Source organism: Arachis ipaensis, chromosome B2, assembly GCF_059453495.1.
Source record: "Arachis ipaensis isolate K30076 ecotype BB chromosome B2, ASM5945349v1, whole genome shotgun sequence".
NCBI lineage: Eukaryota > Viridiplantae > Streptophyta > Magnoliopsida > Fabales > Fabaceae > Arachis > Arachis ipaensis.
The window spans coordinates 26,275,576-26,347,664 of record NC_142437.1 but is presented as its reverse complement, the minus strand read 5'-3'; the positions used below and the strand labels follow the sequence as shown (position 1 = coordinate 26,347,664).

General features: G+C 35.9%; 3 protein-coding genes and 2 non-coding genes across 7 annotated transcripts; 1 reads left to right on the top strand and 4 right to left on the bottom strand.

Moving 5' to 3' along the window:
• Positions 1-21,478: 21,478 nt before the first annotated feature.
• On the top strand, positions 21,479-25,579 carry LOC107625139 (tetraspanin-20). 2 transcript variants are annotated; one of them, XM_016327715.3, is made up of 6 exons: positions 21,479-21,910; positions 22,929-23,028; positions 23,114-23,194; positions 23,306-23,410; positions 24,513-24,704; positions 25,339-25,579. In XM_016327715.3, the coding sequence occupies exons 1-6, from the start codon at positions 21,690-21,692 to the stop codon at positions 25,381-25,383; spliced, it is 744 nt and encodes a 247-aa protein (XP_016183201.1). In that variant the 5' UTR covers positions 21,479-21,689; the 3' UTR covers positions 25,384-25,579. The 2 variants fall into 2 exon arrangements, with proteins under 2 accessions (XP_016183201.1, XP_088361214.1); XM_088505088.1 differs by having other exon boundaries at positions 21,480-21,910; positions 23,114-23,180; positions 23,322-23,410.
• A 3,677-nt stretch (positions 25,580-29,256) lies between these two features.
• On the bottom strand, positions 29,257-34,341 carry LOC107625138 (uncharacterized). 2 transcript variants are annotated; one of them, XM_016327714.3, is made up of 4 exons: positions 34,164-34,341; positions 32,486-33,902; positions 30,900-31,035; positions 29,257-30,377 (listed from the first exon to the last, which is right to left on the bottom strand). In XM_016327714.3, exons 2-4 carry the CDS (start codon positions 33,809-33,811, stop codon positions 29,683-29,685), a joined length of 2,157 nt encoding a protein of 718 aa, XP_016183200.1. In that variant the 5' UTR covers positions 33,812-33,902; positions 34,164-34,341; the 3' UTR covers positions 29,257-29,682. The 2 variants fall into 2 exon arrangements, with proteins under 2 accessions (XP_016183200.1, XP_020971345.1); XM_021115686.2 differs by lacking the exon at positions 34,164-34,341 and adding an exon at positions 34,070-34,152.
• Positions 34,342-38,425: 4,084 nt separating this feature from the next.
• On the bottom strand, positions 38,426-42,824 carry LOC110268786 (uncharacterized). The gene is made up of 9 exons (XM_088505750.1): positions 42,703-42,824; positions 42,252-42,365; positions 41,735-41,875; positions 41,152-41,271; positions 40,745-40,828; positions 40,602-40,634; positions 40,399-40,555; positions 40,262-40,322; positions 38,426-40,180 (listed from the first exon to the last, which is right to left on the bottom strand). The coding sequence occupies exons 1-9, from the start codon at positions 42,794-42,796 to the stop codon at positions 38,465-38,467; spliced, it is 2,520 nt and encodes an 839-aa protein (XP_088361876.1). The 5' UTR covers positions 42,797-42,824; the 3' UTR covers positions 38,426-38,464.
• A 5,061-nt stretch (positions 42,825-47,885) lies between these two features.
• Positions 47,886-47,993, bottom strand: LOC148573374 (small nucleolar RNA R71). Its single transcript, XR_015906138.1, has one exon. It is a non-coding gene; the product is annotated as a small nucleolar RNA R71 (small nucleolar RNA).
• A 19,366-nt stretch (positions 47,994-67,359) lies between these two features.
• Positions 67,360-67,463, bottom strand: LOC148573373 (small nucleolar RNA R71). Its single transcript, XR_015906262.1, has one exon. It is a non-coding gene; the product is annotated as a small nucleolar RNA R71 (small nucleolar RNA).
• Between the last annotated feature and the right edge of the window lie 4,626 nt (positions 67,464-72,089).

Below are 72,089 nucleotides of genomic sequence, written 5' to 3'. Positions count from 1 at the left end.
AAGAAAAAGCAGCAAAGAACAAAGCTTGCAGAAAAAAAATAGAAAAAAAAATAATAATAGAAAGAAAAAGAAAAAGCAAGCAGAAAAAAGCCAATAACCCTTAAAACTAAAAGGCAAGGGCAAATAAAAAGGATCCCAAGGCTTTGAGCATCAGCGGATAGGAGGGCCTAAAGGAATGAACTCCTGGTCTAAGCGGCTAAACCAAGCTGTCCCTAACCATGTGCTTGTGGCGTGTAGGTGTCAAGTGAAAACTTGAGACTGAGCGGTTAAAGTCAAGGTCCAAAGCAAAAAAAAAAAAAAAAAAAAAAGAAGAGTGTGCTTAAGAACCCTGGACACCTCTAATTGGGGACTTTAGCAAAGCTGAGTCACAATCTGAAAAGGTTCACCCAATTATGTGTCTGTGGCATTTATGTATCCGGTGGTAATACTGGAAAACAAAGTGCTTAGGGCCACGGCCAAGACTCATAAAATAGCTGTGTTCAAGAATCATCATACTGAACTAGGAGAATCAATAACACTATCTGAACTCTGAGTTCCTATAGATGCCAATCATTCTGAACCTCAATGGATAAAGTGAGATGCCAAAACTATTCAAGAGGCAAAAAGCTATAAGTCCCGCTCATATGATTGAAGCTCTGTTTCATTGATAGTTTGGAATTTATAGTATATTCTATTCTTTTTATCCTATTTTGATTTTCAGTTGCTTGGGGAGAAGCAACATTTTAAGTTTGGTGTTGTGATGAGCGGATAATTTATACGCTTTTTGACATTGTTTTTAGTATGTTTTTAGTAGGATCTAGTTACTTTTAGGGATATTTTTAATAGATTTTGTGTTAAATTCACATTTCTAGACTTTACTATGAGTTTGTGTGTTTTTCTGTGATTTCAGGTATTTTCTGGCTGAAATTGAGGGACTTGAGCAGAAATCAGATTCAGAGGTTGAAAAAGAACTACTGATGTTGTTGGATTCTGACCTCCCTGCACTCAAAGTGGATTTTCTGGAGCTACAGAACTCGAAATGGCGCGCTTCCAATTGCGTTGGAAAGTAGACATCCAGGGCTTTCCAGCAATATATAATAGTACATACTTTGGCCAAGAATTGACGACGTAAACTGGCGTTCAACGCCAGCTTTCTACCCAAATCTGGCGTCCAGCGCCAGAAAAGGATCCAAAACCAGAGTTGAACGCCCAAACTGGCACAAAAACTGGCGTTCAACTCCACAAATGGCCTCTGCACGTGCAACACTTAAGCTCAGCCCAAACACACACCAAGTGGGCCCCGAAAGTGGATTTATACATCAAATACTTACTCATGTAAACCCTAGTAGCTAGTTTATTATAAATAGGACCTCTTACTATTGTATTAGCCATCTTTGGACGTCTGGTTCTTAGATCATAGGGGGCTGGCCACACGGCCATGCCTGGACCTTCACTTATGTATTTTCATACGGTAGAGTTTCTACACTCCATAGATTAAGGTGTGGAGCTCTGCTGTTCCTCAAAGATTAATGCAAAGTACTACTGTTTTCTATTCAATTCTTCTTATTTCGCTTCTAAGATATCCATTCGCACCCAAGAACGTGATGAAGGTGATGATTATGTGTGACGCTCATCACCATTCTCCCCTATGAACGCGAGCCTGACAAACACTTCTGTTCTACATGAATTAAGCTAGAATGAGTATCTCTTAGATCTCCTAACCAGAATCTTCGAGGCGTAAGCTAGAATGATGGCGGCATTCAAGAGAATCCGGAAAGTCTAAACCTTGTCTGTGGTATTCCGAGTAGGATTCAATGATTGAATGACTGTGACGAGCTCCTAACTCGCGATTGCAGGGCGTTAGTGACAGACGCAAAAGGATAGTAAATCCTATTCCAGCATGATCGAGAACCGACAGATGAATAGCCGTGCCGTGACAGGGTGCGTGAGCATATTATTCACTGAGAGGATAAGATGAAGCCATTGACAAGGGTGATGCCTCCAGACGATTAGCCGTGCCGTGACAGGGCATTGGATCATTTTCCCGAGAGATGACCGAAAGTAGCCATTGACAGTGGTGATGTATCACATAAAGCCAGCCATGGAAAGGAGTAAGACTTATTGGATGAAGACAGCAGAAAAGCAGAGGTTCAGAGGAACGAAAAGCATCTCCATTCGCTTATCTGAAATTCCTACCAACGATTTACATAAGTATTTCTATCCCTTCTTTTATTTATTATTCGAAAACACCCTTATCACTTTATATCTGCCTGACTGAGATTTGCAAGGTGACCATAGCTTGCTTCATACCGACAATCTCCGTGGGATTCGACCCTTACTCACGTAAGGTATTACTTGGACGACCCAGTGCACTTGCTGGTTAGTTGAACGGAGTTGTGTCCACACATAGAGCCACAATGAGGATTCAATACAATTATATATTGTTAATCTCACACAAGTACAAAGAACATGGAACACAATTTCGTCCACCAGTTTTCAATTTCAATTTCATTTTCATTTTGTAAAGCCTATATAAAGGCATCAATTTCATTTCATTAGAAGAAAGTTGGCTCTGCTAGAGAGCAGTAGGAGTAGGAGTAGGATAGAATAGAAAGCTCTCTTTGATACAATTTTATTTTTCTGCACTTTACATTTCAAGTATTGAATTCTCTTTGGCTTATGAAATTTCAGTTTCTGAATCTTCTCTTCTGCAATTTTACTTTCTGCCATTTTTCATTTGAAGCTACTGTGATCTGAATTTAATTTTCCTGCACTTTAAATTTTCTGTCACTTGTTCTCAAGATCTCTTCAATTGCTTGCTTTACTGCTTTCATTTAATTTTTCAGCACCCAGCCCCCTTTACATTTGCTGCAATCTACATTTCTTGTTCTTTAAGATTCTGTCAATTTACTACCTGCAAGTTAGATCTTCAGCAATTTACTTTTCTTATTCTTTAAGTTTCTGTCAAATTTACTTTCGGCAATTTACAATTCTTGCCATTCACTCTCTGTTAGTTCAATTTCATTCAATTCACCAATGTTAGCTTGACTAAACTAATCACCTCACTAAAGTTGCTTGATCCATCAATCCCTGTGGGATCGACCTCACTCTTGTGAGTTATTACTACTTGATGCGACCCGGTACACTTGCCGGTGAGTTTTGTGTGGAAATCTAATTTTCACCCATCAAGTTTTTGGCGCCGTTGCCGGGGATGGATTTAGATCGATAATGATTAAGTGGGTGAGAGGTCTAGATTAAGCATTTTCTTATTTTTGTTCTTTTAATTTTCTGTTCTAAGTTGATTCCAAGGTGTTTGAGTTATTGCCTCACTAAAAAAATTTTCAACTGTGACATGAATTTCAATTTTCACTGGTGTTATTTTTTACAAAATTTAAATGGAGTTCAACTCATCTTGTGATCAAACAAATTTTATGGGATATTACCCACCATCACCAATCTCTAATGGTGGCTGGGAATATCACCAAGAAATCACAAATACTGAGCACTCCAATCAATGGAGATATGCTTCAGAACCACAACATGAGCAAGATAATTTCATGGGATATTGCCCACCATCACAATATGATTCAAATCATTATCCTAATGATGGCTGGAAATATCACCAAGAAATGATAGATAATGAAGAGATTCACATAAGATATGATCCAAAATCACAAGATGATTTGTGTCATTACCTTCATGGTGTCTGGACATGTCAACAAGAGTGTGAACAATCAGTTGAAATGGGACACTTCCCAGAGACACAATATGATCCAGATTTTGATAAGTCTAACAACTACTCATATTGTGGTTGGGAAGGTCAAAATCAAAGAGATCCTAGTGATCTATACTTTGTTCATCAAGAGACATCTTTACTGGAGTGCACTTTCAATAAATTCATGCAAGATTTTCCCCCAATGCCACAAGATGATCTACATTGTGATGACTTCCACAATTCTTCAAGTTGTGATTGGGAGGATCAAAATCAGAGAGCATTCAATGTGTCATACTCCACTTATCAAGAGCCATCATCACTTGAGCAAGCCTTCAATTTATTTATGCAAACTTGTCCAACCTCACCTCCCAGTTCCTCATTTAAAAATTCTTCATCACTTGATTATGCCTCAACACAAAGCTTCCTCCAAGATCCATACAATTTATTCCACCAACCACAAAATTCATCCCACACCCCTCAACACAACTTCACCAAAACACATCCATGTCCACAAAATTTCTCTCAACCTTTAGAAGATCTCCTTCAAAAGTCCAGAGAATTATTGGAAAGACAAGAATAATCCTGAAAAAGGCAAGAAATCATCCTCAAGAAGATGGATGGGCATTTAGAGAAAATAAGGAGAAACTTAGAACCATCAAACATTAAGGATGAAGACCAATTTGTGAAGGAGGAAGTGGAAGAACAAGAAGAAGAGGCACCTGTGTCAAGCAAACTTTCAATGAAGAATGAGGTGATGGAGGTATTTGAACCTGAAACTGTATATCCACAGAAGCTGATTGAGGTGACAGAGGAACATGAAACTTCACTCCCAAAAGACTTAATAGAAGATCAAACAGAAGAAGGGGAGGAAGCCAATCAAGGAGATTCACGCTCAATTGAAGCTGAGGATTACATAGATGAAGGGCTCATTGAGCCAGCAATTCAAAAGGCTTTTGATGAAGATAATGCTCCAACCATCACACAACCACCAAGTACTGATATCCAAGAAGTGAAGGCAACTAACAAGAGCACCAATCCTACCCCTGATCCAGCAAGCAAGCTCAATCAAGCCATTAACAAAAGGGAGCCTGCTGAGGAGAGACCAAGACAGGGGACACTATCTGGTTCATCTCTCCCCTTGAGGTCATTCCTCTTAACAAATTAGAAGAAGAGAAAGAAAGTGAAGAACAACATGTCAAGCTAATGACACTAAAAGAGCACTTGTTGGGAGGCAACCCAACTGTAGGTAACATTTCATCTCTTTGCTTTGTCTATTTTCTCTGTCTGCTTTGTTTAAATTTCAACAAATTGGCATATGATTACATTCTAAGTTTGGTGTTGCCATGCAACACTTTGTTTTCAATCCCTCTGGATGATTGCATCAATTCTAAATGAAAGTGTCATACTAAGATTCTAAGTTTGGTGTGCCACTTATTTTTCTATGCAAGGCATTCAGCAACACCACTTGTCTGCATAATCATAATGCCTCTGCAAAGTTATCTTTTTTTTGGTTTAACATTTTTATTGTTATCTTTGTTTTAGTCAATTCTTTATTTTTTATGCTTTCATTTATTTTGCTCCTTAACTATTTTTGTTAAATACCTCACCAAGAAATCCTTATTCATGACAGATTCTTTGCTTGGTGATTGTATTTAACATATAACAGTTCCCTTTGTTTAGTTTTAGTTCAAATAAATTGACATAGGATTGCATTCTAAGTTTGGTGTTGCTATGCAACAAAAATGTTCTTCCAATCTTTACTGGATACTTGCATCAATTCCAAGTGAAAGTGTCACACTAAGTTTGGTGTGCCACTCATTCTTTATGCAATATATCATGCACACCCTCTTATTTTTGCAATCATAATGTCTTTGTTTCTCTGTGCCTTCATGGTTATCTTTAATTTTGCTTGCTTAAAACACATGTACTACTAACATTTTATTGTGTAAGACACTCATGATCCATCTTAGCCCCATCACCATTGTTCTAATTGTTGCTTGAGGATGAGCAAGCATTCTGAAGTTGGTAGGAGAAGGGAAAGAATGGGAGAAAAATGACAACAATAGAGAAGATGAATTACAAGGTTGTAAAGTTCATTTTCCTCTCATTTGTTTCCAGAACTTTAAATTGCATTATTGTCTTTATCTTCTCTGTTTACATGTGTGTATGAATAAGCATAGCCTGAATTTTTATCTGTAACATGTTGCTATGCCACTATGACTACCAACTTGAATTTTGTAAAGTTCAAAGTAGTAAAGTATCATGATCATAAACAAACAAGAATTAAAGAAGAACTTAGCATGTGCATACAAGTATTGGAAGGCTAGTATGGTTAATTGTTGCTCAATTGCATTGGATTTTATTTAATTGAAGTTTTCATCTAGGACATTTTATGAAATTTTCTTTGAAATCATGAAAACCTTGAAGGAAGCAAGTGCAAATAAGGAAAGAAAGAAAAAGGGAAAGAATGAGAAAGTTGAAGGCTCTGAGTACCAATGACAATTCATTTGTTAAGTACTTGTGGTGTTTATGTATCAGGCAAAAAGCTTGAAAATAAAACACTTAGAAGTCAAGACTAGGCTCAAGTGCAAAAGCACTCCGTCAAAGCTCAAGGCTTTGAGCATCCATGATTAGAGAGTAAAGAAAAGAAACAAATGAGCTTAAAAAAGTCCTCTAATTAAATACTTGTGGTGCTTGTGTATCAAGTGGTAATACTTGAAAACAAAGCATTTAGAGTCGTAGCTTTGTTATCAACTCATGGGGTAAAGCACCCAAAAGGAGAAGCTAATAAAAAAATCAAAAGCTTGTTTCAAGGAAGAAACATAAGGAAAAGATTTCATAAAATGAGCTAGATAGAAGCATCAATCATTTACATTTTTTTTGTGATTGTAGCATGCATAAAAAACTAGCCTACCATGAATATTAACTTGCTATTCTTCTTACCTTGGTTTGTCAAAATGTACTGCATGATTCTTTTCTTGCTTGGGGACAAGCAAGGTTTAAGTTTGGTGTTGTGATGACATGTCATCATGTCATGTTTTTCTATGCTTTTTCATACAAGAAATTGATGATTAATGCTTGAATATTGAATGCTTTTGTGCTTAAATGGTATATTTCTTTGATCTTTTGATTTTATAAACTTTGTAGGAAATAATAAAAGAAGAAGCAATAAAAGCACTAAAAAGAAGAATCATACTCCCAAGGTGGCAAAATAGTTGGAAACAAACTCAAAGAGGCTTCTGAGTTAAGCAAAGAGGATTTGCAACCCTGACCTCTTCACACTCCAACAAAAATAACTTGAGCAACAAAACTCCAAATGAGGTGATCTTAGTGGCATTGGAAATTAGGAATCTAGAGCTTTCCAAGCATATATGGAACTGCATGGTGGATACTAAATCGGAGGGAGAAAACTTACCCCGAAAGTGCAAAGATGAACATAGTATCAACCTGCAGTAAGGCCAGCTGACCTCTTCACCTTCCAAGGAGAATAACTTGAGCTGTAGAGCTTTAAATGATGCGCTCTCAAATGCATTGGAAAGTAGACATCCAGGACTTTCCAACGATATATAATAGTATGGGGTGAACATTAATTTTGGGCCTCAAAAGCTGGTGCTAACTTTGGCCTCCAATGCAGCGTTCACTAAGTGAACGCCATGTTCACTAATTGAACATTTTCGGCCTCCAAAACAGCATGACCATGCCTTCTTCAAAGGACCATAACTTGAGCTACAGATGCCCAATTGATGCACTTCCAGTTGTGTTAGAAAGCTGACATTAAGAGCTTTCAAACAATATATAGAAATCTATATTTGGCATGAAATTGAAGCATAAGTGATGGGCATCTTTAAGACCCAAAAAACCACACTCAGCAATGCTTTTAGGCTAGCGTTCACTTTGGAAGTGAACGTAGCGTTAACTCTTTCCACCTTTTTCGTGGATTTTGGGCAAGGAAGCAAGGCGCAACACTCAAACAAAGGCCAGCGCTCAAGGAAGGCAACGTAGCGCTCAACCAAGGGAGCGCTAAGAGCAGCACTCAACCAAGGGAGGCTAGGCAATGTTCACATAATGAACGTAGCGCTCGAAGAGAGATCGCCCATGAAACCAAAGCGCGCACCAAGCAATCATCAAGGAGCCACGTTCAAAGAAGTGAACGTAGTGTTCACTACAATAACGCTAGGGGCCAAGCGCGCACCAAATTGACACGCCACAAGAGTGAACGCCAAGTTCACTTACCCAACGGAGCGCTCCACTAGAGCTACACCCCTGATCCATTTTCAAACAATTGCCAATTTGGATCCAACCATCTCTCATTCAAGGCCAAAGCAAGCAGAGTCTAATATCATCACTCAAAGGCACAAGAGATAGTTAGAATAGGAATTTCATTTGAATTGTAATTTGTTTTCAATTTCAATTTCATTTTCATTTTGTAAAAGCCTATATAAAGGCATCAACTTCATTCATTAGAAGAAGGTTGGATCTAATAGAGAGCAGTAGGAGTAGGAGTAGGGTAGAAAGCTCTGGTAGAGAGTTTAGCTTTCTTGTCCCTTTTCTACAATTTTACATTTCTGTTATAATTGAATTCAGCTTGGTTTATACAATTTCAATTTCTTTGTCTTTCCGTCTACAAATTTCCTTTTGCAACTTTACATTTGAGCTTGCTGTGATCTGAATTTACTTTTCATTCAATTTAAATCTTCCTGTAATTCTGTTCCTCTGCAATTTACATTTGAGTTTGCTGTGAGCTTGATTTACAATTCCTGCAATTTACAAATTCCTGCAATTGCCCTGAGTTTTGATTTAATGCTTCTTTAATTTTCTTGCTCCCAAATCCCTTTACATTTACTGCAATTTATATTTCTTGTCATTTAAGCTTCTGCAATTTTACTTTCTGCAATCTATCATTCTTGCAATTTACTTTCTGCTGTTCAATTTCACCCAAGTCACAACTGTTAGCTTGACTAAACTAATCACCTCACTAAAGTTGCTTGATCCATCAATCCCTGGGGATCGACCTCACTCTTGTGAGTTATTACTACTTGATGCGACCCGGTACACTTGTCGGTGAGTTTGTGTGGAATCGTTTTTCCCTCATCAGGTATAAGGTGATTAGAATGGTTAAGATAATAAATTAAATATGTTTTGTATGTTAATTATTGTTTGTGTTGGTTGTGGTTGGTACTTGAAAAATTTGGAGTGTCCTAATTATAGGAAAAACTCTGTCAAAAGTATTTAAAAAATTGAAATACTTAATTAATAAAACTTAAATACGAACTCTTTTATTGACAATAACGTATAAGTAACTAAGCGCTAAGGGTCTAACTTTATTTAAGTTTACTTGTTTTATGTGACAAGGTAGGTGACAGGGGTAAGGAACGAGCTGATGGTGGGTGGGATGGTCAACTGGTCATAGTAGGGTGCGGCGCAGGAAGAACACTAGCATCCTACTTGACTTGGGTGCGTCGTCATCACACACCTAACCTATGACCACCGCGCCTACTACGGGTCCTATGGTTGATGCACAGAAACATCTGTCACAAGGTTTGGATCCTATCAAGATGATATCGACCTCGGGTCTATCTTCAGAGGCGGGTGGCACACACTAGACCCCTCCACAACTGCAGCCACAGCCTCAAACATAGCCTCAACTATAGCCACAACCACAGACCCAGACACAGACCCAAACACCAACTGTAAGCACAGACATCGCCTAATCCCTTATCATATCGGACACAGTCGACAATTGGAGTCTCAGGAGGTGCTGCATCTACACAGCCTGGTAAATAGAAGCTAGTGTGGAATGGAGGTGACTCGTTTGTTTTAAATTTACGAATTTGATTAATTTCATAATATAACATGCATATGCATATATAGTGAGAATGATTTGCTTAATGACAGTTGGGACCCTCCGAGACTTAGGACGGAGAGGATTACTTGGGTTTCAAGAGCCACTATAAGTAGTTCATACCCAAATTTAGTATGGTCCAGATAGCGTATGCGGTCTTTACTGGCGACTTTTTAAGGCAATTAAGTTTTTTTTTTTTTACTTCAAATTATAAAGTTACATTGATCTAATTTACTTATGTTTGCTACTGTAGGACCACCTCTTCCGCCACCTAGACATCCTCCTGCATCATTTGGTCCTCGGTCACGAACGCTACTAGAACGACCAGCTCTACCAACACCCCCAGGACCACAAGATGGATATTTGTAACGTTGTCATCGGCTTCATCTTAGATAACTTCAGGTAGTGTATTTGTATTTTTAGTTTTGATGATATTTTTATATTTTTCTTGTTTTGATGTATCTTAGTTTCAAATAATCTTATGAATTTACTATTTGTTCAGTTTCATCTTGAATAAAAACTCTTTTATTCAATTTGTGTTTGGTTAAAAAGTCTTTTTATATATGTGTATGTATATTATTTACAACATTACAAAAATTAAAAAAAATCATTTTCAACTTTTATTATTGGTTGTCGGTAATATTGAATTAATATTTTTTTATTTTTTCTGACGTTATTATACGGCATCGGTACATTAAAAATAAACATTTTCCCACACTTCATTTTACTGACAGCCACTAACCGTCAATAATATTAATTTATTATTACCGATGACTATCCACTATCGGTAATATTGATTGGAATTTACCAATGACAATTTTATGGACAGTTTTTTACCGATTTACTGATGCTATGGCCATCGGTAAAATATGCGATTCTTGCAGTGATAGTATTTAGAATAGTTTTCTCAAACTCTCTTTATTTAGATCCATTGATCTAAGATAATATGATATTCTTTTTTCAAGTATTCTCAGATTAAGCCTTGATTTAGTTCTCAAATATCTAAGAACCTTAAATATTCTTATCTCCAATCTTCTCAAGAAAAACTTTGACTCAAATCCTACATGATCTAAGAACACCTTAGATATTCGTCACAAGTTTTTTCAAGCTAAGCTTTTATTACTACAAATTCTATTTTTTATCCTTAAAGCTTGCCAAAAATTTCAAAAAAGAATCTGTAAATATTAATTTATTTCAATTTTATCCTTGATATTTTTTATTTGCATCAATTTAATCTATATCTTCGAAATTTTTTGGTTAAAATATGGTCAACGTATTTTTTTTTTCAATTTTGCACTCCAAAAATTATTTACCATCATTATCATTTCTAAAATATTTTATTCTCTTTCTTCCAAAAACTTCCTTCCCAAAGCCCCTGCCAAAGGATGGTGCTGTCGTTGAAGGTGTCGAAGATGATGTCATTGTTGGCGAGGCCCAAGGCGAATGTAGAGGAGTTGAGGGTGCATGTGAGGCTGAGGCAGTTGTTGATGATGGAGACGGAGGAGCTGAGATAGAGCTGGATGGTGTTCTAGAGCTCATTGGTGTTAATGTCGTCGATCACTGTTATGTCAAAAGTAGCATTAAGCAGAGAAGAAGTGGAAGATCTTATTAAAGAGTACGATTGCAAAACAGAGCTCTGGTGGGATCACCACTTGAAGTATGGTCTAGCGGAAAGCAAAAACACCCAAAACTGATGCACAAGTGGTCCAATATTCTTTCATTTTTTCCCTTTTTTTCACTCTTATATTTTTGTTGCTGATAACTAATAACAAATGCTTTTTATTTTCAAAGAGAAGATAGGAATGCACACAACAGAGAGAGAGAGAGAGAGAGAGAGAGAGAGAGAGAGAGAGAGAGAGAGAGAGAGAGAGAGAGAGATGACTTACATCATCTACCTCTTTTTCTCATCAAAAAGGGCCATAGAAGTGATAAATTCTCATTGATTTAATGCATTCATAAGAGCTATATCATGAATTTATAGGACATTGCTTTGAAATGAGCTCTTGCATGCATTTCAGGTGAAAAGAGCAACAAAAGAGGAAGAAAACAAGCAAAGGTGACTGGGTGGTTGTGTGGGCGTGCCACTTCAAGCAAACGCCAGGATCCTAAAACTGGCGTGCCTGGGCGTGGCACACCAGGCTTATTCTCCAGAGAAGGATATCCAAGCTTCATAATGGGCGTGGCACACCACTGCTGGGTGTGGCACGCCAGCTCTGTTTTCCAGAGAAGAGTTCTTCACGTTTTCACTATGGGCGTGGCACGCCAGTTATACCTTCCAGAGGAGAGTCCTTGAAGTTTACAATGGGTGTGGCACGCCAGCTATATTTTCCAGAGAAGAGTTCTTGGAGCTTTATAATGGGCGTGGCACGCTAGGCATATTATCCAGAAAGGAGTTCTTGAAGATTTACAATGGGCGTGGCACGCCAAGTCTAGTTTTCAGAGGAGGTTATTCATAGTACACTATGGGTGTGGCACGCCAAGGTTAGGCATGGCACGCCAGTTATCTTGTCCAGAAGAAGGTTCTCCAGGGTTCATCATGGGCATGGCACGCCACTGCTGGGTATGGCACGCCAGTTATGCTTCCCAGAGAAGGATGATCAAGGCTCCACCATGGGCGTGGCACGCCAAACTAGGGCGTGACCCACCAGTATCATTTTCTAGAAAGGCATATTTAGCTCACCAAAAGGGGCGTGGCACGCCAGGTTTTTCTCCACAATGGACGTGGCACGCCAAGTCTCAACCCCAGAGAAGAAAGGATGGTGCAACTTCATGGGCATGCTCGAAGGCGTGGCACACCAGGGTTTCCTTCACAATGAGCGTGGCACGCCAACTCATTTGTCCAGAGAAGAAGAAAGGAGAGCTCAACATGGGTGTGGCACGCCAAGTCTTGGGTGTGGTACGCCAGTTCACTATTTCAGAGGAGTAAGAAGCAAGCAGCATAATGGGCATGGCACGCCACACATGGGCGTGGCACGCCAGTTCTAAATTTCAGAGAAGGGGGAAAAGAGCATCACTATAGGCGTGCCACTTGGTACTTTGGGCATGGCACGCCAAGCTTAAGAACTTGGAAAGAGAGAATGGGTGTGCCTGGGCGTGGCACGCCAAGTCAAAACCTCATCATGGGCATACCACTTGGTACCTTGGGCATGGCATGCCAGGTCAATACAGTGGGCGTGCACTCTCACGTGCCACGCCACTCACACGTCACCAATGAGATATTATTTTCTTTTGTTTTAAGTGTAATTTCTTTTCTTTTATTTGTAATTTCTTATTTCTAGATTTAGGAGTAATATAAGTACCCCTTGGAGGGTACTGAGAGGAGGATCTCAGATCCCATCATCTAAGTTTTGCTTACTTTTACTTTCACTTTCATTCCATCTCTTGTACTTTCTCTGGGCTATGAGTAACTAAACTCCCTCTCATTGGGGGAGGAAGCTCTAATGTACTTGATGGATCAATAGAATTTGAGTTTTTTCTTCTTTTCATCTCTCTTTGATTTACTAGAAAGTATTTCGTTCTTCATTCAAGTATTCAATCATCTTGGAAAAGAGGTTGAATAATCATGGATTCTATGTGAACCTTGGAAGAGGAATCATGGAGTCATGCTTGAAATCATTTCTCACAATTGAGTAGATCTGGGTTTTGGGACTGGGTAAATGTGACGCTAGATCCACCCATTACTTGGATCTATGAGAATGTATGATATAATCAGGGACCAAGCTATATCTCTCTTCATGAACAACTAGACCAAGAAATTGGCTATTGATCATGAATTGAGAGATTGAATCACCAAGGAATTGTGGTTCAATTACTCATGATTACCAAGAGGTCAATGAGTGCATGATTGAAGAAGAGATGATATGATGATTGATCCGGAGAATACATCATCTCCTAACTCCAATGAATTTTCTCCATTCTTATCTTTCCTATTCTTTATAGCTTTGTTTAATTTCTGTTCATCAACTCATTCCCCCTTACAACTCAGTTATTTACATTTCTGTCATTTACATTTCAGCATTTTATCTTTATGCTATTTACATTCTAGCACTTTACTGCTTTCTTTATCTTTAAGTCATTTACATTTCTGTCATTTAAATTTATGCACTCAACATTCATTCATGATTAGCTTAACTAAATTACCCTGCTAACTAAAGTTGTTCAATCAATCAATCCTCATGGGATCGACCTCACTTTTGTGAGTTTTTCCTTAGCGATAATTTGGTATACTTGCCGAAGGAATTATTGTAATCATACAGTAAATTTTCACGTATCAGAGAGAGAGAGAGAGAGAGAGAGAGAGAGAGAGAAATGATGATGACGGTAAAAAGGTTTTGGAGAGTAAAATTAAAAAAAAATATATTGACAATATTTTGGCTAAAAAATTTTGAAGATATAGATTAAATTGATGCAATAAAAAATATTAAGGATAAAATTGAAACAAATTAAAATTTAAAAGTACTTTTAAAATTTTTTATAAATTTTAAGGATAAAAAATATACTTTACTCTTTACAATATTATCTAATATAAAAAAATTCTCAATGTGTTAAGATAATCTGATATATAATATACAAGTTCTAAATATACATTACAAACACTAAACTATACTCTTCTCAGATGAAAAGAATTTTCTCTTAAAAAGAAGAGTGAGGAACTTGAAAGATTATGAACATTTAGAAAGAATTTGTACATCATGTCATTTATTCTTCTACAATTCTTTTAATTTAACTTACGTTAATAGTGTGAAAAATTATTTGTTCGTTGAAAATTAAATCAGTTAACTAGATAAAAGGATGTTTTTTTGGAGGGAGTGCTTTTTTCATTTGAATAGTTTCGTACTATTGTGTGTATATTACTGTAATATTTTAGGCTTTAAGCCTCAGATTTTTAGTCATGTTTAAAAACCGTGACTTAAACTCCTCTATGATTACAGTTTTTAGCTGTGACTTGAAAAAAAAACTATCGGTCAAAATTTATTTAAAATGGTGATCATAGATGTCTGTGGTCACAGTTCAAATGGTGATATTTTTTAATAAATATATTTTAGATCATATATCATATTTTTTATTGTCATGTTTAAAAAATATAACCTAAAATTTTACAGTAGTAGACTAGTAACTTGAAATATTTTGCGATAGCACCATTTAAAAGTACTTACAGTAGTAGAGAGAGAAATATTTTGCAATAGCACCATTTTTAAGGTAGATTAGTAACTTGAAGCTCATTATGAGATTATAATTTTGAAGTACAGTTCATTTTAGATCTCAATTTTTATTACTACATTTGGGTGTTTTTTTTTCCGGAATTATATTCATCGACGGACATGACATCGGTAACCGTCGATTGAGTTAGAGTTAATTTACGAGGAGGTGGTGGTGGAATTGTTGTTGGTGTGAAACTAGTTGAGACTTTTTTTACTACTGATTTAGGACTTTTATTTCCAACTCAAACTATTGCAAAATTTAATCCAAAATGTCACATAAGTAATTTACCTCCATAGTGTGCTCGATCATCCATTCTAGTGACCACCTCAGCATTATACTCATTGAAAATGGACCCTGGCAAAGGGATATGGACACGCTTATCAAATTTAAAAATTTGTCAGGAGATTTTTTGTCATTAACATCTTTTAGGTACTACAAAAAATTCGTTGAAAATCGTCTGAATTGCCATTAGATTTTACATCAAGCATTACTGGTGGATTCATCGTCATTTTTTGCAACGATTAGCATGGTAGTTTCGTCAAGCTGTTAGCGTTACTATTGAAATAGTGAAACCATAAAAAAAATATGATGATAAGGCGTGGCACAAACCCAATTTAAAATGGTATGCCTATTACTATCGAAATTTGCATCAAACGGTAATCAATTTTTCAAAACACGTTGCTTTACTTAATGAAACCAATGTTACCGTCAGATCTTGTCAACGAAAAATTTGATGGAAAATTTAACTTAAATTCGAATTCGCACACCTCCCTTATTTATGCATCTTCCTCTCTCTCCTCTCTTCTTGATTTTCTTGCTTCTCTTACTGCCAACAGCCTATATTGTCACCACCACTAAGGTCTGCCATGGCTACCGTCTCTGCCACCGTAGTTGTCCCCATATCTGCTGTCGTGAGTGGGTGTTACACAAGGGAAGATCGTCTTCAACTTCCTTCCACCACCATTGCTGCCACTGTAGCGAGGCGCTGTCATCACCACTACTTCCACTCTTTTCTCTCAGGATAAGCTTTTGCCGCCACATTATTTTTAAAAAAAAAAACCCTCACTTTAGCTTAATAGGTTAGTTCAAGTTAGATTAAGTTAAGCTTAGAGTTTAGAATACTAATCTATGAATTTTGTTAGATTAGCATTCATCGGATTTTGATTATGGTTAATTACAGTTTGTTATTGAAACAATTTATAGTGATTAATATATTGCTTTGAGTAATTTAGAGTGATTAGTGTTTACTTAGAATTTATTTAGGGTTTAGGATAATTTTGATTAATTAGAGTACTTATTCTTTAGTTTAATTTGTTGGTTATTAGTTTAATTTGTACATTAGGCTAATATGTTAGTTTAATATAGGTTAATTAAATTAGCATAGAGTAATTAGAGTTTAATTTCTTATCAAGCTAGTTAGAGTTTGATACAAGTTAATTAAACTAGTTAGAGTAATTAGAGTTTTATTAATATAATAATTTTGTTAGATTTAGTTAAATTTTGATAGTAATTTTTTTGTAGACATGTTAAATTGTTTAAATTTTATGTCTGACTTACTTTTCTAGGATAGAGTTTTAGGGCAGAAGTGAGAGAAGGTGACTTAGGGGCGCTTTCTTGACATCCTTGTTTGCTGAAAAATTGTGGAGTCATAAAGGAATGCACATTAGGACGGGTAGGATTTTATGTTTGCTTGAATGTTTTTTTTTTTTGTTTTAATATATAGTTGGAATGGTTTAACTATGAAAACTGAGAAATTTGTTTGGTATATGTCTCTAAATTAAGAAGAAATTCTGTCAATTTTTTGTTAAATTTGTTTAAAGATATGTTTGGTTTGTAAAATTTGAAAATTAAATTTGGTGGAGGTTACTAATAATAGCAAAAACTTTACCGAAATTCCTAAAAAACTTAATAATTATTTGTTTGAAGTAGACATGAACAACAAAGGTAGTGTTAGGAGTCGCCCTCGTGGTCGGGGTAGAGGGCGGGTGACTTATCCCCCCATCCTCACGACTACCAGTCAGCCTCTACATTCGCTATGCCTTCGACCTCACAAGCACAGGCTCTAGGGGACCAGCCTTTTATCATGGTCCCGAATCCTAATTATCGGGGTTCTGCAGTTGTTGCTCCACCTTGATCCGAGTCAAAGTGGACTCCTCCACCTCCTCAACAGATCCCGATATCCATACCACCTCCTGTGGCCGACCCCACAGCAGTACCAACTTTATCCCTTAGACCATAGTCAGATCCCACAGCATCGCAGGTAATTAAGATGCTGACTTGGCCTGATGGCATGAGTGAATAAACATTAAACTTCTTTAATTTGTATATTATATTTATATTTGGTTTTTTTAATGTATTTTTTTAATAAGTGTAAATTATCCCATTGTAAGTTTGCACTGGATAATAATGCTTGTACACAGGAGTGTACAAATATTATCAAATTTCTTTATGACCACCCTTGACCTATTTACTAGAAGGTTCCCACTGAGGTTAGAGAGAGATGGGTTTGACAAGTGGGTGGTAAGTTAGTTGTTCAACATTAATTATTTTTCAATGATGGTTTTAATTATTTTTTCCTATTTTTAATCATCTATTATTTCATTGTGTAGGAGAAGTTCACGTGGGATGAGTCCCACAACCAGATGATTAAGAAGATCTTCTACCAACGCATGGCGAAACATCTTCAGCAGGTGTTATTAGAGGACGTGCGGCTAAGGAGGGACCACCTAACGTAGTGGCTTCGACCAAATATTAAAAAGGCACTGTATGTGTAAGGGCTTCAGATGTCGTTAGGCCACGAATAGGGCCAATAGGGCGTTGGCTAGGGCGTCAAGGTACATAGAGGGTTCGGCCACAATTATGAAGACAAAGGCCAATATGGTATAACTTTTTTATATATGCTTAGCTCATTTTATCTTTGTTTCTTTAATCAATTATCGGTTTATGTAATATGATTATCCAATATGTGTAAACAAAATTCCTGCAGCGTCCTTTTTCGATGCTAGAGGTATTCAAGCAAACCTACATGCTCAAGAAGAATAAGAAGAGTTCAATAACACACTATCATATAATCTCCTATATTAACATTCATATTGAATGTAATAGGATTTTTACACCTAGAACTTGGAGGTCGCAACACAACAATCTCATCAAACGGGAGACGATGGCAACACCTCGAGCGCATCCATGGTGGATCTTGATGCCGTGTGGCATCTGACCGCATCTGAGTAATAGAAGAACCACATTTTCAGGGTCAGGTCATTTTTTGCCAATAACCTACATATGTCCACCTTCAGTGCTTCCTTGACCTCGGCCAATAGTCTTGTAGATCCATAAGATGTAATGGATTTGCATGAGTAGGTCCATATCCTGACTCAGAGCCTGCAAGATTAGGGTCAGCAGCTCCACTTGGTTGAGCAGAGGCACCAGGAGCTCTTTACATGCATGGCGGCAAAAGATGCTCAAGATACAGAGGCAGAATCCCTGAGGTAGGAGTTCAGACAGGAGCTGAAGCACATACCACGCATGCAACGGCAGATGGATGCCTACTATGAGCAGATGCGCATAGGGGGCAATGGTGCTGGAGGTGACTCCTCCTCATTTACACTTGCACCAGCCTAGACATCAGCATCCACCACGCCGCTGCATTAGGACCAGCAGCAAGACCATCAGAAAGAAGAAGACGATGACAATTACACGGACCTATAGCGTCTAGTGTTTTATTTTGTATAGTTACACATATACATCACTATCCATTATTTCTTTGACAAGATTACTTTATTATACTGTAGTTTTTTATTTTAATGAAATATTTAGTTTTCATTAATTTTTATCTAGTTTTAAGCAGGTTATAATTATGATAATTATAATTAAAAAATTAAATATAAATTATTCTTTTATTAAAAAATATTTTATTAAATAATATTACCGTCAGAATTTTCGAGAGAAAATTCCGATGGTAATTATGGTGGAAAAAATTAAAAGGAGCACTAACATTACCATCGGAAGAAAATCCAACGATAACATCATCTCAAATTGGTTGTTCTGTAACCACTTAGTTTCGACAGTAATTAACATTGGTAACAAAAATTTGCCTATAAACCATTACTAGAAACATTTATACCATCAGAGTTTGTTCGTTGATAAATCCGACGGTAAATTTATTACTGTCGAATTTTCTCGACAATTTCGCTGCTAATTCCAATGATTTTCAAAATTTTGTTTGTAGTGAGGATTATTTTTGTTAGTACTTGAATTTTTTGGATATCGACTTGATAGTTACCTCTTGGTGAAAATGAATTTATTGAATTTAAAGTGTAGAAAAAGTTATTTAGTTAGAAATGAATAAAATTAGTTATCTTTTCACTAATCTCACACATCATAAGCATCTTTTTTTATAGACATCCTTCAAAAAGAACATCTATAATAGTATTAGAACTACTACCTTAACTTGTGAAAATCAACTTCTTTTCTTTGATTATTTTAGCTAAAAAACACTTAAAATATGGAGAGAAAATTAAAGAATTTTCTTTGATAATTATCTCATTTAGTGATTAATTTTTGGGAGAGAAAAGGAATTAGTTAAAAAAATTATTGTTTACACAAAGCAATGTGTTTTCCTGCCAAAATGCTTGGTCACTAAGTTGAGAACATGATATTATAAAATAAAACTTTTTTTCCTTCTCTGATCAAGATTTTCTTAAATATTATGAGACTATCTTCTTCATTTAACGTACTCTCCTCTTTTTCTTCCTATTGTTCTTTATTTTTATCAATAAAAAATAACAAAACTTGCAAAGTTAATCTTTGAGAGTTTCTACTGAAACATTCGACAACAAACTACTTAAATTTTGTTCACTTATTATCTTGTGACATTAGTAAACATCTCAACACTTATTTTCTACCATCATTTTAAATTTTTAATTTTTATATTGCTTATATGGCAATTATATAAATATTTTTCTTAACAATTTATGAAAATGGATTCTCTCCATTTTTTTTAACACTTGAGAAAATAAAGTGTGATCTCTTACCTTTAATTCTATAAGTGGGACCAAAAATAAATAAGAGAGAGAACAATAAATAGTGAGATTAAATACTGGACACCATCCAATTTTTTTCCATTAAAAAAGATCCACTCCCACAATTTATCGACCTTTAATCCCATCTCTTAATATTTCTTTACTTAATTTTTTTTCACAAAATTATACTCATATCAAATGTTTACATAATTATCTAATCGTATTTTTTTTTATCAGATGACCCTTTATATGGATTTTATATATAAATAAAATAAATATAATATTTATCAATTTAAAAATCCTAAAGCATATTTTGGATGCAGTGGGTACAAGATAAATATATATGTATCTCAAATGTAATGTATCTGAGATGTAAAAAAAAAAAAGTTAAGTACTTTTTCGTTCTTAACATCTTAGGTTAAAATTAAAATCGTCCCCGACCTTTTTTTTCTTATTAATATCATCCTCAATGTTACAAAACCTTATAAAATCATTTTTTTCCTTAATTCTAAGACCAAAATACCCTTCATCATCATCCTCCCCATCACCCTCTTCACTCCATTATTCACCTCACCCCTACCACATCCACTGCCAGCTTCACACCACATCTCCATCCGCTGTTGTCGTTAGTTCATCGGAGAGAGAGAGAGAGGGCAATGCAAATAAAGAGAGGGGTTGCTGCTGTTGGGTCACTGCTGCCATTGGGTCACCATTGTCACTTGGTCGCTGCTGGCTCATCAGAGAGAGAGAGAGAGAGAGAGAGAGATAATGATGCGAACAGAGGGAGGGAGGGGTTGCTGTTATAGGGTCGCTGCTGGTTCATCGGAGAGAGAGAGAGAGAGAGAGAGAGAGGCAATGCGAATAGAGGGAGGGGTTGCTATTACTGGGTCGTCGCTGCTGCTACTGCTACGCCCTTTCTCACCGGCGATACCTTGTTCTTCCTCTTCTTGTCTTTTTCTTCTCGCTGGCAATGTAAGTGGCAGTGGATGTGGTAGAGGTGGTGAGGGAGAGATGATAATGAAGGGTATTTTGGTCCAAGAATTAGAAAAAAGATGATTTTATAATGTTTTGTAACATTGAAAATGATATTAATAAGAAAAAAAGGTCGATGACGTTTTTTATTTTAACCCAAGACATTAGAGACGAAAAAAATACCAAACCCTAAAAGGAATTTAATAGGTTGATCTTGGGTGCACTTAAAATTTGATTCATTTGACAAATTAAACTTATCTCCGAAATGTGTATTAAGTTATTTAAAAATCTTTGTATCCTAATAATGAGAAAAAATAAAAAGTATATTAATTTTTAATTTTTTATTAAATTTAAGACAAATTAATCTTTTCATTAAACAATTTTTTATTTTTTAAATCACCTTTTGTTTTTTTAAATATATTAGAGATGCATCTTTTTTATTCAATAGAGATGAATTTATATCAAAGATCACTTTGCATTTATTTTGATTAGAAAATCAATAATCAATTTACCATCATACAAGAATACGAATTCGATGTTGATAAAAATATTTTGTTATTGTTATGAAATGTATTTTGTTATGACATGTATTTTTAAAAATGAAAGTCATATTCATATATTAAATTCTACTCTACCTTTATAATATATAATAAAGTGATAATCTAATTTGTTCCGACAACACGTGCTGCGGTTGAAGGGTCACACGGATCCGATTACTTATTTAGTTATTTAGTTGCATTTTAATTTTGGTTCTGAATACATTGCTGCTCTATCTCTCTATCTACTATCCACCCTTTCTTTCTTTCTTTCCTTCTTATCATCTCCCACTTCCAATTCCCAGCACAGAACCAAACCATTCTCTTCATTCATTCCTTCCTCGAATAAATAATCAATTCAGGAGAACAAAAGAAAAGAAAATAATAATAATAATAATTTAGAAACCCTAAAATTAACTACCATGCGCTTCAATTGCTGCCACGTGTCGCTGGCGTTCGTTCTGAAGTTCTTGAATTTCCTTCAAGCTTTCATTGGGGTTTCGATTCTGATGTACTCAATATGGATGCTGAATCAATGGAATCATCAAGAAATTCCGCAACCACCGTTCCCTCATTCTCCTCATATCGCTCTTCATGGTTCTCTTGGCTTCGATCTCAATTCTATTAACCTCCCTGCTCCATGGTAAGCTTTTTTTTTTCATTTTTCTTTTCAATTTTTTTTTATTTTCTTAATTTTACGATTGAATAGGGTTTTCAGATTCGTTTCTGAGTAAATAGTGTTATCAGTCTTATTAGTCTTTATATTTAGTGTTTAGTTATCGAAACGTTAGATTCTAATTTGATATTAAATGCTGAAGACTATGTTAAAGGTTTTTAATGTTGAGCAGTTAGGTGTTGGACTTTTGTTTTATTTGCACTTTTATAAAAGAAATGCTATTTGCACTGTTGAACAGCAAAAATTCTTTGTACACACAAAAAATAAGCCGTGTGTATATAAGTATATTTACCAATTTTCATTATGTATTTTGTATTTTAACATGTATTATATACGGTTGGTGCATGCATGGTTGAGTTAGTAGTACTGTAGTAGTATTTTCCAAAATTGTTCTGACCGTAATGGGATAGTAATAAGTGATCAATTAAATGCTGCTAGGCTGGTTATTGAAACAGTGAATATTTTTATAGTTTGAAAAAATTAAAGATATTTATAAAGCATTTCATGTTTCGGTATTTACTAATTTTACTAATTAGTGTAATGTATTTAAAGGGCATAGAATTGTTTCTTAGTTTGAATGTCTCGAACTATTTTCACACTGACAATAGGTTCTAAAAATTTCCCCGCTTATGTGGATTGGGATTGTCATAAGAATAATACAATAATAAAACTGTTAAAAGCAGCTAAAAACACAGTTTCACCAGCATCTCCACTCCTACACTTACAGCATTGAAATGAAAGTTATAATCTATCCAGCATTTCTCTAAGCCGCCACATTTCTGCATAGATGTTGGAATCAGAATGTAATTGTGTATAAAATAGAAATCCAAGTATGTTTCAGTATAATCAGATAGTGAAAACTGTGCTGATGTGAGATAATGCATGTGTAAGAGTGAAAACAGTGGAATTTTGTACTGTAATCTATTTGTAAACTCTTGCTTGACTGATTATTCCTTATTAACCCTGTTCTTGACTTTGTTGACAGGTTCATCTATGCCTTTATGGGAGTGGGAGTATTGGTGTGCTGTGTTACCTTCTTGGGTTGCATTGCAGCTGAATTGATTAATGGTTGCTGCTTATGTTTTGTATCCTTCTTGAAGCAGAGATATTTATTCACGGCTTAGTTTGGTTTATTATCATTTTTGCTCCTTGACCTTATTAAAATACCAGTACACGCTACTTGTCACAGTAATTCTTCTACTAGAAGCTGTTTTGGTGGGATTCATTGCCATTGATCATCGATGGGAAGAGGTTCTTGTTTTCTTCTCCCCTTGTCCCCTTTACAAACGTGATGGTGATGGTTACATTGGTCGAAATTTGTGTCCCTTTCTAATGTGGATATGCTGATTATTGCCTTTACAGCATCTTCCCATTGATCCTACTGGCCAACTTGACAGCCTTAAATCTTTCATCAAGGAGAACATGGATATATGTGAATGGGTTGGAATTGCTGTGCTTGTGATTCAGGTATGTCCATTTTCAGTTGCTTTTTCGGTGGTGATATTTGGCCTTTCTTGATCTCCAGTTTCTAACTAAAAAACTGAATAAGTTTTAAACCATAGTTCTGACTTGTTCTGATGTTTGCGGCAATCATTATCTGATAGATTATGAACTGGGGGAGCTTTCCCATTATTCTTTGCATGCAGAAAACTGTGTGTGTTGTTTTTTTAATCCTTGACATTTAATAGATTAAGGAAAGTTATCATGAGGTCAGGGGGTGTCATGTTTATATCCAGATAATATTATTGTATATGGAATCATCAACGTATTAATTTTGGACATTTTTGTTGAATCAGCCCGTATAGACTACTTCTAACATACTATAGAATGCACCATGGATCCCTTCAGTTGGATAGTTGATTTCAGTATATTAACCTAAGAAAAACAAAGAATGGCTGTTTATTGAATCTGGGTTAGATTGTTTATCATTGATAATTGGTAACGTAAACCATTTTATACTTGTGTTGAACTTTTTGCTGGACTGTGTGTTTACATGCTCTTTGAACTCCTCCTCTTCTGTGCATTGTTATGTTATTTTGGTGTAATCTAAAGATCTGATTTTTTGAATTATGTAGTAACCCATTGTCCTGAAAGCCGAATAAACTAATTGCTAAAAGTTATTATTTATGCTTGCTACTTATTCTTTAATGCTTCAATGACACATAATTATGGGGAACTGAGCCAGAAATAGAATATGCTGCATTGCTGAAGTTGTAATAGGAAAACTGGGGAAACAAAACATCTACTCCAGGTTAAACACAGTCACTGGCACATTTGCATGTCTATTCAGTAGTATTTATATCGGCCACCATATACCTTGCCATTCCTATTTTTTGTGCTTATGAATTTCCAAAATATTGTATCTGCATTACAAAAATAGTATTAACAACCTAGATGTGGCAACTATACTGCATGGATGCAAAGCATTTGCTGGATTTCTTTTTATCCAAAGTCCAAACCTTATGAATTGCTTTACATTATGATTAATGTAAAGGGTTTTTGGTTTCCTCTAATTTCCTCCCCCTTTTACTGTGGTTGCTAATTTTTCTTTTCTGTCAACTCCATTTAGGCCTCATCTCTATTAATGGCATTAGTTTTGCGAGCCTCAGTTTCTTCTAGGAGTGATGATTCAGCTTATGAGGACGAATATGATGCTAGGGTTCCTCTGGTAAGTCCTAAATCTAGCCAAGCATCTGGTTCAAGCAAATTTGATAACCGAGCTAATCACTCCGACATTTGGAGCTCACGGATGAGAGAGAAGGTATGCTGTTTTGAATGTCTAAAGTGTAACTTCTCTGGTAACCTCAATTTGAAGATACCACTTTATAATAATAAGAAAAATAAGTCATGACCTTGTGAACAGTTTTTTGATACTTGAAAACGAGGGCAAGCTTTTTCTAGTGTCAACTATGAACTACCAGAAGTTTCAAGCTATCATATGCATTTTCAAATTCTGTATTATTTTGTTTCCTGTCAACTAGTTTCACTGTTATATTGTGATTTCGGATTTATTATTTGCACACACTTTTAGATGCCTAATTAACTTTGATGCAAAACTCTGGTTACTGGTGATTACTCCATGTGTATGATAGTCTGGCATGCAGTCATGGGTTTTCCTATGCAAGAAAATTAGGTTCAGTGCTGTCTGTTATTTTTGCTTCAAATTATTCTTAATCACATATTAAATTATTAGAAACAGAATGAGCAAGTTTCCCACATATCTCTATACATTTGTTTCCCACATATTAAGATGTTTTTACCACACCTATATACAACTCATGTATTGAATAGTTGATACATAGCTATTTTATTTGATGTTCAGTGCTTTTAATAATAGATAGATTATTTTTTATTGAAGCTGGTGGTTATTTTAGTCATGTTTTTCATGATGGCAGTATGGTTTGAACAATAGTGAAAAGATCAGTTACCAACAACCATGAATCAGGCAATAACTGCTAATAGCTGCGAGCAATTCGGGATTTTGGTGACATATGGGGTACATATATGTAAATCTTATCTGTGTTCTGATATGTTTCATTTGTGTTTTTTGTTTTCCTGGAAAATTTATGATGTATGCTACATAGAAATGGTGTGTTTAAACAACTAACCTTGTTATAAAAACTTGAGTGTTTTGCATCTAAGTAGCTAAAAAGAAAAATTATGATAAATGAATAAATAAATAAAACGGTTAAGGATCCAATCTAAGCATTTTCATCAATGAAATTGCTGCACCGGCACTGTAGTCTTTCCTAGGATTGTATTATTCTTTTTCCGTAGGTAAGATGTTCAACTTTGGAAATATTCTATTCCTCGTTAAGTGCTAGGTCTGAGTTATAGTTTCTCTGTAGCAAATGTTTTTTCCCTCATTATTATTAAAACCGTAAACAAGATCACAGGTTTAAATCTTGTGGAGGATTAGGGGATATACCTGTAATTCACCAAAATAAATAAATAAAGACGGTAGAATTTGTAAAACTTATGTTCCTACAGATAGAAGAGCGAGATTCTTAGTGTAAGTACTTATGGCTCATCAGGAGAAATACAAGCAGCTTAAACTTCTAAAGTGAAACTTCTGAATAATGGTAATTACATGTTCCTCAATAGTAAGCAAGTGAACTGTTATTATACCTTTGATTTTACTTATTTGTTGTACATATTTGGAGATATTTAAGAGAATCAAAGGATGCAGTTCCTTTTTTAAAGAGAGCAAGAGTTGGGATTTTTTTTTTTAAATAAATATTTTAAATGTTTTACCGAAATATGTAATTTGGAGGTAATTTACAATTTTATGTAACATTACTTATTGTAAACGAATTAAGAATTGTATGCAAAATTATAAGGTTGAATTGTATGGTTAATGGTCAAAGTCTAAGAGATGTATCAAATATCAATGGACTTTTATGTACTGTGTAATGTTATTTTCTCAAAGTTTAATGTATGATAATTACCCATATCCAGTTTTCAACTTCTTTAAGACTACACATCTTTATTAACTGAGATTATCATCTTGTCTTGTCCTGACTCGAATGTGACAGGCCGTTAAACATGTTCAAATAGAACCGCATATTCCTTTAACATCATAGTACACTTCAGTCTATGTCTCCCTCCCAATTATGTGTTTGATAGAGAAATAACAAATGGTAACAGAAATCTCAGTCTCTTTCCGAGAATCATGCTTACTCTGCTTAGTGTGAGCTCCACCTGCAAGTTTAGGACAAAGGATAAGCTGAAATCATGTGCTGCAGTACTTTGAAATCTTGTGGTGTACACTCCACAATGCTTATCACGGGATCTATAGGCTGTACTAAGTTTTTGATACCGCAACTCTAGCTTCTATACTACTATTTTGGAAATTTTATACTTTTAACAATTTTGCAATTTGAACGACCCAAAAAACAACTCAATTAGACAATTCATAATCAAAATTGAGGTCATAAAACACATTAAAAATGAGTTAAAGTGTTAAAGAACATATGTATCTAAATGTATACAAAAATATTACATGCATATTAAAAATTAACTACTAATTCAGACACCATATATTTGTGTATGAATACATGTATTATTGAAGTAATTTTTAATGTGTATTATGTATTCTAATATTTATTTTTTACAAGGGATTGATTTGGTTATTAATTTTTTTTATGCCCCTAATATGATTTTTACATAAATTCATGATAGATGATTTTTAGTATGCTCATATCTTTTTTATTTAACAATTCATATTGTCCTATTAAGTTGGGTCAGTTATATATGAACCAAAAACATAATATGCCCTATCATAGATAGTTATTTCTAAATCACTTATTATTTTTCTTAGTGGTTTTTTTCCCCTTGAATCTCCTACCTTTAGTTACAACAATGTGATTTACTCTTCTAACTGCAGCCTTTATAAGCATTCTTCAAACATGTTTATATCACACTTTACACGATATTCTACCATCTTTTCTTATAATCAACAATATCCCAATTATCTCTAATTCATTCATAACTAATCTCTTCTGATATGATCCAACATGTCTACTCGTCCATCGAAAGATTCTCTTCTTTTTAATATTATGTTTTCTGTTGGCCATGTAAGATCCAACATTGTTAGTCTAACAGGAAAATAGCTGTGCAGTAAAATTTACTCTCATCTAGTACCATAATTGATAATATCGGTAAAAATCAGTTGATTAGATTCGGCCACTTAGACAATTGAAGAACACAATTCAGAACTTTACAAAATTAAGATCATTAGTACTTGTTAGTTACTTATTCTTGATTCATAGTATCGAAAAATGGGTCTAATGTCTAGCATTAATAATTTAACATGTAGCACTCTTGGTCTTGGAGAATATTCACATCATTTGGTCAAACTTGAAAACCAGTTTGTCCTCTTTCGCTTCAGGGCCTTGGGATTCTGTCCCCAAATTATGTGTTGCAAGAATATTTTTCTCTTATTTCTCTCTCATTATGCTCCATGAGTTATATAGTTGACTATATCCATGTCATGATTATTTAGTTGCTAATGTTAAGAAACTAATTTTATTTGGCTAATATTAATTAATTTTTTAAAAATTATTTTACTTATCTAAAATTTTAAATTCTTAATTTAACACTCTAAATTATAAATTTTAAATCTTAAAATTGATTACTATTAATTAAAAATTAATTCTTTATATTTTCTCTTATTTAATCAGGTCATATGATATGATTACTTTTATGTTTTAAGAGTTCTTTTTCCATCCTTTCAGAGTACAAAGTATCACTACAAGTTGTGGACACATTTTGAGTAGCTTATAAAATCAATCTGTCTCTGTTGACCAAATTATTGATCTTTGTCTGATAGTGGATTTCTGTTTTATTTAAAAGTATTGGATGGAAGGTCTAGATTTCTCAATACAAATAAAAACAATAAATTATTCCTACCCTTTAGTGATATCTCACTCAGTTCCTTATTTTTCTAATCCCATATAATCCTTATCGGAAACTAGAAAAAAAAAAAAAAAGAATATCTAAAAGATGTGACTAGAGGGAAAAAGAATAATCAAGGGGATACTTATGACAGCATTTATATATCATTTCTTTGACCACAATCTTTTCCTAATATTCCACACTCCATGTGTTGTAGGAGAATCTTATGTTAACTCCTAGCTGGAGTACAAGAATCAACATATATAATATAAGTTAAATTAATTAAATCACTTTCTGTTATCTCCCATCTCCCAATAAAAAAAAAGGATTGGTGAACAATTGAACATGCATAATATGGTTATATGGTTATAACTGATCTGTGTTTTATCTTGTAATTCTTATTAATCAGGTGCAAGGGGACTACTGATTTTGGTTCTGGTACATTACATCATCATGCATGCTCTACACAGTTGTAGAAATCATAGCACTGATACCACAGTAATGGCTAAATTGAGAGTTTCTAATATACCTTCATATTATTATTTTGGGTAGCTTTGTAACTGTTCAAATTCAGTTTAATAATAATTTATCTTTATTTTAGTTGCCTGTATTGGCTGTATAGCTATGAGATATTATGTAATTTCTAATTTTTTTCTAATTAGAATATTGTTATTCTGAGAACACACATAATTTCATAGTTAAAATTAGTACAAGATATAGAGATTGTGACTCATTAGAATGTCATTGAACAACATATTATGGACAGAATCATGGTCTTAATCTCATGATCTCTTCTGGCTTTGTTTCAAACAGTAGACTAGTGAATTTATGTACATGAACTAGAGTCATAAATATCAAATAACCGATACAATCTTAGGTAGCATTCAATACATTAGGTGAGTAGGGGCCATGTGCTGTTAATTCAATGCAACAATGATAGAGTTACAATATACATATCATTTAAAAGGGTTGAATAAGTTTCTGGTCTTTGAAGTACCTATACAATTTTTTGTTATGGTTTTGGTCCAAAATTTTCAAAAGTAGTGAAATTAGTCTCTACCATCATTCCACATACAAATCAACTTCATACTTATGGTTCAAGCTCTAAGTAGTACATATCTCCAAATAGTGGTTACTTACGAAAAAATTGTCTTGACATGAAGATAATATGCAAGAACTATTAAATAGAGTTATCATTTAACCGTTCTCAACTATCATGTTCTCAACTATCATTTTCACATGAAGACAATTTTGTGTGAGTAATTACCTTTCTGACTTTACTTTTGAAAATTTTTGGATCAAAAACTTATTTAACCCTTATTTAAAGCCAATATAGAAAGTGATCAAAAGGGATTGATTGAGGCCCTGGCAGTGAAATCAACCACAACATTTTCCACAAGTTCTTGAATTAAATCCCTCTCAATCTCCATCCCCAAAATATCAATCTCCAACTCCATAAGCTGAACCCATCCAATCCCCACAAGCTCTTTCTTGACAACATTTTCTACCACCAGGCTGTTGCTGTCCCCACAATCCCCCCAAACACACCTCACTCCACTTGCCATTAACTCTTTCATTTGATCCACAATGTGGTCCATAGAAAGGGAACATGTTCCACTACTGTGCACCCTGCACTTGTGGTGCTTCCCTGGTCCACACTCACCATTAGTCAGCTCCAAAATCGCCGCATTGACGCAGTCGAATACGAGCTTCTGACTTGATCTCATCTTCCTTCTCTTGGCCTCATTGAGATGCTGATGCTCCCTGTCATTGAGATTGACATATTTGCCCCTCAATGATGGGTCCAAGGGGCTTTCAAGGGAATGCCATCTTGTGTCAAAGGAGTCATTTTGTAGTTGATCATCAAGTCCAGCTGCTGATAGTAGTTTCTCAACAAGGAGAAGCCATTCTTGTTCCTCTGCCTTGCTGTCTAAGGAAGAATCATGTGCATCAGTATCACCCCATGAAAGGGTCCGAGATACTGATTCTATAGGTGGTGATTTGTCAATTAAATTGGACTTCAATGGCACCAATGATCCTATATAGAGAGAGGGAAAAAAAAGGAATAAAATTAGAGGTGGTAAATGAATGTTTGCTTATAAAGTGAAATGTAACAAAGAGTAAACATTCGAATTGATTCCAAAGAATTTTAAAGTCGGACATTTGGGTATTAAATAAGTTTTTATTTTTTAGAAGTTCTCAAGAATTGTTCTTGTCCAAACTCCATCGTTTTCAATCAATTTTTAATGTGTCATGAATAAATAAGTCTCTAACAAATTTTGTTATAAGCCAGTTAGGTTCCAGAAAATACATTTTAAGTTAGTCCCTTTTTAAAATGACGAAAGAACTAATGTATCTGGTAGAAGTAATCTTTGAAAATTTTTAAAGAATAAAAAATTGTTAGAAACTAAAATATTCGATCCAGAATTTCCTAAGGATGAATTTGAGTGTTTATTCTATAATAAAAGATTAAAGGGCATATTTTATCAAATAAGAACTTCCTGAAAAAGCATGAACCTGTGTCACTTATTATAGATAACGAGATAGGCCTGAGTATTACCCTGGTGACCACTCTTCATAGAGTCATAGAAATCATGATGAATGTCATCCTGAAATAGAGGCTCTAAAATTGAACTTGGACTTGGCTGATCTTGATTTTCGCTTGAAATCTCTGGCTTTGATACAATCAATTCATGCTACAAAAGAAAAAAAAACAGTTAAGGATCAGGGTACATATTTCAGAAATCAAGAATTTTATTTACTTCATGGAGCCTTGATTCTATGTTGTAACTAAAAAGTTTCAAGTTCAAAACTTAGATACAAGTTTAACGTTTGTCAAAATAATAGTATATACCTACCAAAGAGGTTGTGATTTACTAGTATACTAATCTTGTTGATTAGGAAGAGTTGGCTCTGTGATTTGTGATTATCACATTATTACATTTTGATACATTCTTGAATGAATGCATTTGATACAAAATACTTAAATTTATCGAAAATGTTTGGTAACAAAAAAATATTAACCAAAAACTATTGAAATTTATTACTTTTGGTTTCATTTAATACACCTTGCAATAAATAAATGTTAAAATAAAATAAGTTTGAGCTGTTTAGACTTATTGTTTTTTATCTCCCTAACATTACTGAAATTTATCAATGTATCGAATAATAAAAAGGATAGATCAAAGAGAATAGTGAGTAATTTGATAACCAAGAATGTTGATTGTTGATAGCATATCTAATTTAAGTTTCCTAATTAATTTGTTTCACACAACTTTGTCAAGCTAATTAATGTCCTTAGAGTAACACATTGCTTGCAAGTTGCAACTATAGAGTATAGTTATTATTTATTAATTCAGTTAAGACAAGCAATGCACAAACATTCTTGTGGGTCATAAAGGGATGCTTAAGATCTCACTATTAATAAGGACTGATTTTTTGTGTTATCCTATAATACCAAACATATTAAAAGCTAAACTACCATATTAAGCTACAAACATTACTAGAAAATGACTTCAACTAACTTATTTGTTTCCCATCAGGGGCATGGAGGAGGGAAAATTAGAGAAGAAATTTTAAAATAATCTTAACCACTTAAATTTGAATAAATAATTTTTATGTTTATTTCTATATTTTTGTTGTATGATTATACTAAGGATATGTTTGGTTGGGGATAAAAAATGAATGTAAACATTTTTATGAATGGGTTTCTTGCATAATTTCACATATCAAATTCACCTATAAAATTATACACTATTTTTCCACATGGGTCTCAGCCATTGGATGTTAAAAAGTAGAGATGCCTTTATAAAAAAAGGTAAAGAAGTTATTGAAACTGAAGAACTTGTTTGAGTTGTTTCAACCAGAATGTTGAATAATAAATGATTGAAAGAAAGAATGGAAGAAGAAAAGGGGAAAGTATTCATGAAAGAAAAGAAAATGTGAAAATAAAAAAAAAAACTTCACTTCTTTATTTTCAATGACAATCTCACTTTTTGTTTCCTTCTGTTTTAACTCTTTTATTCCATCCATTCCTTTTTCATTCTCTTCATAAATTATAGTCATGAACAAAATAAATAAAGTTTGTATATAACAAACAACAAATGCATATTTATATAAAAGTTTGCATAAAAATAGTAGTATTACCTCTAATGTAATTATGCCTTGCTGTTTTCTGTTAGAGACTGAATCTGATTCATATAGAGAACTACATTGGGATTTATCTTTGGATTTCTCCTTAGTTGATTTCTTCTTCCTTAAGAACAAGAAACTCGAAACTCTTCCTTTGAATGATAATCTCATACCCTTTGATCCATGCCCTTTGCCAGCATCATGATCACAAACTTCATCTCGGAGGCGAATTCGCCGGCTCTTAGGAGCACTGTTAACCATTAATTCTTCATTTCTTGATTTTCTTGGTTCTTGATCTTCAATGATAATATCCTTAACCTTAGGTGTAACATGCTTCTTTCTTTGTGAAAGAGAAAGCAGTTCACCCAAGGTGGATCTTCTCTTCACATGGATCTGTTCTTGGTGATGAAATTTGGTGTTTGAGGAAGTCATCATCATGATCCATCTCTCATACAGTCTTGACTTGGCTTCTATGCAGACTGGTGACTCTGGAGAACACGTGACGCGGTCCAAGGACCGCGTCGAATAAAGACTATGATCCCATGAATGTCTTGGAAGTTGTGACATAGTAGCATCTAAATCACTGAAACTCCTCCTATCTTTGTAATTATAATAGGATTTGTTAGATGAACACTCAAACAAAGTTTCATCACATTGACAAGTAAGCTCTCTTTTCACTTTTCTTGATTCGAAGAAATCATCTTCAGGTAATGAAGTTTTTGGAGAGTACATTGCCTTAAGATCATTAGTCTTCCCAGAACTCGGCTTCAATACAACGATTCGAGTAGATTGAACCGGAACATTGTGTTCGAGATTCTTTTCCATTCCTTCATTCTTTTTCTTCTTTTCCATTCTGGATGATCTGTTGTTGTTGTCAAGAGTCTTTGCAGGCCTCAGCAGAGTAATGAGCTCTGTCTCGGCCGGCGAAGCAGAGCGACGAAGATCATAAAGATTCTGAGAATCCAATAGCCTAATCAAGGCATCATTATTGGAGCTCAGAACTTTGAATCCATCTTCAAATTTCTTAGACTTTCTCGACATAAGTTTCGCTTCCATGAATTTCTGATGAATGAGAGCCATTTTATCTTGATTGTGAGCATTCTGTTCTGTTCTTGAATGAAGAACATCATGGACCATTTCCTTATCCTTAACACTATCTTCAACTTGCCAATGCTTTAATGGTGACCTTAAATGGCCATAAATGTGTTGAGAATAACACTTTTCATGTTTTCTCTCCAAAAATAAATTAGCCTCTCCCCTTGGAAGTGCTTCATCAAGCCCCATTAATTTGGCAACTACATTTGGTTGCTTGTGATTGGAATTTTCTTCTGCTTTCAACATCTTTTTTGGGTCTATGAGAATCTTGACAGTTGGTGATTCATTTTTTGACCCTCACCAACTTCCAATTGATCAATTGATGGAAGATAAGAAGCTGCAACAAGTGAATTAGGTTCAGTTTAACTGAGATGGAACTACATTATATAATATAAATATAATAAATAGCATAGTAAGATTTCAACTGAAGAAACCTTAAAAGTTAAACAAATTCCACACCAAGTTGGAAATAAACAAAGAACTATTAAAAATTTATATAGGAACCTCCAGCTAAGATAGTGGCATGAATTTGATGCTCTTGTTAACACATAAAAGCATAGAGATAATCATGATAATATAGAGTGAAGTGATATAATACCTGTATGTCTCTTAGGCCCTTTCCTTTGCTGTTATGTCCTTCAACCACTATTCTCTTTGCGGAAAGCTTTCAACAAGTTGTGGTTTTGTTTCTTTTCTAATAAATTCCCCTACGTGTTATCTATGCAAACTTTGAGTTGCACGTTAATTTGCACATGCTTGATATCAAAATTGAGCAAAAATATTAGATACTTCTAATTTTTTCAGTTTTCACAATCATGTGACATTCTTGTAGAGTCAGTTTAAAAAATGGTTATTATTATTATTATTATTATTATTATTATTATTATTATTATTATTATTGTTTCGACGCTTACGTGAACGTGAGGTCCAGACTCTTTATGAGGCCGCGTTCGATTTGTGTTGGTGCCGAAGTGTCGCTGTCCGAGTTCCTTGTGAGAAGGTAGATGATGGTACCTACAAGAGATTACGATACTTGAATGTCAATATATTTTATTGTAGAGAGATAGCCACCTTTGTAAAATAGTTCCACCTTTGGGGGTTGATCAGCGTTCCCTTTATTTTGGAAGTTTGTTGAAATTTATTTTTTAAATAAAATAAAAATAGTAGAATACCACTCTTGTCGTGCCCGACCTCTATGAGATCGGATAAGCGGATGAAACCATCTTATTTGGGTGGGCCTTTATCTTCGATTGGATCTGACTGCATATTTTTAGATTAGGGTATAAACAATTATTATTATTATTATTATTATTATTATTATTAAAACATAAAAATTTAGCCAATCAATGTACACTTCTACGCTTTTTGAGGTTCGCTAATGTCATAAACGATAGCGATGTGAATTACACTTGCGCTTATTAGATCAATAGATCCGCGAACAAGTTCTTCTTAATTTTGCATATTGATAAAGCGAAAAAAATAAGTATTTAACCATTTTTAAGTTAAAATAATAGAGCTCATGTATAATCAAAATTATAAATTTAATATAACTAATTCATACTTAATCACTTTATTATTATTTTTTTATTTTAGAGAATCTAAATTCAAAATAATAGGACACTATTCTTATAAATTATGTTAGTTCTCTTTAAAATAAAATACTATATATACTAATAATTAATCATTAAATCAGTTACTATAATTTATGTATATTTATATATGTTGTTTTATATATTTTTAATATATATTTTATATTTTAATATATTATTTATAAAAAATTAATTTTTATATGCACGTAGTATTAATTTGGTTGCACATTACTGTTACATTCAATGACCGAGCTTGAAATAAAATTTTGGAGGGTCAAAATTTTAACATAAAAATTTAAGGTAGAACTCATTTGATGCAACTCTTTGAATTTTTGAAAGTTGTATCTCACTTTTTTCGTGATTCATTAAAGTAGAAAAACTATTATATGTTCTTCTTCTTGAATATTAGTCTTCCTCTTAAAAAATGCATCAATTCTTTAATTTTTCATCATTATTTTGTATAAAAATTTGAATATATATCCTGTAAAATATGTAAAAAAAATTAGAAGGATAAATATTAAAATTTATAATATTTATTGATTTTTTTAATCAATTTATACAAATACAATAATATTAATACTTATTGAATATTCTAATATTTTTTATCATATAAAAAATTAAATTAAATAAATAAAAAAACCTAATTTTATAATGAGAAGCAAAGCATAATTTTTGGCCTGGCTATGTCTTCGGGAGGCTCTTCCTACTGCTGCATTTCGTTTTAGAAGGGGCATTTCGCACACGGATAGCTGTCCACGATGTTTCTCAAGTCAGGAGTCGGTTTTACATTGTATTCGGGATTGTCCAAAAGTCCAACTTGTTTGGCAAGCTTTAGGGATCTCCGATCAACCAGTGGATTTGATGAGTTGGTTCTTACATAATAGCAAACAGCGCCCCTTTAGATTCTTTTCTGGTCTCTGGTGGATTTGGTGTTCGAGAAATAACGAGATCTTTCATCCTCACGAGCATTGGACCACAGACAAGGTGATTGGTATGGCTTTGTCCTTAGAAAAGGAGCTCCGAAATATTTTTGAGTTGCAACGACTATCTATCCCCTCAACCATTAGTGGCTCTTGGATTCCCCCCTCAGTGGGTACCTTTAAGATTAATTGTGATGCTAGCTATCCTGGCAGTGGTGCTCGAGTTGGTTTTGCTTGTGTTAGCAGAGATTGGAAGGGAAGGTGGCAACGAGGCTGTCTGGGAACAATTGAGAGTCGTAGCATTTTTCAAGGAGAGTTGTTTGCTATTTGGAGAGGCTTTCTTTTAGCATGGGACTCGGGACAAAGAGACATTATATGTGAGACAGACTGTGTGGAGGCTTTTACTATTGTCAATAATTTACAAGACAGACATCATGGCAAAGACTGCAATGAGGACTATTTCTCCCAAGTGGAGCTTCCATTGCCTTGGAAGGAGTTTGAGAGTAGTATTCAGCGGGACTGCCTTTCTTAAGCAGTTTTTTGTTTTTTTTTCTTTCTTAGTTTTTGTTTATTTTCTTTTAAGTCACCAAAAAAAATAATGAGAGAGAGAGAGAGAGAGTGCAAGTTGGTTGAAGGGGTAAGTTATAAAGAGAGTTGGTTTAGCAAAAGAAAACTACAAAGAATTTTATACATTTATGTGGTAAAATCTTGAACGGGTCACGTATCGTTTTCTATTTATGAGTGACGTACAAGGCGCACATGCAACTGAAAATGACTTTTTTTAGTTAAGTAGACTAAAGCTCAATTAAACCTAACCTAAACGTATACTTTGCAAAAAGCTTGATTATCTTTACACAATGAACATGCATAACTTAGAAGTGAAAAATTGAAAGGGATTAAGGATACTAGGTAGCGTTTGTTTTCAGAGACAGGACACAGAGACATGGACAGTACATATTTAGAATGTGTTTGGAAGCAGATACATGGACACGGAACACATTGTTTCTGGGACAGTTTTTTATATTTTTGTGTCCACTCTTCTACGAAGGACAATGATGGACACGGAATTTGAAATAGTGGACACGGACTCTTTTATAAATTTTGTTTTCCTTTTTGTCCATAGATATTTTTTATTATTCCACTATTATCCCTTCTTATTTTTCCTATAATTAGTCTTGAAACTTTTGAAAGATAAATATTATTAAAGGTAAAATTGATCTTTTTAAAATGCTAAAAAATAATTTATAAGTTGTAATTGATTTTATATAATTTTAAAAAAATCAGTTTTTAGATAAAAAAAAATTGGTTTTCTAAATAAAAATAAATTTTTATGTGCAAAAACTTTTTTTTTTCATGTAAAAATAGATTTTTTTTTAAAACTGATTTTTTATTTAAAATTAATTTGGCTTATTAACCTAAACAAAATTTTTTATTAATCAAACTCAGATCTATTTTTTTATTAATCTTAACCATATGTATTCCTACATATTAATAATAAATTTAAAAATAAAATAAATATATTTATAATTTTTATTTTAATATAAATATTATTATATATTTTTTTATTAAAATTTTTTGTCTCTTCAAATATTTTTTCAAGTTTCGTCTGTACTCCTACGTACTCTCATTCTCTATTAAATTACTTTGTACTTGATGTAGAAAATTTGGAACTCTATTAAATTACTTTGTACTTGATGTAGAAAATTTGGAATCATATGGTTATTTTAGTCATTTCATATAATATTTTAGTCTTGTCCATATGTATCCAAACATAATACTGGACATTACATTAGTGTCTTGTACATCGTATCCAAACACAATACACAAACAATAATTTTTAGTGTCTCCGTCCTATTGTCTCTGTCTCAGTGTCATGTTCTTTCCTGTCTTTGAAAACAAACGCAGCCCTAGTGATTTGAAGTCAACCTATTTTTGATAAATGCAAATCAGTTATCAAGTTCAGAAAGTAGGTATAGATTTTATATCAAATGCTTATGAGACGAAACTACATTGTGATATTGATAACAAACTTGCTTTTGAGGATAATTCTACCTTGCTATTGCTCTGTTTGAATTTTTATAAGATTCTTCAATTTTAGAATTTGGACAAATCATTTCAGCATGTGGCATCATGTCACTCCAGCATTGTTAACTAGTAATTGCTTTTTAACCTTTCCTCATGTATGGTTTAGTCACTCTCCATACATGCTTATGCATCATCTCACTTTCTTTTACGGGTAAAAGTACTCTTTTCACTTTTTAGATGTCAAATTTGTATATATTTGTTCAGCCTTCTTTTCAAATTTTAGTTTGAATGGTAGATAAATATTTCAACTTGTAAATGCGTGACATAGCAATTCAAAAAATTAACAATTATAAGGTAAGCATTGATTAGAAACCCCCTAAAGAGTGTTTAGACTCTAGAGGATCATAGTCTGTTTGCTCTAGCTCATTGATACAGTCATTTCTATGAAGAGGAAAGGGAAATTTATTTTCTCTTTGCATGGACATATGAAGAAAAGTAGAGTTACGTATTTCAATCGAACTGTGCCGAAAACGATAAAGAACTTCCCTGTGATTTCCACCATCCATTTCTGGCTCAGAATTATCACTAATGTGTAACGGAGAAGACATACTTTCCCATTGCGGGAGCTCAAAATCACCGGAATTTGAGCTTCGGCAAGTTGAATGGGAACTAGTTAAGGATACTCCTAGCTTCTGACCTGAGATGAAATTGAGTGAAGATGAAAGCCGAGCTTCTGAATCAGAACGGTTATGATGGTAACCATTGTAAGCTGTTCGTCTAATCCAATGCTCATAAGGCTGAAGAAAGACACCGTCTTGATCATTTGAACTAATATCATTCTGGCAATCTGCTGACAGTGTAAAATGGCGCTTATTGTGTGATATTGGTAAAACATCGTGATTGGAATTCGAGTCCATGTCGCCCTCCTCTTCATGAAAGTATTTCTTAAACCTGAATTCACCTAATATATTCATCCACATCTGGTTTTCACCTTTACCTGAAGTTGAAAATGAAGGGACTAAATCTGGTTCTGGAGAAGTGTAAGCTATAGGCAAATTTATTTCGTCTGCGTGGCAGTCGAAACCATTTTCTAGCAGAAGAGGAATTGGTTCTCTCTTAAATTTCCCCTGCTCTTTGTAATGATTCAATGCAAAGGTGTCATGTTCTTGATCATAAAGCAGAAACTCATGTGTCACATTCCTCTTGTCACTGAAACTTGGAACTCTCCCTGAGTCACCCTCATGTTCTTTCATATTGTACAGAGGTGGAAACATGTGAGAATGAGAGGTTGGAAAGTCACTTCCCTCATTCGATCTTAGGAAAATAGGAGACAAGTGATCTCTGCTACATGGTTTTGGTTCGAATTCAAGAAGTCTTGGTTCGGATATCTTATAGTTCAATTGAAAATCTGAGTTCTGAAAATCAAGTAAACCACACCCAGCAGCATCCGTTTCTTCATTATATGGAAATCCAAGAGCACTGTCATACTTGGAACTGAAACTTGAAATTCTGTCAAATTTATCCTCAGGTTCATCTGTATTACAAGGTCGAAACTTGTGTGAATGTGAGGTTGGAAATTCCTTTGGAAAAATTCTTTCATTGGATCTTAGGAAAGTAGGAGGCATCAAGTAATCTCTAATACATGGATTTGATTCGTATTCAAGAAGTCTTGTCTCAGGTATCTGATTGTGTTCCTTAAATTGAACATCTGACTTTTGAGAATCAAGTAATCCATATCCAGCAGCATTCATTCCTTCATTATATGGAAATCCAAGAGTTGTGTCATGCTTGGTGCTGAAACTTGGAATTCTGTCCAGTTTGTATTCAGGTTCTGTTGTACTATAAGGAAGTCGAAACTTGTGAGAATTCGAGGTTGGAAATGCATGCTCTGTGGTAATTCTCTCATCAGAATTCAGTAACATAGGAGACAACAAATTATCACTAAAATACGAGCTTGATTGTTCAACAAGTTTCCTTGAAGTCATTTGATCAAGTTCCTTGGGTAAATCTGATTCTCTAGAATCAGGGAAACCATATCCGGCAGTATTCACTTTTTTCCATGGATTTCGATCCTCATATTTCTGGCACAGAAAACCACTTCTTTTAAGAAACCAAATCACGTTAGGAATGTATAGCTTTAGAAAAATGCTACAGCAACGTACATTTTCCTTAATGCTCACAGGAAATAGCCGACCAAGGAGCATGGAGACAATATCATCAAGCCTGAAAATTTTCTGTAGTATTCATGATAAGGGGTATGGACAAAACATTTAATATTAATAGAGGAATTGTGCCTAACCCTTTCAAAGAGAACTCCTCTTTATTAAGAAATAATGTATCTGCAACACACTGACGTAATTTCTGTCTCTTTCGACAGAAGATATTCCCATGCACATTCTGGTTTCCTGAAGATTTAACAGTATCAACACACATCCTTAAAAATATTGATTTCACCTCTTAAGCCACTCAAATGCATCTTTCCTACAATGGTATATTTTTAACTTCTGAAGGTCCAAGTAAAAGCTAGACTCATTCCTGCAGTGATGACCAAGTAAAATAAACCATGTACGATCAAATTGTTCAACACATTATTTTCCACTGAATTCACCTAGCAATCAAGAAATCAATATGAACAAAAATCAAACCTTCATCCGAAAATAAAGCTTGGGGCTTGAAAGTGTCACTGCAACCTTGAGAGTTTTTCTGGATTCTGCTAGGAGAGTGGAAATCTGCATAACCAATAAGAAAGATTAATTTGGGTACTACCGCCCTCATGATTCACTCAAAATACTTGTATGCTTCATATTTTAATTCATGGCATAAGAAAGACTTAATTATATAAAACTCAACAAAAATGTTGAACTAAAACTGAAAAGGGAACATGACTAAATGGTAATAGATATACTAGAAGAAAGAAACAAAGTTACCATAGTGTAGGATAGTTCTTAACTCATATGTATCACTGTTCCTAATAGTTTTAAGCATGTGAAACTTCAAAGTTATCACTATCTCTGTGAGAGGAGTTTGTGGAAAACTCTCCCTTAATACATACCTGAGTTATTCTTCACATCAGGTGTTGAGAAAAATGTGTCAGCTTTAACAGTTGATATGCCCTCCACAGTCCTCGAAGCATTGAAACCCATACTGCCTACCCTGATATCATCAATCCTCTCTGCATGGATATATAATGAATGTGACAAATATTCTTGTTTTTGTACAAGACAGCAATGACAAATGAGATCTTCATATCTTGAGGCCATCTCCAATTTTCTAGATACCTACCATCTACTATATATATATAATGGGGATTGGGAAAGGATTTATTACACAAATTTTGTTTCTAAAATACTGTTCATTATATATATTTATAAGATTCGAATCCAAGACCTCTTAGTTAAATTGGAAGATACTTACCACATTGACTAATCGCATATTTGTTACAATTATACATATTTAATAAATTAAAGGGTGGATTAATAGGCACTAAATCACTAGTAATAATTAAGGCCAAGAAAGTTGACAAGGATTCAATTCCTTATATAATTTTTTTGGTGAATAATCATGCTAGCTCATGAAATAAGTTTGAGTTCTTCAGTAAAATCTGCCAAAATAAATAGACAATTATTTCAACCAACCTCTGCAATGTTCAGTTTGTTCAGGCTCCTTAGGTAAGGAATCATCTTTTTGAACCGGCCGGTGAGAATTAAACCTCAGACCTGCATCCTGCTTCAATTTCTTAAAGAAAGCATACTCAGAAGTTTTGGGATCATTTGTACCTGAATACATACATAACCAGTTATGTAAGATATTAACCTACAAAAGCAACTTTCCATCTCAAAATTTAATACAATTACCAGCAGAATAAAATTTAAAAACATAGACGTAAACCTCAACAACAACAACAACAACAAAGCCTTGGGGGTTGGTTACATGTATAAAACAAAGCTGTTGTGCCCTGTCCATCTAATCAAATTTATGCTTAGATTCCTTTGGATATAACTTGGCACTCTTTTTATCAACTTATTCAGATGTAATCTTGTATGATTTAACTCTTTTCGACAACCATGAACATGCGCAATTGCACAATTGTACAAAACTACAATTACCCTGCCTGCCTACCAAAGCTGAGTATGAAAATTGCAGAATGCTTACCAGTTTTAATTTTCTTTTTTCCTTTTGGCGGTGTGTAAGAGCCTTCTAGTCTGCAGCTTTTATGGTTATCTTCTTCCGGAATTGTAGATTTCGTTCTTTTGCGGCAACCACTATCTGGAATAAGAAGGAAAACAAAGGCTCTATCGAATAATAAAATAGAAAATAATAAATAAATAATTGGTAAATTTTGAACTATCGTATCCATTCAAAACTATAAACAGAAACACAAAAAAAGGTTGAAACCGAAAACAAATCACTAATCAGAGATGTTAATTGGATACAAAAAAAACACAAAAAGTAAAGAAAAAATGGTGAATCGATAACTTAACAATAAATCAACCGCATACTAAACAAAAACCAAATAGAAAACGGAAGAGAAAGAAACAAAAAAAAAAAAGGAATGAGTAATTCGAAGTATGAATAATTGAAAAATCCAGAGAGGAAAAGGAACCTTCAGTGGTGTGGAATTCGGGTTTTGGAGGTTCATGGAATCGTGGTTGGCGGTGGCGAAATCGATCGATGAGATTATTCTTCGTTTTGTTCATCGGAATGAGTCGGTCCTGGAATTGCCGGTGTTAGTGGCAAGGGCAGTTGTGGAGAAAATATAAGACACTGGTTTTGGCGCCAAACCGCAAGTGACAGGTTGCGTGCTAGTTTTAATTTTAATTAGATTATGGTGGAAACTCAGGTGCAGTAGACTTCACGTGAAGTTGATATCTGAGAACCGTTAAATAATTTGACTGATTTGACTAAATTTTTATCTAACGGCTTTGAGGTATCAACTTTACGTGAAGTTTTTACCTTAAATTATTTATTTATTTATGAGGAGATGTGAAGCCCAAAAATTTTAATATGAAAATATTATTGGAGATCTGGTCGAAGATGAGGTTGAGAGGTGTTATTCTTGGTCCTTGAGTGTTGTCGCACTGAGAAGACTTAGTAAAATTTTTAAAATTTTTCGAAAAAAGGATAAATAAGTCTTTGATTTTTTGTCCCGTAGACATTTTTGTCATTCACTATTGTTAGTCAAAAAATAACTATATTCAAAGACTGAGGTGATTCGAAATATTAGTAAAGCCTCAGAAGTGGGAGTAGGAATCGAAAGGGATGTACTTGGAGGCATCGAGTAAGAAACCGATTGGCACGGGTTTGATTGGTATAGTAAATCAAACAGTTACCCGAATAAGAAAGATCGAAGATTTTGAAATTAAAAGGAATTCAGCAACTGTCACACGTCTGGACAAGAGAGCGGGAATGATTACTCAAATTCTCGCACACGTGGGGCGTCACTTCATTATTGATCGGTTATGGAAAAGGCTATAAATATTAGAAGGCTCGAAGATACAAGAGTTAGAACTTTTCTTAAAAAAATCACTCAAGTACACTCACATCCCAGCGAATTTCTGAATCTGCGTTCGAGTTAAATTTCTATAGGATTCCTTCCATGTTTTACCTTTTCAATTTATAATTTCAGCAAAATTTACTTTTCTTGTTCAGTTTATCTTTAAAGCAACCTTCAATTTCTCTGTCAAAATTACATTTCGGCACCTTTTAAATTTCTGTGTCAAAAGTCCTTTGATTCAGTTCGAAGGTGTTTTATTGCTTTGATTTAAATTTCAATGCATACCATTTTAATTTCAGTCAATTTTATTTTCCAAATCTTTATTTTACACTTTTCAGTCTTTTTCTTTTAATTCTCGTTTGATTCGAGGATCTTTGATGCACTTATAGAAAAAGTAGTACCTGCAAAAGAGAAACAGATTTCGCTCCCAGACCATTAGAATCGAACCACCTTCGATTTGGTAAAAATCGACAAAACAACTATTTGAAAATATTTCTAAATTTCTGACATTTTTAAAAGGTTGACATATATATTCCTCCATTCATATGGGTTTGTCAGGCTCAACAAAAAAATCTGATGTGGCTTCCGTTGTGTTGATCTGGCCATTACAAATGCATATGTGAAGGCATAGTTTTTAAAACAAGACAAATTAGTTCCCTCTCTTAAAATAATAAGACATATAGATCTTTCTTCCCCTTTCTTCTACCTCCACTTACATACCACCATTTTCATTTTTCTTCCACCTCTTTCACCCTTTCTTCTTGTTCTTATTCAAATAATAATAATAAACATTTTTACCAAATAAAAACAAACCAAATAGATAGCAACATTGAATTAAAACAAATCAAAATAGTGATCATAATCTATTCACCGTGAACAATCTCTTGAATCCTGAATAATTCATGACATAACAATATCAAATTCAACAAATACAAAACACATTCATCAATTCCAAGAACTAATTAATTAGCTAAAATTAAAAGAAAAAAAGGTTCTTTGAAGAAGGCAAAGAGCGAGGAGAGACTTTACGCTAGCCTAATTCCTAAATCAATAGTTCAAAATTTTTCATAAAGGAAAAAGAGGAGAAGAGGAGTAGATCAACGCTGGAAGAAAAGGAGCAAAGGAGCAAATTAGCACAGAAGCCGTTGTTGGGACCCGTCATTGTTAGAGATGTTGCTGTTGCTGAGAGACCAAGAAAAGTGACACAACAAACAGTGAGCTTGAGAGGCTGAGAGAAGAGATCTGAGAGGTTGAGCGAGAGAGAGAAGGGAGGAAACTGTGCGAACTTGAGAGGCTGCGAGAAAAGAAGCGACAAATGTGAGCTTGAGAGGCTGATCTCAGCAACGACCATCACTGATGTCGCGCCATTGCTGGCTTGCAACCTTGAGAGCAAAAGAGAAGGATAGCCGTAAGAGTGCTGAGTAGGAGAGAGAGAGAGAAGGAGACTTGAGATAGTGATGATGATAGGCAATGAAATTCTGAGAGGAAGGGAAAGGCAGTTGAGAGTGAGAGTGAGAAAGAGGAAGATCCAGGCCTAAAAGGCAGGGAGAAGTTTTGAACCCCTGCATCAAAATGAGGTTGTTTGGAAGAAAATGGATAAATTTGTCCTGTTTTGAAAGCTCTCCCTCCATTTGTGCATCCATAATGGCTAGGTCAGCACAACGGAAGCCACATCAAACTTTTCCATTAGGTCTGACAGACCCATATGAACGGAGGGATATATATATCCAACTTTTAAAGATGTCAGGGACTTAAAAGTATTTTTAGATGGTAAGGAACAAAAATGTCCGTGGGATAAAAGATGCGAGACCTATTTGTCCTTTTCTCAAATTCTTTTTATCATCTCGCACAATGCAAGAAGCTCCTGCCAAAAGAGCTTCTTTCAATGCATATTGCTTAGTGCGAAAAAGCTTTTTTAAGGTTTTTTAAATAATAAATTAAACAATTAACTGCGAGAGTGAGAAGCTTAATTTATCAAATCAATCCGATGAATTCATTCTCTGGTTGTGTGCAAAATATTGATATTTTAATATATTTTTTGGACAAATTTAATTATTTTGTAGAGAAAACGATTAAAAAAATTAATTTTTACTTTCCTATATAAAGAGTTAACTGGTTTAATGAGATTGATAAACCATTATTTTATGGTTTATATTGTATTTAATTGTATGGTTTTATCAAATCTTTACCCACTTATTCATTAAATAAGCATGCATTTATAATTCCTTCCTAAAAATACTTTATGGTTGAAAACTTGCTTCCTAGAGACTTTTAATTTTGTATTTTAATTCTCCTTTATTTCATTCGATGCTGTGATCTGTGTGTTAAGTATTTCAGGGTCTATAGGGCATGAATGACTTGGAGATTGGAAAGGAAGCTTGCAAAAATGGAAGGAACACAAGAAATTAAGGAGATGACCAGCGAGAAGTGACGCGGGCGCATGGCTCACGCGACCGCACGATATAGAGGAAATTGAAATGACGCAGACGCATGGCTCACGCGACCGCGCGGATTGAAAACTGCACCAGTGACGCGAAGGCGTTGACGACGCGCACGCGTGGCAAGGCAAAACGCTGGATGAAGCGAACGCCTAGATGACGCGATCGCGTGACATGTGCGATCTGTAGAATCTACAGAATTCGCTGGGGGCAATTTTGGGCCCTGTTTTGACCCAGTTTTCGGCCTAGAAAAGCAGATTAGAGCCAGGGAACATGCAGATACTAGAGACAACATTCGGTCCACATAATTTTTAGTTTTAGATCTGATTTTACCTCTCCTCTAGGTTTTCTCTCTACACATTCATAGTTCTTAGGATTTGATTTTATTGCTTTTTGGATTGGAACATTGAGAAGAGTTATTACCTCCGTCAAGACTTCGTCGTTCTAGTTTGTTTCCTTACTTGTCACTTACTCTTTCATGTTCCTTATTTACTCAGAATTACTCTTGGATTATTTCTAGAATTTATTTATATAAGAATTATTTTTATTTTAATTGATCCTTTTGATTATTATTTATTATGTCTTTCAGTATTTCTCTTCCTTATTTTGTGAAATTTACATTCATAATGAGCGAGTAGTTCCATAACTTGATTGGGAGATGATTGAAAGGAAACCTTGAGTTGGGTTACTCAAGAGAAAAATTGTAATTGAGTTTATTATTGGATCGCCCTCTAATCATTGACACTAGCCCCTCCCAAGGGAGAGGATTAGGACTTGTGACTAGAAATAGCTTTCCAACTTGCTTGACTTTCCTTTACCTAGTAAAGGATAACTAAGCAGAACAACCTTCACTTATCAATTAATCTCGAGAGTACTCTAACAAGAATAGGGCTTCCAACTAATCTACTCCCAGTCAAGGTTTTTATTTAAAATTACATAAATTCTCTAATTTAGTTTCCTGTTTATCAACTCAAACCATTTTTGAAAACATCTGATTAATAAAATAGCACATCTTTCTGCAACTCGTTGGGAGACGACCTGGGATTCATACTCCCAGTATTTTCAATTTAATTTTAATTTTCTGACAACCCTTCTAAATTGATAAGTGGATTTTCGGTTGGTTAAGAACTGTACTTGCAACGTATCTCTTATAATAATTTCTTAACTCGCCAATTTCCGCCACGTCAATTTTTGGCGCCGTTGCCGGGGAGTTGCAATAGAGTGCTAAGCTATTGATTGGAATTTATTTATTTGCATTGCATTTTATTTTTGCTACTATGAGCTACATGTTTCTTTCGTTAAATAATGCGTTCACTTCCTGATCCAAGCTTTCCAATATTTGATCCTGAGATTGAAAGAACTATCTCATGAATAAGGCAAGCTCGGCGTCGGTTAGTCCTCTCTGAGGATGAATCTGAAACGTCACTTGAGGAAGAAACAAGCTCCCTTTCTGCTGATTCGGTTGATTTACGTGTAGGTGACATGGCAGCTCCTAGGAGAATTACTATCCAAGAGGCTGGAGCCCCTGATTTTACAATGCAACCATTTCAAGCGCATCACCCAGCAGTGTCTACAGACTTTGAAATAAAGACTGCACTGCTCAACTTGATGCCTAAGTTTCATGGCTCACCTGCTCAAGAGCCTATCAAGCACCTGAGGGATTTCCAAGCAGCTTGTTCTACTGTCAGGCGCGATGGTGCAGATGAAACTTCTATTCTGTTGAAAGCTTTCCCGTTCTCTCTTGAGGGAAAGGCAAGATAGTGGTACTACACTCAACCCGCAGCAACCGTTTCTGACTGGGATACGCTTAGAAGAGAATTTTTGGAAAAATTCTTCCCAGCTGAAGTTACTGATAAACTGAGAAAAGATATTTCCATGATTGTTCAGGACAAATCCGAGACTCTCTATGAATACTGGGAGCGCTTCAACAACCTTCTGGAAACATGCCCCCACCATATGATTGACAAGATAGTGTTTCTCGGCTACGTCACACAGGGCATGAGGCCCCAAGATAAGACCACATTGGAAAGTGCTAGCAATGGGTCTATGAAAAAGTACAAGACCAATGATGAGGCATGGCAATTGATCAGCGACTTGGCTGAGTCTACAAGGAATCATAGGCAGAAACAAAGCCGCTCAAAGGCTGTTGCAGAGGTATCTTCTAGCAAAGAAACTACTACTCTGGCTCAGAGTATATGTGAAATGACCAACTTACTAAAGCAGATGCAGTTGAGTCAACAACAAGCACAGCAAAGCCAACAGTTAGTCCCACAGAGAGTGTATGGAATCTGTGCCGATTACAGCCATTATACTGATGAATGTCCGCAGCTCCAGCAGGAAGACAACACTGTGGCAGCCACTCATAACTTCTATGACCACCCCAACCAAGGGTACAATCAAGGTGGCAGTTACAGCCATGGATGGCAGGACAACTCTAACCAGAATTGGAGAGACAATTCTAACCAGAATTGGAGGGACAACAATAACAGAGGAGGCAGAGATAATCAAAGATATCAGAGGTGGAATAATAACAACAACAGGCAGCAGAACCAGAACCAGCCTTACAGAGTACCTCACCTGAGGCAGTCCCAAGGACCACAACACAACCAACAACAAGTTCTGCAGATCACTCAATCTAATTCCTCTCCGAGTGACAATACTCTTCAATCCATTGCACAAGCACAAAGGAACAAGGAAAGTTCACTTAATGGCCTAGCGTCCGCTATACAAGCTCTCATCTCTCAGCTGGCACCACCCAATACTTCAAACACTCAACAGGTAAGCTCCAGTGGAATTCCTTCTCAACCCTTACCCAATCCAAAGGGTGGCATTAATGCCAACACCCTAAGGTCCGGAACCACATTGCAAGAGAGGAATCAGGAGGAGTCAAGCCCACCAGAACACACCTCAGCTGAAGAGGTAGTGGAAATAGAAGATATTGAGGAGGAAGAGGATATACAGGACACGGCTGAAGAAGAAGAAGCTCAATCACAAGAAGAAGCACCAAAGGGCGCAAACACTGCAGAAAATGCCATTCCTATTCCATTTCCACAACTTGCAAGGAAGCCCAGGAAGCAGTTGGAACCTGATCCCAAAATGGTAGAAATATTCAAAAAGGTTGAGGTAACTGTTCCCCTTTTTGATGTTATTCAACAAGTACCTAAATACGCAAAGTTTTTAAAAGATTTATGTATACATAAAGACAAAATTAATGAATTAGAAACTATTCCTTTAGGTAGTTCTATATCTGTTTTAATGGGAGGTATACCTGAAAAGTGTAGTGATCCAGGTCCATGTATGGTTAATTGTACTATTGGTGGTGTAGTATTTTCTGACTGCATGTGTGATTTAGGAGCGTGTGTGAGTATAATGCCTTTGTCTATATGTGATATTTTGAGGCTCCCTCCCTTAAAAAGGTCGGCAGCTCATTTTGTGTTAGCAGATAAAAGCATTATTACAGTGGCTGGAGTTGTTGAAGATGTATTAGTGGGCATTAAGGGGCTCACATTCCCCATTGATTTTTATATCCTGGAGATGCCCCAAAATGACTCAGAGAAGCCATCATCAATCCTACTCGAAAGACCATTCCTGAAGACCTCGAAGTTCAAATTGGATGCTTTTTCAGGAACATATTCTTTTGAAATAGACGGCCGAGTAGTAAGCTTCAATCTGAATGGAGTTACGAAGCACCCTCCAGAAGATCATTCTATCCTCCAGTGTGACATTATAGATGAAACCGTAGCTGAAATTCACCAGGAGGAGTTAGAAGAAAAGTACATAGGACAAGGTCCGAGTGTGGGGACACTTTCTGAGGACAATGAAAGTACTTTACCATTGTCACCAACTCCAGACAATCCAGAGCCTAGCCATGAGCCGAAGTTAGAATTAAAACCCCTCCCTCCACACCTCAAATATACTTACCTTGAGGACAAGCAGAAGTTTCCAGTTATCATTGCACGGGAACTCACCTCTCAACAAGAAGAGCAGTTACTTAGTGTGCTGAGGAGGCACAAGAAGGCAATTGGGTGGAGTTTGGTAGACATAGTAGGCATCAACCCTCAAGTTTGTGAGCACAGAATATTTTTAGAAGAGGGAGCTAGACCTGTTCGTCAACCCCAGAGAAGACTGAATCCCACTATCTTAGAGGTTGTCAAAAAGGAAGTGACCAGACTACTAGAGGCAGATATCATCTACCCCATCTCAGATAGTGAATGGGTAAGCCCAGTACAAGTGGTACCCAAGAAGTCTGGAGTCACTACAGTGAAAAATGAGCATGGAGAGCTCATAGCAACCAGAGTACAGAACGCCTGGAGGGTCTGCATTGATTACAGGCGCCTAAACCAGGCCACTCGTAAGGATCACTATCCTCTTCCATTCATTGATCAAATGCTGGATCGCCTGTCAAGTAAATCGCATTATTGCTTTTTAGATGGTTACACAGGTTATTTCCAAATTCATATAGCTCCTGAAGATCAGGAAAAGACTACTTTTACATGTCCTTTTGGGACTTATGCTTATAAGAGAATGCCCTTTGGCTTGTGCAATGCACCAGCTACTTTCCAAAGGTGCATGATGAGTCTTTTCTCTGATCTTATTGAGGAGTGTATGGAGGTTTTTATGGATGATTTTAGCGTTTATGGTGATTCTTTTAGCCTTTGCTTAGATAGTTTATCTAGAGTATTAGATAGATGTGTCAGTACAAACCTTGTTTTAAATTTTGAAAAATGTCACTTTATGGTTAAAGAAGGGATTGTACTAGGACATGTTGTATCTAATACTGGCATTTCTGTAGATCCAGCAAAGGTGGATGTTATTTCTAGTTTGTCTTACCCCTCCTCTGTGAGGGAAGTCCATTCGTTCCTTGGCCATGCAGGTTTTTACCGGAGGTTCATTAAGGACTTTAGTAAGGTAGCACTTCCCTTATCCAGATTACTGCAGAAAGATATTGAGTTCGAGTTCAGCGAGGATTGCAAACAAGCGTTTGATAAACTAAAAACTGTCCTGACTCAAGCTCCAATTATAATAGGACCTGACTGGAGCCAGCCATTCGAAATCATGTGCGACGCCTCCAACCATGCAGTAGGAGCAGCGCTGGCTCAGCGTGAAGGTAAGGACCCCTTTGTAATTGCTTATGCGTCTAAAACTTTAGACACTACTCAGTCTAATTATACTACTACTGAGAAAGAGCTTCTTGCTATTGTTTTTGCTCTGGATAAATTCTGAGCCTATTTACTTGGTACTAAAGTAGTAGTGTATTCAGACCACGCAGCTCTAAAGTATTTATTAGCTAAAAAGGAATCCAAACCAAGGCTTATACGTTGGATACTGCTACTACAAGAATTTGATTTAGAAATAAAGGATATGAGTGGAAACCAGAATTTAGTGGCAGACCACTTGAGTCATCTTGAGCACATTAAGGATGATTCCACTCCTATAGCTGATAATTTCCCTTTTGATAACCTGCAAACAGTATCTGAGGTAGTCCCTTGGTATGCACCTGTAGCTAATTATCTAGTTAGCCGCACTTTTCCTCTAAACTTTACTAAGCATCAAAGAGAAAAGCTGAAAAGTGAGTCTAAATATTATATATGGGATGACCTATATTTATGGAGATGTGGCACTGACCAGGTAATTAAAAGGTGTATACCTCAATCAAAATTCCAGTCCATCTTAGAGGCCTGTCACTCATCTGAGAGTGGAGGACATTTCGGCCCTCAAAGAACAGCTAGAAAAATCTTAGACTGCGGATTCTGGTGGCCTACTCTTTTTAGAAACGCTGCTGAATTTTGTAAATCTTGTTTCCCATGCCAAAAAGTTGGTAATATATCCAAGAAGGATGAGATGCCTCAATAAATTATGCTTTTCTGTGAAATTTTTTATGTTTGGAGCATTGACTTCATGGGTCCATTTCCAAATTCTAATGGTTATTTTTATATATTGTTAGCTGTAGATTATGTTTCCAAATGAGTGGAAGCAATTCCTACCCGCATTGATGATGCTAACACTGTTGTTTCCTTTGTGAGAAACCACATTATTTGTCGCTTTGGATCACCACGAGCAATCGTGAGCGATCAAGGCACCCATTTTTGTAACAGGAGACTAACAGGATTACTGAAGAAGCATGGGATAATTCATAAAGTAGCAACAGCCTACCATCCTCAGGCTAATGGGCAAGCCGAGGTGTCAAACAGAGAGATAAAGCGCATATTGCAGAAGATAGTCAAACCTCATCGAAGAGACTGGAGTACCAGGCTACAAGATGCACTTTGGGCATACAGAACAGCATACAAGACACCCATTGGGATGAGTCCCTTTCGCTTAGTTTATGGAAAAGCCTGTCATCTCCCAGTTGAAGTAGAGCACAAAGCCTTTTGGGTAGTAAAGGAGTGCAACATGGGATTTGAGAAAGCCTGAGCTGAAAGGAAGTTGCAACTGCAAGAATTGGAAAGCCTTCGCCTGGAAGCTTATGAGAACTCAAGGCTGTACAAGGAAAAGATGAAGGCTGTACATAATCAGCACATCAAGAGGAAAGAGTTCTAACCTGAAGACTTAGTCCTCCTTTACAAATCTAGACTGAGGCTCATGCCAGGCAAGTTGAGATCAAAATGGGAAGGTCCATATAGAGTAGAGAAGGCTGAGCCGTACGGAGTTTTTCACTTAAGTCACCCTTCAAGCTCTGAACTCATCAAAGTGAATGGACATCGTCTGAAGCTATATCATGGTGAGAAGGTGACGAAAAACAAGGAGTTAGATATCTTCCTCTTGGAGGATCCACTCACAGCTGAAGACTGAGCTAGTGGAGCGTCCAACTTAAGGACGTTAAAGCAAAGTGCTAGGTGGGAGACAACCCACCATGGTATGATCGTTCCTTTCTTTATTCTTAGTTTTCTTATTCAATAACTCTTCTCTTTATTAGTACATTTAGTTTGCATCTGCATTTGCATATTTTTATTTAAAAAAAAAAGAAAAAAAAGAGGGAGAGCCGCGACGCGACAGCGTCGCCGACGCGTCCGCGTCGCAGGTGGCTCAGAGAGAATAATTAATCGAACAGAGAGTCACGCGAAAGCGTGGCTGGAGGCGTGCCTTTGGCACAAATCATCTCACGCGACCGCGTCGCTGACGCGTCTGCGTCACATGGGAAAAATGCCTCCCACGCGTCCGCGTCACTCACGCGGCCGCGTGACCTGGAAATCGACGTAAGAAAGGGTGCACGACCGAAAGTTGTGCTAGAGTGGTGCTGGACTGGTGCTGAACGCACAAGCCTTACCACACGGACGCATGGCTCACGCGTCCGCATCATATCCCTATAATGGCCACTCACGCGATCGCGTCGATCACGCGACCGCGTCACCCTGGATTTTGGCAAAAATAAGTTTTGAACAGAGAGTTGTGCGAGCGCGAGGCTGCCCTCGCGCCAGTAGCACAAAACGAGTCATGTGTCCGTGTGACCGATGCAACCGCATCAATTCATTTAAGCGCAAGTTGCGCGAACGCGTCCCCTACGCGTCCGTGTCGCCTGCGCCGCACAGCTTATCCTAATTTGCCAAATATCTTATCTTTCCCTTCCCCAAATCCTACTTTTTCTTTTCCCCCTCATTATTTTTTCCCTCTCTTCCTCCTTCCTTCTTTCTCACTTTCTATTCTCCCTCTCATCACCATTAACAAGGTTTTTCTTTTCTTCTTCCCTCTTTACTTTTCTATTCTTCTTCTTAATTTATGTTCTCTTCTTCTTTTCTTTTTCTTTTTACTTGTATTATCTATATTTTTCTTTTTCTTTCTTTTTCTTTTAATTGGTGTTAGATATTTAGTAGGGTCATTATTATTCCCTATGGTTTGCTTGTGGATTATTAAGAACTTGTTTGGCAATTTTATGTTAATTTTTAAAAGGGTTGCTTGCATGTTCCACTTATTATTTTCAATAGCTTACCTACCATGCATGCTATGTGTTTGTGAAAACGCCCGTATGGCATTGTGCACTATTTTTGGATTTCTTTTTACTCTAAATGCCTGCTTTTCACAAAACCCTTTTTTTATATTTTATTAATTTAATATAATTGCTATTCCAAACAGGTTGTTAGTTTGAATTCTGTGGTAATTTAACATGGACATTGAATGCTTGCTCTATGCTACTCATGCCTTTGCCTGCTTGCTAATAATTTTTCACATGCATTCATGACCATGTGTTAACTTCATTCATCTTTAATGTGCATTGATTACCACCCATACCATCCTCTTCCTTGCTCTACCCTTTGACATTTTGACATACTTTCTCTTTTCTCCCTTTCAGGATGGCCACCAAGAAAGGCAAGGAGAAAGCTGCTCCCAAATCAACAGCAAGGAGAGGAATAAAACGAGCACTAGTGGTAGAGCCTTCTTCAACTGCAGTTAAACCCTCAACAAAAAGAATTAAGAGGATTATAAAGGTTGATGATAAAGAGAAAGCCTTCCCAGCAAAGGACACTGCACGATTTCCCAATCGCTACTGTGAGCAGATGTTCTCCATCCTGGCAAAAAGGTGTTACAACAACGAATACCTTCTTATCCTCCCAAACCATATTGCTGAATTTGTTGAACCACAAATTGCACGGAGACAGTGGGGTTTCCTACAGAGACAGCCACGGCAGGTTAATCTTTCCTGGGTAGTTGAGTTCTACTCCAACTTCCACCTGCCGACCCTGCAGTCTGTCTATGTCCGTCAGAAGCAAGTTCCTATTACAGAAGAGGCCATTCAACGAACTTTAGATCTTTCCCCTACTCCAGAAGGACTGGACTCATTTCAAGAAGCCGCACTCAAGCGCCAGATGTACCAATTTGACTGGGACGCTGTTCTCAGAGTTATCGCACTACCTGGCAGTAGATGGATCTACGGATACCATCGTTCTCGTCCTAAGGGAATATCGGCTTCCGCACTTACCTTGGAGGCTCGAGTATGGGCACAGATTATGTCCCATTACGTTTTTCCGAGCACTCACAAATCCTCCTTCACTGCAGACATGGCCGTTCTACTATGGTGCATCCTTACAGACCAGCCTCTGAACCTACCAAGACACATCCAGAATGCTATGGGACACGTACAAATTGTGAGCAACTTACCTTTTTCCGCTTTGGTTTCAGATCTCGTCTCAACCGCCGGAGTCTCCTATAGAGCTGGGGACACCAAAGCCATGCTTCCACGAGAAGATTAGTATGTCCCTAACGGGAAATATATCAGACCTCCAGCAGCCACTACCAGCCAGCCTACTGAACCAGCTGAAGAGCTTCCTCCTTCAACACCACAAGCACTTACAACCACTCAACTGCTCCATCAGATACTTGAAACGTTGGATCGACAGGAACACAAAGTAAAGCTAAGAGAGCGCCGTAACAAGCACCGATTCACATACCTCAAGGAGCTACTTAAAGGAAAATACAGAGACTCAGATCTTTACCCACTTATTCATTAAATAAGCATGAATTTATAATTCCTTCCTAAAAATACTTTATGGTTGAAAACTTGCTTCCTAGAGACTTTTAATTTTGTATTTTAATTCTTCTTTATTCCATTCGATGCCGTGATCTGTGTGTTAAGTATTTCAGGGTCTATAGGGCATGAATGACTTGGAGATTGGAAAGGAAGCTTGCAAAAATGGAAGGAACACAAGAAATTAAGGAGATGACCAGCGAGAAGTGATGCGGGCACATGGCTCACGCGACCGCGCGATATAGAGAAAATTGCAATGACGCAGACGCATGGCTCATGCGACCGCGCGGATTGGAAACTGCACCAGTGACGCGAAGGCATGGACGACGCGCACGCGTGGCAAGGCAAAACGCTGGATGACGCGAATGCCTGGATGACGCGATCGTGTGACATGCGCGATCTGCAGAATCTGTAGAATTCGCTGGGGGCGATTTTGGGCCCTGTTTTGACCTAGTTTTCGGCCCAGAAAAGCAGGTTAGAGCCAGGGAACATGCAGAGACCAGAGACAACATTCATTTCACATATTTTTTAGTTTTAGATCTGATTTTACCTCTCCTCTAGGTTTTCTCTCTACACATTCATAGTTCTTAGGATTTGATTTTATTGCTTTTTGGATTGGAACATTGAGAAGAGTTATTACCTCCGTCAAGACTTCGTCGTTCTAGTTTGTTTCCTTACTTGTCACTTACTCTTTCATGTTCCTTATTTACTCAGAATTACTCTTGGATTATTTCTAGAATTTATTTATATAATAATTATTTTTATTTTAATTGATCCTTTTGATTATTATTTATTATGTCTTTCAGTATTTCTCTTCCTTATTTTGTGAAATTTACATTCATAATGAGCGAGTAGTTCCGTAACTTGATTGGGAGATGATTGAAAGGAAACCTTGAGTTGGGTTACTCAAGAGAAAAATTGTAATTGAGTTTATTGTTAGATCGCCCTCTAATCATTGACACTAACCCCTCCCAAGGGAGAGGATTAGGACTTGTGACTAGAAATAGCTTTCCAACTTGCTTGACTTTCCTCTACCTAGTAAAGGATAACTAAGCAGAACAACCTTCAATTATCAATTAATCTCGAGAGTACTCCAACAAGAATAGGGCTTCCAACTAATCCACTCCCAGTCAAGGTTTTTATTTAAAATTACATAAATTCTCTAATTTAGTTTCCTGATTATCAACTTAAACCATTTTTGAAAACATCTGATTAATAAAATAGCACATCTTTCTGCAACTCGTTGGGAGACGACCTGGGATTCATACTCCCAGTATTTTGATTTTAATTTTAATTTTGTGACAACCCTTCTAAATTGATAAGTGGATTTTCGGTTGGTTAAGAATTGTACTTGCAACGTATCTCTTATGATAATTTCTTAACTCGCCAATTTTCGCCACGTCAGAGATACATATTCATTTTCACTCCTCTCTTCAGGTTCACTTTCACTCATTTCTTTACAATTTGTGATTTCTACGATTACCTTCTAAGTGCTTGTAGTGTTTCATAGTTCTTTAGTTTATGTATCATAGTTTTTTACTTTAGACAGATGTAGAAAATTTTTTATAAGAGTAATGGAAGCTAATGTGAGTTTACTAGTATATTTTGATGGTGAGATTATACCATATACAACTGAGGGTGTAGAATTTATTTGTAGAACTCCAGTTTCTTTTACTATTTCTTGCACGTTGTCATTTGTAGAGTAGAAAAATAGATTATGCCAACACATACACGGAGATATTTTAAAAAGAGTTAGTATTATTTTATACAGGCAATCAGTGTTGGTTTTCGGTAGTATAATACAATTTCAATTAATGAATGTGATCGATGAAGCCACTATACTAGAGATGTTAATGATTTATAGACAGAATCAAGCTCATGTGTCGATCCTGGAGTTGTATGTTGAGTTCGAGTAGTTGGCTATTAGCCACAAATCAGAGGAATCATTGCTAAGTGAAGGAGACAACATAGATTGGGAAGAAAATAACAGTGACAGTGAAGAAGAGTTTTTAGCCAACAATGACATGTTGGGAGGAAGCGACAGAGGAAACGAGAGTGCTGATAGGGAAGTTCATGCTTTAATAATCACGGTAGCAAGCCAAGATTCTTTCGATGTGTCATCTTTTATGCGTGATTTGAACCTCGATGCTATGCACGTACCAGAATTTTTTGAGTTTGCAAACCCAAGTATGTAACTTTATCATTTTTTAAAGAATGTTAGTTAAATTGTTTTTTTTTAAAAGAATGTTGATTATTTCAATATTTCAAGATTTCATATGTCATTACAGTAGTTGTTAATAAGATTATTTTTCGTAAAAAAAGAAACAAATAAGTTTCATTATTTTTCTTGATATTGTAAGTGCATGAATCAAAACGGCTACAAATCAATGATATTTTAATTTTATTGAGTTAAGATGTTAAATACTATGAGATATACTTTTATAGAACTTTAAAATTGTTATATATTCCTTGTTTGTAGGCATTTCCTTTGTGCATGATGGTGAGTTTGTTGTTGGAATGAAATTTGGTTTCAGGGAGGTTATGGTCATGGCAATTAGAAAGTACACCCTTTTTAAAGGGGTCGATTACAGGGTCTACAAGTTTGAGCCTTTGATGTTTTATACAAAATACCTTCAATATGGTAAATGTTGTGATTGGATGATTTTGGCTAGTTTGATTCAGCGAAAGTGTTGTTGGAAAATTAGGCGGTACAATGAAAGTCATATGTGTACTATGGGGACAATTTCTCAAGACCATTCGAAAATGGATTTAGACACAATTGCGGATGCCATAAGGGCTCTAGTTGAAGTTGACCCATTCTTGAAGGTCCAACTTGCCATTGAAAATGTTTAATCGAAGTTCAACTATATGATAAGCTATCGTAAAGCTTGGTTGGCAAAGCAAAAGTCAATTACAAAAATCTTTGGGGGTTGAAAAGTTTTCTATAAGTGTTTGCCGGCATGGTGTATGCCAATGTGTGCTTAGAACCCAGAATCTATGGTTCAGGTAGATACTATACCAGCATATCGTAGATCTGAGGTGGAGGAAGGCGTCAAAATAATGCGTTGAGTATTTTGGAGCTTCCATCCATGCATTAGAGCATTTCAACATTGCAAACCATTCGTGCAGGTTGATGTCACACATCTGTATGGAAAATAAAAAAGGAGCTCTTTTGGTTGTCGTGTCTCAAGATAAAAACTAACATATCATGTCACTTGCTTTTGCCATTGTTGAAAGAGAGTCCGCGGATGCATGGCATTTTTTCTTAAATAATCTATGGAGGAATGTCGTCAGGAGGGATGGTGTTGGTATTCTTTCTGATCAACATAACTCTATTAGCGCAGCAATGGCTAGATGTAACAGTGCGTTGAGTCCTCTGAGGGTATTTCATCTTTTCTGTGTCAGGCATATCGCGTCGAACTTCTTACGAAGATTCAAGGTACCATACATGCAAAAACGCATCGTAAATATGGGTAAAACATTTTTTTATATAAAGTTGGTCTCTGTAGATTCTTAATTTATTATATACTTTTTGAATTAGTAATCAGTTGTATTATCTTGAAACAAATTTCTATGTAGGGTATTCAAAGACTGAACAACAATACACCGAGTAATACCAGCTGGTAGCACGAATCCCCACACTTTCGTACTATTGTACCAGCTAGGGTGTACATGGGCCGGGCCACATCGGGCTTGGCTTAACCCAGACCCGACCCGAAATATAGACCGGGCCTAATTTTTAGACCCTAACCCGATCCTAGACCCGATGAGACCTACGCACCTTCGGGCCGGGTGAAAACCGAGTCTTTAACATGTAAAAATCACCTAATCTCCAATAATTATTTCATAATTCACATAGTAAAATTCACTTAAAAAAATATAATAAGAACCAACCCTTCTCTAAAATTAAAGCATAACCATAATCAATACTAATATTGTCTAATAGCACCAAATATTTAAATCAATACAAATAACACAATATTATGCATTAGTCTAAAATCTTATCCATTTTAAACATAAAACATTAACTTATAATCTTATAATGACTAATAACACAAAATATTAAGGTTTACAATATTTAAATTTCACATAAGAATAGCCATCATCCATCACTAATAACACAAAATATTAATTGTGTATTATGACCGGGCCACCGGACCGAGTTCGGATGACCCGAGCTATAGCCCGGAACCGATCCGAAATAATGACCGGGTCTATTTTTGAGACCCTTACTGGCCCTAAATACACTAAATTAGCCCCTAAAGTGTTCGGGGCCAGGCCGGATCTTCAAGTCGGGCCGGGCCGGGCCATGTACACCCGTAGTACCAACAAGTGTATTGGATTGTCCAAGCAATACCTGAGCGAGTCAGGGTCGATCCCACGAGAATTATGGATTGAAGCAAGCTATGGTTATCTTGCAGGTCTTAGTCAGGCGAAATCAGAAGGTTGTATATAGAGTTGGTTGAAGTATGATGATCATGAAACTATGAAAGCAAAAGGGGTAGAAAATACCAAGGTTCTGAAAATCGGACCAGACTGGCCAGTTCAACCGGATTAACCAAAAACTGGTCACCAGGCCGGTTTGGGTGACCTCCAAAACTGCCCTGCAAAAAACTGACAAAAAAATCGGTTGAATTGGTAGTTAACAGGTGAACCAGTCAAACCGGCCAGGTTTTTAACCGTACCGATTTTTACTTATGGATCTGAATTGGCGCCGCTTTACGTAAAAAAAAAAAATTAGAAGCCCAACCTACTTACCCACATAGTTGACCCGACGTCCTAATGATGCAACTCCTTATGCAAACGGCGAGACTTCAGTTCTCTCACTCACCAGCCACCACACTTCAACCCTAATTTCACTTTGAAGTTCCAATCTTCATCAGTTCATCAAACTCCAATGAACACGACCGCCTTCCCAGTCTACCACAATCGACACTACATCAGAGCTTCTGTCACCGGGCAGAAGGACCTCCAACGGGTGGCATCTGGGCATCTGAACTCCGAAGCTTCCATGGTCGGCGTTGTCTGCTTGTCTGGTAAGCTTTTTTGTCAACGTCGTTGGGTATCTGTTCTACCGCCGTGACCTAGACGACTACTTTGGTCTCTGTCGCAGTGAGTTGTACTAGTTTTTTCAACTAATTTTTTTCATTTTGTTAATGAACTAGATGAATTGATGCAGAGTTCTGTATGTAATGGCTGCTATACTGGTTTTTCAATTTTGGATTCTGAATTTTGTTGTAATTGTTGTAATGGCAGAGATTTTATTGATATGTGAAAGTACTGTTTGTCATATTAGAATAAATCAATTTTATTATTTCTTTTGTTAATCAAATTTTGGAAGTCTTGGGAAGGGACTAATATTGTTGTTGGCTTCTGATAATTTCGTGATCCAACATAAATTCCTTTCTGAACTTGAGTTTCTGATGCTTTATTTATTTTTTTAATTCTTGCTGCCTCTCTTGACTAAAAGAAACCACTATTGGAGACAGGGGCAACAACCTAATTTAGAAAGCCAGAAAAAAAAAACAAATATTTTATTTTGGAGATACCTTAGCTTTTGGCCAATGAAATAGTTTGCATTGCTTACAATTATTTGACTAATTAATTATATGACAACAACATCTTAAAATTGAGTTCTCCTTATAATTGCTGCATATGGAAGCTATAGCAATCAATGGTCGTGGCAATGTATTGTTCAATGATTCTAAGATTAAGATGAGCTTATGAATAAGACCAAGAAACAAATGTTTGGTGAGCAAATCTTCTGCTATTAAGAAAACTCAGTTTATTGCTATTATACATTGAATTTTTTTATAATTTTATTGTATATTTAACTAAACCAGTTCAACCACGGTTCGATTCCGGTTGGACCATTAAACCATTGAACCAGTTATTTGACCGGTTCGGTTCTCGCAACCTTGAAAAATACTGATAGGAATAGAGTTGAGAGTTGGAGTTGCTTTGTCTTTCTGAATTAACTCTGGTAGTACTATCTTCTCTGCTTGTGAATGATCTTCTTCTATGGCAGGCTGTATGTGATCAACGCCATGGGCCGTGGTCATTGATCTCCTCTGCTATAGATTGAATGCCATTGGCCGTGGTCATCCAATCTGACGAAGGGTGAAGTGCATAGCAATCCATTCTCTTGGCGATCCTACTCAAAACGCCATAGACAAGGTCGAATCTTCTGGATCAGAGAACGCTGCTTCTTAGGATTCTAGCATATACCACGGAGACCCTAATCTCCTCGGAAATCGGCTGAACTGGTGTCTCGGGAAGTCCCCAACGAAGTCGTGGATTAACCGTCTGAGAGATGTATAAACATAGCTGTTGGCTCGTGCTTTCCAGTCACGCATTTTTCACACGAACCCAAGTAGACGCGGGTGTTTATCAGGCACATTCGTCTTAATGTGATGAACAGAGCTAATTGGTTAGATCATCCTATTCACCACGATGAAGACCGGATATACATCTTAGAGATAGATCAAACACGGATCGAAGAAGAAATAGTAATACTTTTATTAATTCATAGGACTTAGCAGGGCTCTTCCCCTCAACCTAGGAGGTTTAGAAACTCATACTGAAGTAAAAACACAAGTAAAACGTGGATGATGCTGAATGGTAGTATGTTGTTCGAATGATTATGTAAAATACACTTTAAATACTAAACAGATGACTAGTAAGGGTAAAATAGTCTATTTAGTGCTAAAGTCCACTTCTGGGGCCCACTTGGTGAGTGTTTGGGCTGAGATTTGATAAGATCTACGTGCTATGAGGTCTCTAGGGCGTGGAACGCCAGCTAGGGGGTCTTCTTTGGGCGTCTGTACATTAGTCTCTGCTCTTTGGGCGCTGGACGCCTGGAAGGGGGCAGGTAGCTGGCATTGGATGCCAGTTTTGGGCCTTCTAATCCAAAGCAAATAATGGACTATTATATATTGATGGAATGCTGTAGAAGTCAGCCTTCCAAAGACGTTGAGAGTGCTTCATTTGGACTTCGTTAGCTCCAGAAAAGCTCTTCCGAATGCAGGCAGGTCAGATCCGAACAGCATCTGCAATGCTTTCTCTGTCTCTGAATCAGACTTCTCTCCAGCTCCTCAATTTCAGCCAGAAAATACCTGAAATTATACAAAAACACAAAAACTCATAGTAGAATCTAAAAATGTGAATTTAACACTAAAACCTATAAAAACTTAATGAAAACTATATAAAACATGCTAAAAACTATATGAAAATGATGCCAAAAAGTGTATAAAATATCCGCTCATCACTAGTGATTGTGGGAGCATGGAGAGAGATATACTCAATGTTGTGACAAGATTGATCATCGACAATTGGTTATGGCTTTCATTGAAGGGAATCGCTGGGGTCATATGACAACCAATCTGGTTGAGTGCATAAACTCTGTGTTGAAGGATGCGCACAATCTCCCTGTGATGACATTGGTAAGGGCAACCGTTTACCGCTTGAATGAGCTATTTACCCGAAAGAGTGCAGAGGCTCAAGAGCGCATCAATGTTGTACATGCCTTCTCAAAATTTTCCACTACTAATTTGCAAGAAAATTTATAGGCATCGATTTGATAGGCACAATGAAGTTTTCAAGGTTCGTGAGATGACTAATGGAGTTGAATACACGGTTGACCTCAGGCACAAAGTATGTGGCTATGGTAACTTCTAAGTGACTCGACTTTCATGTCACCACATTTTTGCATGTTGTGCTAACCAGCGTCTTGATTAGCGATTTATGTAACAACCTAGTTTTTCGAGTACGTGAGATCTTTTCTGAAGGCACGGATTTCTCTAAAAGATCAGTAAAGGAAACACCTCTGATGTATCATCAAGCATCTCAATCCTAATTGTCATTATGTCATATTTAAGTCAGGACCTCAGTTGAGACAAGTTCAACAACGCAATCGCGAAGAACCTTGTTTTTAAACCGTATCAGTTAGGAGTTTTGATTCTAGTTTCCGTAAATAGTCTCAGTTTGACAAACCGGACTTGATTCATAAGAGAAGAAAGATAATAGTATAATATTATAATATTACCTGGTCTATTTTAGCTAAAAACAAGAAATCGGTTTAATCGGGTTCACAGTTTACTGGTGCAACTTAACACCAGCACTCTCTGATGACTTTAGCAATGCTAATGCCTCATCATATGCCTTCTATTCTCATGTTAATCACGTTACTAGTGTCATTTATACTATTAGCTCAGATATTAATCTCTGGAAGTGTTGTTAAGTGTATGTTCTAATACATCTAGTTTTAGTAATTATACATCTAAGATATTTTAATATTATTTTAATCCACCTCCAAGCCAACCAATCACAACTCACCTTACACCCCAAGACCTACAAGGCTGACTCATTTACTCCTTGTGGCCAAAAATAGGAAGAGAGAAAAAGAGAGAAAAGTTCTTAGTTCCAAATCTTCAAAGCTTGATTTCTTTTAAACTAAAACTCAAATCAAAATTCCAATCCGACCAAAATGATCCTATCTTCTTTCTCTACATAACCATATGACTTATCAAGGCTGGAATCAAGGTGAGTTGGCTGCTGATGAGCGGATATTTTATACGCTTTTTGGCATCTTTTTCATATAGTTTTCATTATGTTTTGTTTAAGTTTTATTATAATTTCATAGGTTTTAGTGCAAAATTCATATTTTTGGATTCTAATTTGAGTTTTTGTATTTTATGATGATTTAAGATAAATTCTGGCTAAAATTGAGGAGCTTTGAAAAAAGTCTGATTCAGAGACAGAGAAAGGAATGCAGATGTTGTTAGGATTTGACCTCCGTGCACTCGAAGGAGTTTTTCTGGAGCTACAAAAGTCCAAATGGCACGCACTTAATGGATATAGAAAGCTAACATCCAGGGCTTTCCAGAAATATATAATAGTTCTTACTTTTCTTGAGAAATGAAGGTCCAAAACTGGCGTTCAACGCCAGTACTCCACCCTCTTCTTGGCGTCGGACGCCCAAAAGGGAGCAGCTGGCATCCAACGCCCAAACAGGAGCCCAAGACTGGTGTTCAATGCCCAAGAAGGATCCTAGGATGTGGAGACACCCTTAGCTCAGCCCAAACACTGACCAATGGGTCCTGAAAGTGAATTGTTTTGGCACTACAAGACTAGTTTCTCTGATTTCTGTAATTCTTAGTTAGCAGATTAGTATATATAGACAAGAGTTCACCCTTGTTAAAAAAAACTCTCGCCCACTTTTATGTTTTACATTACCTTTTGTAAAGTATGAGTCACTAACCTCCTAAGGTTAAGGTTAGGAGCTCTACTGATTCTTATGGATTAATAATATCACTATACTATTTCAATCTATGCTTGATTCTATTCTAAGATGTATTTTCATTCTTCATCCTAATGAATTGGGAGTGTAAATTGACTGCCATCCCTATTCACATGGGTTCTTGCGAGTCCATGACGGGATAGTACTGAACCACAAGCTTGATTAAACATCAATTAGACGGCTAATCCATGTTTTCGTTAGGGACTTCTCGAGACATTAGTTCAGCCGAGGTGCGGGGCGATTAGGGCCTTTGTGGTAGGCTAGAACTAAGATGCAGCATTCTCTGATCTGGAAGATTTGGCCTTTTCTGTGGCGCTTTGAGTAGGATCACCAATGGAATGGGCTGCAGGAGCTTCACCCCCATTCAGATTGGATGACCGCTGACCCGGCGTTTGATCTGAAGCAGAGGAGATTAATGACCGTTAACCCGGCATTAATCATATACAGCCTGCCATGGAATGAATCAATCAGAAGTTGGAGTAGATGGTGAGAAAAGTTGATCCAAAAGGAAGAAGCATCTCTGAAGCCTCAACCGTTCTCATACCATTGATTTCACACCTATCTAGTAACGTTTTATTTATTTAACTATTTTATGCATTTTCTCGTGACAACTATAATTTCTATCCGCCCGACTAAGATCTGCAAGGAAACCATTGCTTGCTCAAACTAACAATCTCCATGGGATCGACCCTCACTTCCCTGAGGTATTACTTGGACGACCTAGTATACCTGCCGGTCTATCTGTGCAAAACGTGCGGAGCCAGTTTCGTGCACCAAGTTTTTGGCGCCGTTGCTGGGGATTGTTCGACCGGATTATCTTATTGCTTAGATTAGGTACTTTTTACTTTTGTTTGAGTCTTTTGTTTTCTTTTTCAAAAACTTTTTCAAAAATCCATCTTTTCTTTGTCTTTTGTTGGAGTCTAGTGTCAATGCTTAAGTTTGGTGTCCTTTGTGTGTTCTTTATTTTCTTTAAATTTTCAAAAATTGTTCTTAGTGTTCTTCTTGGTATTCAAGTTGTTCTTGTTTCTTTTCTTGTTTTGATCTTAAAATTTTTTAAGTTTGGTGTCTTTTGGTGTTTTTCTTTTTAAATTTTTGAAAACCAAGTGTCTTTTGATCTAAAAATTTTAAGTTTAGTCTCTTGTGATTGTTTTTCTCTCTTTCTTCATTAATTTAAAAAATAAAAAAAAATATCCTTTCTATCTTTATTAAAAAATTTCGAAAATCTTACTCCTTTTGATTTAAAAATTTTAAAGTTTGGTATTTTCTTGTTAGTAAAGTCAAATTTCAAATCTTATTTTTTTAAATCTTTTCAAATTTTTTCTTTTAATTTGATTCTTTCTTATCTTATCTTTCTTTTAAATTTTAAAATTCAAAACTTTTTCAAATCTTTATCTTATCTTTGGTTTATCTTTCTCTAAATTTCAAATCATTATCTTATCTTATCTTAATTTTAAAATTCAAAATCAAATCTTTTCAAAAATCAAATCTTTTCAAAAATCAAATCTTTTTCAAATCATTATCTTATCTTATCTTAATTCTAAAATTCAAAATCAAATCTTTTCAAATTCTTATCTTATCTTGTTGACTTTTCCTTTCCAATTTTAAATTTCAAAATTTTTAAAATTAAATATTTTTCAAATCTGCTATCTTATCTTATTTTCTAATATTTCTTAATTAGTTACTTTTTTCTCTTTCTATCTTTTTCAAAACTTCCTAACTAATTCACCTCTCTTCTATTTTCGAAAACTAATATTCTTTTTCTCTCTCTTCTTTTTCAAAAATCACACTCAATTTTTCAAATCTTTTTAATTCAATTAATAAATAAAATAAAAACAAAAATATTTTAATTTTAGTTTCTCTTTTTGATTCATAAATTTTCAAATTTCTCTACCCTTTTATTCGAATTCTTCATCTCATTCCTCTATCTTCATTCTTCTTTCTTCTTCATATCTCACAGGGAGTTCTCTATCCTTTGACATAGAGCTCCTATTCTCTTTCTTTCTTGTTTTCTTTTCTTGTTTATGAGCAGGAACAAGGATAACGAACCTCTCTTTGATCCTGATCCTGAACTTAAGAAGACCCTAAGGAGGCGTTTACAACAAGTTAAGGCACAACACTTCGGAAGAGATCTCACAGAACTTTTCGAATAAGAAACAGAAAATACAAACATGGCAGCCGAACAGAATAATGGAGGAGATACAAGAAAGGTTCTTGGTGACTTTACTGCACCCACTTCTGACTTCTATGGAAGAAGTATCTCCATACCTGCCATTAGAGTAAATAACTTTGAGCTTAAGCCTTAGTTAATCTCTCTAATGCAACAGAATTGTAAATTTCATGGACTTCCACTGGAAGATCCACATCAATTCTTATCTAAATTTTTGTAAATCTGTGACACTGTTAAGACCAATGGAGTGGATCCTGAGGCCTACAGACTTATGCTTTTTCCTTTTGCTATTAGAGACAGAGCTAGGATATGGTTAGATTCTCAACCTAAGGAAAGCCTAGACTCTTGGGAAAAGTTGGTCAATGCTTTCTTGGCCAAGTTCTTTCCACCTCAGAAGATGAGCAAGCTCAGGGTGAAAGTTCAAACCTTCAAACAAAAAGAGGGTGAATCCCTCTCTGAAGCTTGGGAAAGATACAAGCAACTGATAAGAAGATGTCCTCCTGACATGCTCTCAGAATAGTCTATCCTAAGAATCTTTTATGATGGTCTATCTGAGATGTCCAAGATGTCCTTGGACCATTCTGCTGGTGGATCACTCCACTTGAAGAAAATGCCTGAAGAGGCGCAGGAACTCATTGAAATGGTTGCAAACAACCAGTTCATGTATACTTCTGAGAGAAACCCTATGAACAATGGGGTAGCCCAGAAGAAATGAGTTCTAGAAGTTTATACTCTGAATGCTATATTGGCTCAAAATAAGATCTTGACTCAACATGTCAATATGATCTCTCAGCATTTGATTGGAATGCGAGCTACAGTTGGCAGTACTTAAGACACCTCCTATGATGGAGATGCCTATGATCCAGATCAACCCATGATGGAAGAGGTGAATTACATTGAAGAACCCTATGAAAACAACTACAACTCCTCATGGAGAAATCATCCTAACCTTTCTCGGAAGAATCAACAGAAGCCTCAGCAAGGCTTTAACAATAATCAAGGTGGAAGAACCCAGAATAGGTTCAACAACAAACCATCATTCCCATCTTCTCAGTAACATATGGAGACTTCTAAACAGAGCCTTTCTGACTTAGCAACCATAGTCTCTGAAATCTCTAAGACTACTCACAGTTTCATAACAGAAACAAGGTCCTCCATTAGAAATCTGGAGGTACAAGTTGGTTAGCTAAGTAAGAAAATCCCTGAGACCCCTCCTAACACTCGCCCAAGTAACACTGAATTAAACCCAAGTGAAGAGTGCAAGGCCATCATTATGGAAGCTGAGGCCGAATCTGAAGGGGATACTCTAGCATTGAATGCCAGTAAGGAAGTCCTTACTGTGCGTTCAACACCCAAGGATGAGCTATACCTGGCATTGAACGCCAGTAAGGAAGACCTTACTGGGTATCCAAAGCCCAAAGAAGAACCATCATTGGCGTTGAATGCCAGTAATAGGGCAGCTGGGCATTCAACGCCCACTAAAGACTTCCCTATTGAAGAACTGAAGGCAACTAAGGCTCATGAGGAGACTATAGAAGTTCCCTTGAATGCCTTATTGCAGTCATGGATTATGAAGATCACTCCTCCTCTGAAGAGGAAGAGGAAACTAGGGAAGAGCAAGTTGCTCAGTACCTAGGACTTCTGATGAAGTTGAATGCCAAGTTATTTGGAACAGAGACATTGGAGGAAGAACCTCCAGTGCTCACTAAGGAACTCAATGCCTTGGTTCAGCAGAAGTTACCTCAGAAGAAGTCGGATCCTAGACGCTTCTTGATTCCTTGCTCCATAGGTACCATGACCTTTGATAAGGCTCTGTGTGACCTAGGGTCAAGCATAAACCTCATGCCTCTTTCTATAATGGAGAGGCTGGGAATCTTTGATGTACAAGCTGTAAGAATCTCACTAGAGATGGAAGACAAGTTTATGAAAAAGGCTTATGGACTGGTAGAGGATGCCTTGGTGAAGGTTGAAGACTGTTACATCCCTGCTGATTTTATAATCCTAGATACTGGGGAGGAAGAGGATGAATCCATCATCCTTGGAAGACTTTTCCTAGCTACAGCTAAGGCCGTGATTGATGTAGACAGAGGTAAACTAGTCCTAGAATTAGATGAGGACTATCTTCTGTTCAAGGTTTATAAACCTCATTCTACTTCAGTTGAAGGAAGCACCATTAACAAACAAGAAGTGCTTCAACCGCTCCTCTCACTACAAGACTAGTTTATCTGATTTCTGTAATTCTTAGTTAGCAGATTAGTATATATAAACAAGAGTTCACCCTTGTTAAAAAACCTCTTGCCCACTTTTAGGTTTTACATTACCTTTTGTAAAGTATGAGTCACGAATCTCCTAAGGTTAAGGTTAGGAGCTCTGCTGATTCTTATGGATTAATAATATCACTATTCTATTTCAATCTATGCTTGATTCTGTTCTAAGATGTATCTTCATTCTTCATCCTAATGAATTGGGAGTGTAACTTGACCTTTATCCCTATTCACATAGGTTCTTGCGAGTCCTTGACGGGATAGTACTGAACCACAAGCTTGATTATACATCTCTTAGACTGCTAATCCACGGCTTCGTTGGGAACTTCTCGAGACATTAGTTCAGCCGAGGTGCGGGGCGACTAGGGCCTTTGTGGTATAGGCTAGAACTAAGACGCAGCATTCTCTGATCCAGAAGATTCAACCTTGTCTGTGGCGCTTTGAGTAGGATCACCAAGGGAATGGGTTGTAGGAGCTTCACCCCTGTTCAGATTGGATGACCGCTGACCCAGTGTTTGATCTGAAGCAGAGGAGATTAATGACCGCTGACTCGGCGTTAATCATATACAGCCTGTCATGGAATGAATCAATCAGAAGTTGGAGTAGATGGTGAGAAAAGTTGATCCAGAAGGAAAAAGCATCTCCAAAACCTCAACCGTTCTCATACCATGGATTTCACACCTATCTAGTATTGTTTTATTTATTTAACTATTTTATTCATTTTCTCGTGACAACTATAATTTCTATCTGCCTGACTAAGATCTGCAAGGTAACCATTGCTTACTCAAACCAACAATCTCCATGGGATCGACCCTCACTCACCTGAGGTATTACTTGGACGACCCGGTATACTTGCCGGTCTATCTGTGTGAAACATGCGAAGCCAGTTTCCTGCACCAGCTTCACCATCTCCCTTTTGCTTCGGTTTCAAGGAAACATACTTAAACATGTGTTTTCTTGATGTTCTTCCTTAGGAATCATGCTTAACTTTGACTTGTGGGCCAAGAAAAGTTAATTTCCAGCAAGTTTAAGGTGAGAAATCCGTTCCTAACATGCTGAATAATATTCGGTCAGTTGAGGGTTTGTGGATTTAAAGTTGTTCTTGATGTGATTTAGGAGGAAAAAATGCTTAAGGACCACCTAAGAGCATAACCGAATTTGTAGCAGCAAAACAAGGTAGGGTTTAGTAAAATTAATCTTGATTAATTGTGTTTGAGTTGTGTGATTATGATATGGTTTGGTTATGCTTGAAATTGATTGTTTATATGAGTGATTCTTGTTGAAATTTTGGTGAAAATTTGATGAAATTTGATGATATTCAAGCTATGAATTTTGTTCTTAAGGGCTGCTGAAATTTCAAACCCTAACCCTTAAATTGGGGTTGAATTTATGTTGTAATCAAGGGGAAAATATGGGGTTTTAGTGGTTGCTAATTTATTATGAATTATAGTAAAAATCGGTTACTGAAAAGATTGAAAAACGGGTGAAAACAGAGAAAGAATCTAAAAAATTTACGAAGAACACTTTGAGTGTGGTAAAGAACAATAAAGCACAGGCTTTAGATCTTAAAAAGGGCAAATAAGTAAATATTTTGGTGTTTGGGGGTTATTTTGTAATTTCTAAAAGTTAGAGTGGTTAAAGTAGAAATTTTAAAAGTTATGGGTGGTAAAAAGTGAATTTTAAAGGTTAAAAGGTAAAAAGGTTAATTTTAAAAATATATTAACAAAATAATAAATAATAATAAAATATTAAATAATAATATTTAATTAAAAATAATTATTTTAATAAAAATAATAAAATAATGAAGAAAAGGCAGTTTTTCGTAAAAGTTTTAGAAAGACAACTTTAAGCTCAGAATCTCATAATTACTTTCATAAAATACTTAGGGAGTGGTTATAACCTATTAGTGAGGTAAAGACAAAGGAAAGATAAAAATTTAAAGAAGAGATAAAAATCGAAGAAAAAGTCTATAAGGTTTTAATGACAGAAACTAATAGAGATTAGTGAACGAACTAGGAGCAACAAAGTTAGTTCTTGAGTTGCGCCTAGGGTTAAGTATTGATGAACGAATTTTTGCTAGTAAAGAATTCACAATAAATTCTCGTTGCAAGTATAGTTTCTAAACTAACAAAAATCCTTTCATACAAAAACTTGTTTATCACTAAAGCAAACCCAATAAAATAAACCGAAGTATTTAAACCTCGGGTCGTCTCTCAAGGAATTGCAGGGAGGTGTAGTTATTATTGGTTATGGGATTGTATCTTTTTGGGTTTTGAATAATGAACAAGAAAAGTAAATTGCAAGAATTAAAATAATAACTAATAAAGCTCTTAGCAAGGTATGAGAACTAGACGTCCTATCCTAGTTATCCTTATCAATTGTGATGAGAATTGTTCATTGCTCCCACTTAGTTAACCCTTACTAAATAAAGGAAAGTCAAGTGGACTAATCAATTTGATTCCTCAAGTCCTAGTCAACTCCTAAGGAAAGACTAGCTTTAGAGGGATCCAAACCAACCAGCAAATTCCAATTATCAATCAACAAAGGAGTTTGATAACTCAAGTGTCTCCAGTTAATCAATTCAAGATAAGAATGTAAAAAGCTAGATTAAAATCATAAATATGAAATACTTCAAATTGCATTAAATAGAAAATCAAATTAAACATGAGAATTCATAAACTAAATAGCAACATAAAGTAAACAATAGGGGAAAGATAAGTAAAGATGCTTTTGTGCACTTGGTTAAAAGTAAACAAGTTCTTCAAGACAAATATGAATCAATTCTACTAATTCAAATCATATAGTAAAGATAAGTAAACTTATAAGAAGATAGCTCATGAAAGTAGGGAATATAGAATCAAGCATTGAA

Coding starts and splice junctions, on each gene's coding strand:
- LOC107625139 (XM_016327715.3), top strand. CDS start 21,690: ATGCGCTTCAATTGCTGCCACGTGTCGCTGGCGTTCGTTCTGAAGTTC. Junction 23,195..23,305: donor TTGATCATCGATGGGAAGAG/GTTCTTGTTTTC, acceptor TTGCCTTTACAG/CATCTTCCCATTGATCCTAC. Junction 23,411..24,512: donor TTGCTGTGCTTGTGATTCAG/GTATGTCCATTT, acceptor AACTCCATTTAG/GCCTCATCTCTATTAATGGC.
- LOC107625138 (XM_016327714.3), bottom strand. CDS start 33,811: ATGTTGAAAGCAGAAGAAAATTCCAATCACAAGCAACCAAATGTAGTT. Junction 31,036..32,485: donor AAGGCATAATTACATTAGAG/GTAATACTACTA, acceptor TTTCTTTTGTAG/CATGAATTGATTGTATCAAA. Junction 30,378..30,899: donor TATGAAGAGTGGTCACCAGG/GTAATACTCAGG, acceptor CTCTCTATATAG/GATCATTGGTGCCATTGAAG.
- LOC110268786 (XM_088505750.1), bottom strand. CDS start 42,796: ATGAACAAAACGAAGAATAATCTCATCGATCGATTTCGCCACCGCCAA. Junction 40,829..41,151: donor TGATGTGAAGAATAACTCAG/GTATGTATTAAG, acceptor TTGGTTATGCAG/ATTTCCACTCTCCTAGCAGA. Junction 40,556..40,601: donor TTTTACTTGGACCTTCAGAA/GTTAAAAATATA, acceptor GAGTGGCTTAAG/AGGTGAAATCAATATTTTTA.